Source organism: Diadema setosum, chromosome 12 (genome assembly GCF_964275005.1).
Source record: "Diadema setosum chromosome 12, eeDiaSeto1, whole genome shotgun sequence".
NCBI classification, from domain to species: Eukaryota; Metazoa; Echinodermata; class Echinoidea; order Diadematoida; family Diadematidae; genus Diadema; species Diadema setosum.
The window spans coordinates 8,636,608-8,708,696 of NC_092696.1; the positions used below are offsets into that span (position 1 = coordinate 8,636,608).

At 37.2% G+C, this 72,089-nt stretch overlaps 2 protein-coding genes across 2 annotated transcripts; both read left to right on the forward strand.

Moving 5' to 3' along the window:
* The first annotated feature begins 9,014 nt into the window (after positions 1 to 9,014).
* LOC140235597 (putative ammonium transporter 1) lies at positions 9,015 to 24,591 on the forward strand. The gene is made up of 11 exons (XM_072315602.1): positions 9,015 to 9,577; positions 12,512 to 12,601; positions 13,437 to 13,667; positions 14,422 to 14,504; positions 15,489 to 15,623; positions 16,481 to 16,711; positions 18,946 to 19,084; positions 19,761 to 19,855; positions 20,375 to 20,501; positions 23,506 to 23,601; positions 24,275 to 24,591. The coding sequence occupies exons 1-11, from the start codon at positions 9,478 to 9,480 to the stop codon at positions 24,370 to 24,372; spliced, it is 1,425 nt and encodes a 474-aa protein (XP_072171703.1). The 5' UTR covers positions 9,015 to 9,477; the 3' UTR covers positions 24,373 to 24,591.
* A 6,878-nt stretch (positions 24,592 to 31,469) lies between these two features.
* Positions 31,470 to 54,261, forward strand: LOC140236340 (putative ammonium transporter 1). The gene is made up of 11 exons (XM_072316296.1): positions 31,470 to 31,561; positions 40,873 to 40,962; positions 43,769 to 43,999; positions 46,905 to 46,987; positions 47,358 to 47,492; positions 48,253 to 48,483; positions 49,385 to 49,523; positions 50,706 to 50,800; positions 51,422 to 51,548; positions 52,788 to 52,883; positions 54,164 to 54,261. The coding sequence occupies exons 1-11, from the start codon at positions 31,486 to 31,488 to the stop codon at positions 54,259 to 54,261; spliced, it is 1,401 nt and encodes a 466-aa protein (XP_072172397.1). The 5' UTR covers positions 31,470 to 31,485.
* The last annotated feature ends 17,828 nt before the right edge of the window (positions 54,262 to 72,089 follow it).

Sequence of the window (72,089 nt, forward strand, 5' to 3'; positions counted from 1 at the left end):
AATTCAAAAATGACACCACATGGTGTTGATTTGATATTTGTTGGTGTTAATATCAATGGTTTAACACCCGTCCAGCTTCAATAAGGGACCACACCAGCTGGTGTTACTTTGGTGTAAATTTATTTTCACATTTTTTCAAAAATCTAGTATTTTAATGTAAAATTCTTGATCGTCTTGTTTAAATAAAAAATCAACAAGAAGTGCAGTTACTAAGAAACTCTTCAAAAAACAGTTTAAAATTTGGAAATGACACCCGGGGATGTTAATTTAACACCATAAACGAGCACCGAAAATTTAACACCAGCTCGGTGTTCACTATTTAACACCGGACTTTTTGCAGTGATTAATCAATTGATTTTGCTTTGGAGAGAGCATTTGAATTCTACTGACAGTAATGCGGGCAACCATTTCTATTCCTACTGTGATATTTCTATTCATTTTGTTTTCTCTCTTTTTCACACTTAATGGCGAATATTAGGTTGATGGATAGACAGCAAGGAGGGAGGGGGTGATTCCGAGTTGCAGAGTCACAAAATCTTAGGATAATGACCTCTAGGCCTACCACATCAAACACCTATTTAATAACTTTAGAGCTGAGGGTTTTTCTTTTCTTTCTCTCTTTGTTTTTTTTTTTTGATAGTTCATTTTTAGGGTAAAGTATTTTCACTTCTTGTGGAAACCAGAGCTTCCTTTTATTCACATTTTTTTTTTGTGTGTGAGATGTTTCTTTATGTATGAGTCGTAATTGCTCTTTTCTCACATGTGTGGTATATGATAGATTTCTAATGCACTTATATTGTAGTATTGGTGAAAGTGACTATTTTTATTCCGGTCCCAGTATTTCTATTAGTAAAGTAGGGTAGAACGTTGTTAACAATGTCAGATATAGCTAGATACCCGACACAACAAGATGATTTTTGCAGGTAACAGTGACTAAAATCATTTTAGCAAAATAGTGGGGGTGATATGAAGTAGTACATTTATAAACTTCCAATATTTTAAGTTGCAATTTGTCTTGTTTTATCCTTGTGAGATTACGTTCTCCTGTACTCTTAGGCATGCAGCAAAACTTCAGTAACTTTACATATGACCATCTTTTTATTTTTCTGTTGTTAGTCTCTGACATTCCTTTTTGTGTAGGTACATTTGTAATTTAGGGGGAACCTCATTACTACTCCCTTGTGGAATTCTTATTTATTTGTGTAAGAATTCATCATCTCTGCATGTTGAGTTCTCTTCCCTTTTCAACCCATTCTATACACTCTTGAGGAAAAAAAAAAAAAAAAAAAGGGGGGGGGGTTCAACTTTGCACCTTTTGTCACACTGGGAGCACCTTTATGGGTGCAAATTTGCACCTTTCAGACCAGAAAGGTTCAAAGTTGCACCTTTGAGGGCACCAACTGGTCTGGAAGGTGCAAAGTTGAACCTGTAAAGATGCTCCCTGTGTGACACTGGTAAAGGTACAAAATGGAATGTATTTTGTATTGTATACAAGCTACATGTAATGACAAATGCTATCATTGCTGTCGGGATGAAAGCAGACCTTGTTTTGAATTGAGAACTCTCGTCTTTTATATCAGTTTGTCAGTTATTTTGAGAGGATTTATATTTATAGAGAAGATGGAAAAATCATGATTTCTGAGGTTTGAGTGGGGTTTTTGATATGTTCACTTTTTATATTTCCATCGTTTGTACAACTACAGTGTACATGTAAACTCCTTTGTATTTATATGTTAAGTTTGTCATATTTCTGTGGCTGGTAATATGTTTACAAGCTTACATGATTATATACTTATATTTACAAGCATATGTTTGTATTGTTACATCACTTAAAGCTGAAGCCTTATTTATGTTCCATGTAATGTCACTTCAACCAGAGTGACATTATTTCTGGTAAATTTCCAAGTCGACATTGCTCTGACTCCATTATTTATGGGCATGGGTTTTGATATACAGAATGTATTTGAGGGTCATGGGTCTAGAACTCTGTATTGGTTTCTTAGAACTTGGCGATTACATGAATTCATGTTATAAGTGAGACTGAAAATAATTCATAATGGTGAAAGAAAATGTAGTAGGGCCTATGTGCCATTTGAATTCTAAGTATACAACCGTATATTGGAATGCCATCATTATTTTTTAGCTATACTTTGTACTACGTACTCTGTTATCCTCTCCAGACTCGTCAGTATACAAAGTTAATTGATAAAGAGTTCCTCTAAGTTTTCCTATTCGCCTTGTATCTATGATGTGATTGATTACATTTTGTTTGTATGATATGATTTGTGTATTTCACAGCAATGATGAATATTTTCTTTGTGTCAACCAACTCCATTACCGGAGGGCATGAGCCTAGAGTTTTCACTGTTCATGTATTTGGCTTCACGCACTGATATTATTGTTCAAGGATTTACTTAAACTTCAATGCCTCATTGTATAGTTTTTGTACATAAGTTCAACAAGGTTTTTTGTTTGTTTTGTAACAGGGCATATTCTTTGAGACAGTGGTAAACATTCAGTTGTGACAGTCTCTACAACTATACAATGATATCTTTCATGATGATTTCATCAGAAATTTGGCTTACTCTCTCCATTTAGATTGATCTATTCTCTTTCAATTTACTCTTTGTGTCAAGAACACACCCCAATTATTCACTTACAAATGAAGTCCTACCCACAAGCCAAATCACTCCCTGTCATTGTTTAAACTTTATGTTCTGTTCTGGAGTATTCATTAAAGGGGGGCAACAAAATCTTACTGTACCAGTCCTGTGTATGTGTGCGATCTTTGTGTTCACTCTCTGATTTGCAGAACTATGAAAAACCTAGTCCATGTTTGTCCAAAATGACATTTTGTTGTGCTGTTACCCTTTACCTGTCACCTCAGCCACACCCCTGACTGTACTGCCCTACTTTGGCAAAAGGAAGCAAGTGACAAAAGTGACATTTCTTGTAAAAGAGCAAAATGTGTCTGTCATTTATGATGTCAATGGACTATCATGATGTCTTATCTAACATATCTCTTAGTAGGATGAGTGTTTCTGCATGAAATTTGGCCTGGAAGAAGAGCTCATTATGTGAATTATGAAAACATCAATAACTCAAATTCGGATGGTATGTCACTTGCTTCCTTTTACCAAAGTAGGGCAGTGTAGTCTCAATATGCATACTTGAATATTCATTTTCTCTGTGTTTCCTCAAAATAACATGTAGTCCTTGAGGCTGGCTAAAGAGCAGTTATTCTTACTGAATCTCATTTATTCTTTCTTTAATTATGATGTGAGAAGTATACACATCACACAACGGTGGTGTAGTGGTCCCAATTATACAGACTAATATAATTCAGTGTAGATGTACCACAAGCCTTGTCAATTCACCATATTGCTTTTTCCACCCAAAAATGTAAGACTGATAGTAAGATTTCTGAAAGATTTTGTGTCATTGTCATGTTGTGTGACTTGTCGCATCATTACAGATTTTTTCAATTCATTTATTCATTCATTTATTTTTTGCTTTGGTGCCTGTTTGGGGAATGCAAGAAATTGCTACTGCTAAATTTGATTGATTTTCAAGCAAGGAAAAGTATGTATGAGACTGGCTCGATAAATACCTTATGCTTTGTTTACAGAGTGAAGTGTTAAATACCACTACTATGCTGTACATGTCTCTCAGTGGTGTGCCCCCGTGAATCCACTCATGTCACATTATGCCATGCAGATTGAAGGACAGTATGAATTCAAATAAATTTGAGATGAATTTCAGTATGAAAGCATGTCTCTTGACTTAATGAGTATATGAATAAGTGCTTGGTACTGCAAAATCGGAAAATAGCATTCAACACAGACATACTAAAGCTTTTCCACATGCACTCATCAGAGTAAAATCGCACGAATGAACATAAATTCTATTCTATTGTTGTATTTAATGGGGATCTATCTATTGACAATTTTCCCCACAATGTGCGTATTCTTTATATAAAATCATGTGTTATTGAAGATGGGTGGATTGTTAGATGAAATGGGGGATGTAGCGATATGTGTTGGGTTCATAAATAACTGTATAGGTTGGTTCATTTTATATGAATTCAAAGCGATTTATATGTATGTATATATATATATATATATATATATATATATATATATATATATATATATATATGTATATATATATATATATATATATATGAACAGAAAGCCAAAAACGAAACAATATAAAGGAAGCAAAGGAAACCATACGGGCGAAATGGCGAGCTGTGATTGGCTGTCAAGGTAAACAAAATTAGCCTTGCTGCCAGCCGTTTGGTTGATTAATGCTAAAATAATGCAAGCACTCTTACGAACTCTTTCTGGACGGCACAGAATGGGGTCCGTGAGCTGAATGTATACTGCTTCGAGCATGCGCAGATGCGTGAAACTTCCCGCTCGGCTGAGAACCTTAAACCAAGATGAACAGTATTGTTCAGCGCACTCTTGGTTGTTCATCAAGTAGTGAGCAATGGCCGAATTGCCACCATCCACCGCAGTACACACACTAGGCTGTCTACATGCCTTAATGAGTATACAATACAGAGACAGAGGGAGGGTGTAGAAGGAGAGAGATAGAAATGAAAGGAGGAAGGACAAGAGAGGGAGAAAAAGATATATGAATGTAGCAATATTTATATCTCTGTGATATGTACTCCTAATGGGTCTTAAAAAAACCCAACAACAACAAAACGGATTGGGGGGGGGGGGGGTAATTAAAGCTTTATCAACATCAATGATTTTCGTTATTCCGATGATGGTTCGTTTATCCGAAAAAGAAAAAATGGATGGATCGTTGTTGATTTTCCGAAGGTTCCTCAATCCAAACGCAACTACCAGAAGCTGCCAACTAACGAACCTTCGGAATAACGAACCTGAATTCATTTTTGGATTTATATGAACCTTCAGAATGGCTACTCTGATTTCAATTTTTGCATTAACGATCCTTCGGAGTACCAAACATTTGGAATAACTAACCTTCGGAATAACGAACTGTAACCATAAAAACAATCCGACGCAAGAACCACTGATTTTAATGAATTTTTTTTTTTTTATGCTGAGTTGCAGATATTGATTGCGCGTCTGGTTTCGGGCTGTGATGCGCAATCCAAGTGTAACCAAGTCTCACTGCATATAACGGCAGGGCGTTGACCCATGACCGGCGGGTGTATCAATAATTTATAGCATGTAAAATCGCAGGCTGTAAATGCTTGATTCATTTCATGGTTCAGATATCCCACACAGGTTTCGGTCTGGTGCGCCCTCTAAGCCCAAAGGCAGACAAAAAGAAAAGAAAAGAAAAGAAAAATAGAACCTATAAAAACACGCAAAAGACCATCCTAGGATTGCGCATCACTGCCCGAAACCAGACGCGCAATCGATATGTGCAACCATGGTGCAACCAGCCGTAACCATGGACTGTCAATTGACGTAGAACAAAGGATACCCTAAAGGCACGCGCTACAAAACTTTTTACAGTTAGTCAGGAGACAAGTTGTGAAAAATCCTCATTATTCTCTCGTTTTTGCACATCAGCAATTCTACCGGCGGCAAATCAGCAGGTCACGCCCTCTAAAAGCAGTTATCATGAGAACAAGCAGATGATTAGTGATCCACTGTTACATAACAATCATATATTGTTCTGAATATTATCAAATTACAAGCTGAATATTCGAGGAATCTCTGAACTTATATCCTGCTTTCTTCTTTGTGTTTTTTTTTTCTTCTGAATTTGTGACAGTTAAAGAAGAAACCCACCCCCAAAATAAAAGAATAAACTTCAAAAGAAAGAGAAAATATTCCCTACCTGTAGAGTGATGCAAAAAAAAAAAGCACAAAAATGGGAAGAGAAATAAGGAAGATATGACATTTTCAAATTCCACATTATTTTCAAAAAAGTATATTTCTTTGCCAGTCCTTACGAATATTCAAATGAACAAGTTGATGATGCCATACCGTCACAATTTTTCATGTATCGTTATGAAATTCGGAGAATTGTTCTTTTTAGCTGATACAAGTTAAAGCATGTGCCCATATCAAGATGAATTTTAGAGTTAACAGTCGTTCTTTTTTTAGTTTGGGTGGTTTAAGGGGATCTATACATCTGAAATATGAGTTTGTTTGTTTGTTTTTTTGGTCATTTCTGTATCTCAAATGAATAAAATGTGAGTGCATGGCATCGTCAACTTGCTGATTTAAATGTTCATAAGGATTTGTCATTTTTTAATCGTTCTGTAGGGAATATTTTCCTTTCTTTTGTCAACTGCGTTTACAATAGCGTTTACATAATTATGATACCGTGCACGCCTGCAGTGGAACGAAATCTTCACCATTAGTATATCTCAGCCAATCAGATATGTCAGCATTTTGATGTCTTACTTTTGATTTGACAGTTAGGCCTATACGACTCCACGCTACAGCTCGAAGCCAGAGTGCAGTAAAGTCTCCTTCGCTATTTCTTCTTTTGTTTATCATTGCTGTCTGACGAAAAATAATACGGATCTTTGTGGGTATGACCTGGAAGTTTAGGATTAAATTTGCGGGAACACACCGTGACCCGCTACAACAAAAGGGTCCTAAAGTCGCTGACGGGTGAGCCGAGAAAATCGAGTTTGAAGTCAGATCACCAAAATCTGTCAAAACGTTCGGATTTCTGTTTTTAACATAATTTTGTAGTCTAATGTATCTTCTATCATCTGCCGAAATTTCGAAGCTAAATGATCAAAGGAAAGGACTGAAAATAGCATTTTTCTGGGCCATACTTAATTGGCTCACCCGTCAGCGACTTTAGGATCCTTAAGTTGTAGGCCATTGAACCTTGATTGAAAGACTATGACTGAGAAAACGCTCAATCTGTGTGCAACAGTTCCCACATCCCGTGGAGTTTGCCTTTTTGTAGTTCTTGCAACAACTTCAAACGATATGATATCATTAATGAGAGCTTGACCCAATTCGATTGACCCGAGCCTGTTTCATAAGCGCAAAAAAGAAGAAGATGATTAAGTGTGTACGGAAATAGTAATGCAGTAGGGCATGTCAAAGTGTTTGAAGTAAGTCGGGAAGGAGAAATTTAAGGCATGACGTTTGGCTCTCATTCAAATTCTATTCTTCTTGTTGTGTTTTGTCTTTTTTTTTTGTTAAACTGAAACAGAATGGCTGTCTGAATGCCTCACGATAGTGTTATACTAGATTCCATACACTATCATTGACTATAGACCAATTCGGTTTGGGTGCTGTTTTTATAGTAATTGCTAACGGGGGGGGGGGGGGCTTCAAATATGCCTGACAAAAGATGATTCAAACTTATGCACTGACATAGCAACGCACCTGGCTCATTGCATAACCCATTGAAAGTGTTTTGGACTTCTTTTGAAGCCCCCCATTAGCAGTTGTGGCCGCCATGAGTTACGGTGCTCTCAAGTTGGATACATCATGGAAGTCTCACCTTCCTGAATTCATCTTTGGAGAATCATGTCCCATTCTAGATCGGCGTGAAGAATGTCCATGTGTCCATTTAATCATTTCAGTAATTGTTGTGTGTTGAAATTTTTGTCCCATTACATTCCACTCCCGTTTTCTCGCCAGCCAGTTTGCTTCGAAGAGGTTTGCTCAACAATGAGGGATATGTTCATATTCCTAAGGTTCGTTAATCCGAAAATGAAATAAAGTTCGTTATATCAAAGGTTCGTTAATCCAAAAATGAAATAAGGTTCGTTATGCGGAAGGTTCGTTAATATGAAAATGAAATAAAAATTCAATGATTAGCTGGATATAATCACTCTTGCCTATTCCTAGGTATACGTGCAAGTTACGAAATTCAATGCTCAATTTATTGTAAAAATCTCTTGCTCAAAAACGAAATTGAAAGTGCTTTCAAGTGCTTATCGAACCCATCGCACTAACTGAATGTACAAACTTGGCAATCCATGCCCAAACACGAAATTGACTGCCTGCATCCTAATTTGAATTTGTGACCACTAATTTGAGTGCGTAAAACAAGTAAAAACGAATTTTAAAGCATTAGACGTGAAATCGTTTGACCAAAGTCGGTGCACCGATACTAATATACGAATTTGAATGTCATTAATAATGATGATTATGATGATTAATGACAATTTTACGTAATATCCCGGGAAATCGTAAAGTAAATTGTTCGTTACTTTCTTCTTCCGGTGTTATGGAATGCGGGAACTGATATCCATTTCCAAGATTGCAACCATCACTTCATAGGGCCAGCCCGCCTCACTCGGCAGTTTTATGTGGACGCCGCAAATGTTTGTAGCGCATGACACGCCCTTGGGAGATTATGAAATCCAGCACTGGAATGCAAACAATCTACACACACCACACCCACACACCCACACACACACACACACACACACACACACACGAACGAAGAAAAAAAAAACAAGAAAAACACAAGACGGCGAACAACGACGACGACGACAACAACAAAACATAAAAAAAAACAACAAACGAACGGGGTCCCTGAATAGCCATCATCATTCAATGGAGACAATGCAACATTTTAAGAAAGAAACAAAACAGAACGATTCTGCAGAGGAGCAAGGCAGGGATGCATATAGGACCTATAACACATCCACATCAGGCCAGTCTTTTTTGTTGAGCTTGCACACACCCAAATCAATTGACGCTAATTTTATCTCACATTGTTTGATTTTTTTCTTTCTTTTTCTTTCTTTTTTTTTTTGGCTGCAATTATGCTAATCCTCACGCAAGCTCATTCACATAAATCGATCTTGCTGCCAGAAAATCCTTCTTTCGAAAAAGAGAAGGGTTCGATTCAGCTTCACTAAACACTGAAGGTGATTTTGCCGGACTCCACCCCTCAGCTTCCCCGTCCCCGATTGCTCATGTCCTCGGGTCATGGCGGAACCGCATGCGGAAGGACTCTCTTTCGCCCGTAACTTCACATGTTGAAGGCGGAGCTTACGTAGCTTATTGAACTCCTACAGAAATAGGCATCCGGTGCCAGGCACGCTGGATCTGGTCCTGGATCTAACTGGACTGTGACGAGAATTTCGCATTCGTTTATCACATACCCCCTCCATTACATTTGACACTTTTTTCCATCCCTTCTTTCAGCTCCGGGTCCACCATACATTTCGTTGGTCTTTGTTCAGGCAAGACAACTGCTTTCAAATTGGGGGATAGCTGCGGACAATCGCTCCATAGGACTGTCCTCGACCGCCATCGCCCTTGAACTCGAGTCAATGATAGCGTTATGTAATACGGCAAGCCCGGCTTGGTGAAAGGCGCGAACGTGCAATTTATCGTCTGAATCTTTCCTATCCACACTCCCGCGGTGTTTGTGGCGCCGTGAAGCTGGCGCGAAGAAGTGAAATTGAACAACATCACCATTCTGAAATAGATCTCACTCCGAAACGTTCTCTTTTATTTTGCGTGTGTGTTTGTGCCGGCAAATAGTGTCAAGATGTCGAACTTGACTGTGGAAGAGCTTTCGCAGCAGCTGGGCGCCCTTCAGACAAACGCGGACCACTTCTTTCTTCTTGTCATGTCTTGCATCATATTTTGTAAGTAAATTATGGGCTGTCCCAGGGTCTGACATTGTTTCTTCATGATTTCATTACGGTTCGAGTACACGTCTGACTGTATGATTCGTTCATTAAGTAGTCCCTCAAACAGGATGTGATTATTTGATATAGACACACCAGTATTTTTACGTTCTCTTCTGTACAATCTTTTAAGGGCTAATCTATATAATATGCAGCCTATTAGGAAGATGGTTTATACTTGTACATGACCATTGTAAGCTTCTTTTTGAGAAGGAATATGATCCTCTAGAAACTCAGATTTAGACTTTAAGGTGCACTTGTAGAAATGCTTGCGTTTTCCGAACTGATAATGGTTTTGATGATAATATTCCATTCCCAACTGCCCAATGCATGTTAGTAAAATAGTTGCGAAACGTAGTAGTATTTCTGTCCCGAAAAATATCCTTTTTTTTTTGGATCTCGCGCTTATCAGTTAAGAAATTTTAAGGATTTCTGAAGGGATGGCAATATAAATACACGTTTTAAAGACGGAATGTGAAATGAATTAGAAGGTATATGCGGTAATAATAGGCCTATTTGCCAACGTGCTACTTGTCGTATCGTATACGTCCACTCTCGCCTAAGGCTGCGTTCACATAAAAGTATACTATTCGGGTATTCGGGCTCGTTTTTCGAGGGCACGCGAATAGCTTGAATCGAACGATAGGATTTCCTCACACCGGTTCACATAGGAGGGCACTATTCGAAAGTACCGAATAGCTGCGAAAAGTATAGCTACAGTAAGTGGGAATCGAACTTGTTCGATTTTCTTGCAGCGTATACTGTCTCTCGTTTATGAAATAATGACAATTGGTCTGGATTTGCCCTTTAGCAAAAATAATGATGTAGACTGACATTCTGATGCAGTTTTGAAATTGTTAATAAGATTTGCTAGGATGTAGGAGGAAGAAATCCTCACTGCATGGGATGGTGAGTTGACGGTGCGGGTAATGGTGTATTCGGGGCCCGAATAGCGAATAGCGAATACCGAATGCTTCTATGTGAACGCAGCCGAGCTACAGTTTCCGCATCTTATTTTCGTCAACATCAAGAAAAGAGTTTTGCATTCCTTTAGTGTATCGTGGAATGTGTCTTACAATGGGGGAACAATGCATGTATGAAGCACCTGTTAAATAGCACAACAAACAGGTGGAGGAAGGCTGATTATAAATAGACTAGTAGATTTCGTGAGGTATTCGCGCCAACATTCAGAAGATACAAACAAAATAATAGACAGACAACAACAACCACCACTAACTCATAATTATACAAAACGAGGCTCGCACGCGCACACATACATGTACGTGTTTGTACACACATATTTACATGCACGCTCGCAAAATAATTTAATGGTACACCTGTATAACAGAGCAAAAAGAAAAAGTACAAAGACATACACCCCAATCAATCTACTCTCTTTTTAAAATCTCTCTCTCTAAGATCTAAATTTCGTTTTCAAAGAGATTAGAACACCATATATGCCTTATTCTAGGTATTACTCCGAGTTATTACTACTTTAATGGCAGGAGTAAGAGCATGTATAACCATCAAGTTTTAGCAAAGAGCAACGATCTGCGTTATTGTATCGAAAAGGTGTGTGTGTGTTTATTATAGCGTCCATACGACTGAAGTAACTCTACATAAATCCTCCCAAAATTTGATAACGAAATGGTACTAGAAGTAATGATTATACGCCATACCTGGCCATGATCATAGGCAATGTAAAGCACCAACGAAATCTGGATCTAAATACAAAGGCGTAAAGCGTAAGTTCAGAATCATCCATACAATTATGTCAATAGGTGGGAAGGTATGTCAGTGATTGAAGCATTAAAGCATGATAGAGGCTTGAAGTTGTTTCTTTTTGGCACAATCCACCTTTCTTGAATAGAAGTGCATGAACGGATCATAAGAATCCATCTTTCTATACAAACGTGTGTACTACAAAGTGTCCGTGTTTTGTGTTTTTAAATCCATTCAAGTTCCTTTGCATTTTCATCTCTTTTCTTCTTGAGGGAAGGCGTGAGTGCGTAGTGATCGAATCCCAGAGGGTAAAGTGACTTTCAGAAGAGCGCACGAACATGATCATTATCACGCGTGGCGCGTGGTGAGGGTTCAGAGAGGCACGTACGAAGGTGTCGCCAAAATAGGTTAGGAAAGCTGCGAGGGTGAGGGGTAAAATTGCATAGATGAGCGCTTTCGTTCTTCTTCTATTTCTTATTCTCTCCTTATGAGTGCCTGGGGAAAATACCTGTTAGAGTGTTTTCATGCATTGTACATGTACGTATACTTATGCGTGTGTGTCTGTGTGTGTGAGCGGTCTGTCCAAGTTCTCTGCAAGTTCGTGGGTGGTTTTCAGCATCTGGCCTGCACGAGGTGGTGCTAGCCTGATGCGATTATCGACTTTCGAGGATGCATTGAGCGAATTCGCTCATGTGTTCGCCACTGTTTTCATCTCTGGCATTAAAAAACAAAAGAGGCCTGATGTACACGCCACTAGAGCATGATGCTTTGTGAAAAGTTGTCCCTTTCTTTCTTTTGTTATTGTTGTTATCGTTGAAGGGAGAGAGAGAGAGAGAGAGAGAGAGAGGGGGGGGGGGAGGGGGTAAAGAGTATGGACCTCATTTCAGGTGACAATAACCCGTTAGGTGTGAAGTAATGGTTGACTAACTGTGTATAGAAAGGATTGGAACGGTATTGTGAACAATCCCAACAATGAGGACATTCACTGTTATTATTTGCCCTGTTTTCGCAACCTTTAAACTTAGTTTTTCATGTATACAATATGACAGTAAACGATCACATTACGATGGTAATTAATGTTGAAAATGAAAATTCTAAATAAATTTGCTAACATACTTGTTTCAGTGTAGTAAAACTAGCTCCTGTTTACCATTGTTTTTTTTTTCTCAGTGATGCAGGCTGGATTCGCCTTCCTGGAAGCCGGCTCAGTTCGCGCCAAAAACACGACGAACATTCTTCTGAAGAACGTGCTTGACGTGTGTAAGTATAACTACGAATACAATGCACATGATCACGTGATAAAACAAGTTATGCGAATTGTGGGTAATTGTGTCAATAGTTGATGATGTCACAATCTTTTGTTATATTATAGCTTGCGTTGGTAACAGGTTCGAGCAGTATAACACTCGGGCCAGATGAGGGTTGTTTGAATCAGTTTTAATAGCCATATAACGGTTGAGGCGGATTATGTCCTTGAATTGTCAATAAATATGCAGGAATGTATAAGCTTAAAATGCTGGGGGTTTCTGCCTTGGAATGACTGCAATGAATAAAAGGGATTGTTATTATCTAGGGAATGATAACACTCTTCACTGGGTTGAAGATATGGTTTATCTCAGTGTTTCAAAGTTAATTAAAGAATGGCCATTGATTGTTTCGTTGCTGTTCATCATAATGAGAACGGTTGCGAACTTTTCTATCTCTCGATTATAATACATGTATATCTCAATATGATATACCAAACTCTCCTCTCTCTTTCTATCTCCCCCTCTCTCCCTCTACCTCTTTTTCAACATGTCAAGAAATATACGTACGAAATTTATAACTATAACTGTTTCTATGGTCACAAATCGGCATAACTAAATGTCCTTCCTTGTTTGAAGAAAACTAAACAAGTTCTACCCTTGGGTATGATATTTGCAACTCTCCAACACGAAAACGATTAACGCAGTTGATGTATACCTCTAAATTGTCACACGATGGTAATACTACAATTTTGTGTTCAAACTTACAGTCATAATATTGTCAATAGGTTTAAATTAAGAATTTACTTCTTCCTGCATCTGATTTAACATTTCTGTTCTATATCCACCAGGTATCGGTGCGGTGGCGTACTGGGCCGTTGGGTACGCCTTCGCTTTCGGCGGCCAGGCGAACGCTTTCATCGGCTACCGGTACTTTTTCTTCGAGAACTTCCCGTCCGAACTCTACTCCCACTTCTTTTTCCATTTTGTATTTGCGGCCACCGCAGCGACCATCGTATCCGGCGCCATGGCAGAGCGCACGGAATTTGGTGCCTATCTCATCTACTCATCGGCAATTACAGGTACCGAAAATCGTTCTCTTTTGGCATTCGCCCTGATAGCAAAATGTTAAGTCAAAAATTGGTTGTTGTACTTTGTTCTTGTAGATATGCTTGTAAAGAGAATTGTATCTAGCTTCACTGGATCATCCATCGAATCATTTGGTTGTATGGATATCATAATGAGCTTCTTTACACAATCATAATGAAATCAAAGCAGAAAAGAAGCGAACAAACAAAGCGAAGCGCCCTCGTCAAACCTTTTAAAGTAAGCTGCTACCGAAGAAAGCTGATTTTTACGGATATTTTGAGCATGATTATCTAATCTTAAGATCTTTTTGTGTTTATTTTCAATAATGCATTTGATCTATGTTTTATACTAAACTTTTGAATCTGTTAATCTCCATTAATTTGATACAGACCATGAGCACTTCGATTTATATGACAATATAAGGAACTGCATATTGATAATGATAATTAATAATAATTTACAATATTTATATAGCGCATTATCACATGAAATGTCTCTAAGCGCTACGGGAAAAAATAGAACAGGAAGAAGAAAGAAACAAAGAAAGAAGAAGAAGGTACAGTTTCAGAGATAATCGCATAATCCTCATCAATATCATCGTCATTTTAGATATCTCGCAAAACATTACTAGCTGAATCCTCTACTAGTACTGTAAGTCCCTTTAAAGTTTGTATAATCGATGCCCTGAAGGAAACAAGGGATTTTTTAGTGGATAATTCGCCTCTTACTGGCTGATTAATGTCTCAGGAATTATCTACCCAATTGTGACTCACTGGGCGTGGTCGTCGGAGGGGTGGCTGGCTAATGGACCGAAAGGGCTCGCCTACCTGGTGGGTATATCATGGCTGAAACGGTCCATTCTGCGGGTATTTAAGTCGTTGTGGTATAGGAAGTGTCGATTTGCTGCGGTGTTCCTGAGGCATCTTCATTAGAATCCGTTACGAGCAAAGAAACGTTGACCTTAACATATCTTTATCTATTTGTTTATTAACAAAACACAATGATACCAATAGGTGACCTATTATTTTTTCAATACTAACGTGAACTTGGAACTAACGTGTTATCAGTAATGTATTTATTAGTAAAAAGAATACCTAACTTTGATTTGCGCTGAAGTATAAGCAATAAAAAATATTCATACCTTGAAAATCCTTGGATGTGATCGCAAAAATAGAATATCGTCAAAGATTATGATATTTAAAAGAGGGCGGAACAGAATTAACAGTCAAATGGAAATCACTGGGAAGGGGAGGTTGATATACATATATATATATATATATATATATATATATATATATCTAGAGTAAAATCAGTCGTATAAACACCGCAGGAGCCAAAAGAATTTGGGGGCTCCTGCGGTGTTTATACGACTGATTTTACTCTTGATATCTATTTACTACACACCGACGCAGAACTTTCATATTTTGCTATATATATATATATATATATATATATATATATATCCTAAAGACGAAAATAATTTGCATTTAAGACAATGCCATGAAAAAAGATATAAGCATATGAAATATACAAGGAGATACTACTAGTATGAAGTTAAAATGGATGCAGTATCAGAGTACATGAAGTTGTAGCATGTACATAACTTATTAACGACCCGATATGGTTTGTGTTTTATCACTTCACCTACAGTGGGGTTTTAACATCCAAATGGTAAACAGGATAGATTGTAGCTTCAGACGGTAAATTCCAATCCAAAAATAAACCGTTTTAGTCACGATTAATTATTGTTAACTGCTATTTCATGCGATGAATGCTCATCGAAATTCCTTCAATTGTTCCTTTCCTCTACGAAGGACTTTGCTGGGAGTGGCGTCGTGCATTGTGTCGGCGGGACGGCGGCTCTGGTGGGGGCGGCGATCCTCGGTCCCCGTATCGGACGGTATGATGAGAACGGCAAGCCGCAGACGATTCAAGGACACACCATCCCAGTCAGTGTTTTAATCTCCTTTTGTTACATTTTCTCTTTTTTAACGTGTTTTCCTCATTTCGCTCGCTGCTGAAAGATTAAATGCATTCTTTAGGAATGTGAGGAATTTTATTTTGCCCTGGTGTGTATAGTTTTCATGGATTCTATCTTTAAGCCCAGAAATTTTTGAACGCATTTACCAAGGTTTCCGACATCATTGGATATTGTTGTGCGTTTATGGTATCGACATACCACAAACTCTCGAAGTAAATATCTGCATAATTATTATAGCTACTTTCTTTTAATGTATTTCCTTAATTATGGTTCACAAATCAATGAGGACCATATGCCAATTGATTCCTTCATAATTATGATAACATCCTTGTTTGAGCACTACAATATTGAAAAAAAAAAAAAGGTCCTGTGGTGAAGAATGCGGACACTTGAACTGGAAATCCTGAATTCTAATCTCTCCCGGGGAGAGTCCCGGGGAGATGGACATGACATTTCAGCCGCTCGTTTCCTCTCCCAACGAGCACAAATGGATACCCGAGGTTTTTCTAAAAGAGGACAGTCTTCTTGGAGACCAGTCCATTAACTAACATGGCTACCCAAAGTAAATGCAATCATTCGCTATTCCGTATATCATTTTATAATCATTATAGTACCTCGTATTATTTCATTGTATTATCATGCATTATATGATAATTTATTCTGTCATTCTCCATAATGTTATTATGTCGTCATGTCTGTCATTATAATCTACACTTGGCACATTACCAATCATTATTTTCAATTATTTTATCAATAATTACTATCGTTACCAATACATTTGCTGGTCTTGAACTCTAGTCTGCCCCCTTTTTTAATACTTCCCAGATGACAGCTTTGGGCGGATTTATCCTCTTCTTTGGCTTCTTTGCCTTCAACGGTGGCTCCCAGGCCAGCATCTCCGCCGAGGGGGATGGCGAAGTGGTCGCGCTGGCGATCGTCAACACAATCATATCCGCAGCCTTTGGCGCTTTGGTAGCCATGGTTGTAAGACGCATCGTCTACAAGGGAAGCTACTGGTCTCTGTTGACCACCATAAACGGCGGGCTCACTGGCATGGTAGGCTTGTCATGTGGTTCTTGTGTGTACATAATTATGTGTATCTTTAAGTAATAGAACATTATTACAGAAGGTTTGTGCGCACAGAGAAAACGACACCAGTAAACGCTTACCCCCTTAAAAGAGTAAACAAAAAGTAATGCTTTCGGTCAATAACGCATCAACCCAATAACGCATAACCCCAAAATGACCAGATTCCTCTTCAATGGAAGCATGGCCAGTCTATTGTTTGGCGTCTATATTCTAATTCGGCACAGAGATACATCCTGATTCAATTGACAGAACACAGCATGTTTTAGTAATTTGATATTCGAAAAATGAAATTCAATAACATTTTTATAATGGACATTAAACTTTGAGATTTGGAAACTTATTCACCTCATCCAGTTGACGCGAAATCATGTTTGCTCCAAATGTGATCTTTGTTCAATGAAAACATGTTGAAGTTTTTGATAAATCATCTACTATTCTGTTGATGAGTTCTGCTTGGTTCTATTTAACCAAATTAACATAATGGTCAATTGCACGTTGGTATTTGTTGTCAATTCAGATGTCCGGATGATCGAGATGTGGTATATTTATCGGTAACTCTTGGACTATTAAAACAAAACGGCTGATCTTAGGCGTGGAATCTGGACAGGGTTTTCCACATAATATTGGTAAAATGATATGTTTTAGAGATTGTTTTGACCAGCCAGCGCATTAACTCTAATAACCAATTAAGAAACTTCGTGCACAATGCCGTAATACAAGTATGATATTTGAATAGAAAACAATATGTGGTGGTTGATGGTGTCGAATCCATGCAAGGAGAGGTAAACATTGGTGTACCTCAGGGCTCTGTGCTGGGGCCACTGTTATTTTTATTATATGTTAATGATATTGTAAATTATTCAGATATATTGAAATTTTCTCTTTTTGCTGATGACACTGTAGTATCATATTCTCACAGAAATGTAAACACACTTATATTTACCCTGAATGATGAATTACAAATGTTGAATGAATGGTTTAAATGTAATAAGTTATTTTTGAGTTTTACAAAAACAAAGTATGTTTTATTTCATTCTAAGAGAAAGAAAATTTTTGTAAAGTCTGATTTGATTAACATTGAAAATGTAATTATTGAAAAAACTCAAATTATAAATTTTCTTGGTATCTTTATTCATGAATCTCTTGAGTGGAAGCACCACTTAGAAAACATATCTTCAAGAATATCAAAATGTGTTTGAGTGTTATCTAAATTGGTAGATTTTGTGCCTAGAAAAATTTTATTTTATATATACAATGCAATAATATTACCACATTTTAACTATTGTAATGAAATATGGGGTAAGACTTATAAAACTCATGTCGAGAAATTATATATTTTACAAAAGCGTGCGATAAGATTGATTTCTAAGAGCAATTCTCGCAGTTCAAGTTTACCAATCTTTGTTAAGTTAAAAATTCTACCTATTCATGAACTTGTTCGATTTAATATATTAGTGTTTATGTTTAAGTATCATAAAGGTATTCTCCCAATTTTGTTTCATGATATGTTTAAATGTAATTTGTGTTTTCATGATTATTCTACTCGGGAAAGATATAGCCTGAGAATGCCATTAGCCCGTTTAACAGTTAGAACCCATTCAATTCGATTTACAGGTGTAAATGAATGGAATTTAATTAGTCCAGATCTTAAGTCCAGCACTACACTTTCTCGCTTCAAAATATTATTCAAACAACATACTTTTAAGAAACTGTTATCCATGTCTGAGTAGACTGCTTGCTACCAAATTTCTTCTACTTTTCACTTCTTTGATCCTGACATTGCTACTGAATGAGTGTGTTGGGTGTGCGCTGTGTGTATGATGAGAATGTGGTGTGTGTGTGCATAGTGTAGAGCTAATAAGTTTTGTGTGTGTGTGTGTGTGTGTGTGTGTGTGTGTATTTTTTGTTTTCATTCTCATTTTTTTTTTGCACAATATGCTATAAATTTAGGAAATGTATTTTGTATAATTTTGTTTTGGGCCCCAACAACAACCACCAGATGCTTCAAAGGGGTCCCGGCATTAATTTCCATAATGTGCATGTATGTTTAGACACATTGCTTTTGTTTTTATTGTGTACATAATGTACTTTTGATTTATTTTGTGCCGAATAAATTGAATTGAATTGAATTGAAGTATGATATTGTGTGCTAATGCAGCATTCGACGGTTTGGATTTCGCTTGCCCCTTGGCATTTTACAGGTCGCCATTTGTGCCGGGTGCAATTTAGTCCATCCATGGGGAGCAGCGATCATCGGAGCCGTGTCTGGCTTGACGTTCATATCGTGGAGCCGTTTGATGGAGAAGATTAGGGTTGATGATCCGCTGGATGCTGTGGCAGGTTTGTATAGTCGGGCTGATGTCGGGTTCTTGGTGTAATTCTGCGGCAGAAATCATTATTTCGTGCTCATTAAATTGGCAACCCTAAATATTACTGCGGACGCGTGATTAATGTAGAAAAATAGTATTAGTTAAAACTCGTTAGTTTTGCACAAGATCAGTAACGAGAAATTAACAACTGCAAACAAAAACATGAGCTTTCATGTTCGGAAATGTTTTGACAGTCTAATGATAAGTTGTAAATCATACGATTTGGATGTCTTTGATTGTTAAGTTACAAAAATGAACAAGGGTGTATGACACCCAAAAGGGGTCAAATGAATTATTTGAAGTCTATTCTCATATCATTGAATTTATTTCAATAAAATGTAAATCGCCATATCATTCCTGTGTGGAGATCTTTGAACTTTACACCAACGAATAGACACAGTACAACTCTCCTCCGCCAAGAAAACCACATCACAAAATCAGTGATCAATCGGCATGAAATCACCAATTGACATTTTCAAGGTTATCTAAAAGTTTAAAGATCACCCACGATTGATAGATTTGAGCTCCTTCCCGACTCTGCCTTACAATCACTGATTTCAAAGTCGACTGGACGTACTTCAATTCCTCAGGTGTATATAGAAGTTTTGCTGTACATATGCGTTTTCTCTCCTCGTGTTAATACTCAGTTCATCTCGGAGGGGGCCTGTGGGGGATTTTAGCCACGCCCCTTCTCGCCATGGAAACGGGGATCGTCTTTACGTTCTCCAGGGCCGCTTGGGAGGTGAGTGAAAATCTTAAAACACTCTGGAACATCTAAAATAAAACAGCAAAGATTGATTTGTTCAAACTGATTGACAAATTGCCCAACATCGACGTAAACAATATTCCTCTACGTCGATGTCGGGCAGTTCGTCAAACAGTTGCAATAAAAACAACTCGATGGAAGAATTTCATCAATTTAGATAAAAATCATTCGGTTTATTTTTTACTGATATTCAGACATTTGGATAAAAATTACGACACCAGCATGGTTACTTCAATAGTACTGTCCAGAGAAAGATTATTGTGTAAAGAGCGCGTGCAGCATAATGTCATGATAAGGGAGGCTTTGATATTTCCAGTCGCTATTATTGCGACGATATTCAGGGATACGTGCTCGCGCATGTACCACAGTAGACACAAGTGTATATATTTTGAATGGATATAAATGCAATTATTTTCTGAAATGAAGACGTATACTCTTTCCTTCCAATTCATTCCTGCGTAATTGATGATTATAATGTTTCCTTGACAACTGTAGGCATTCGGATGGAACCTCCTTGGTGGTATGGTAATCATTGTCTGGGCTGCCGTTACCTCTCTTATTCTCTTTGGCACCATGCATGCGGCGGGAATTCTGCGAGTTCCACCGGAAATGGAGGTCAAAGGTAAGTTTCTTTTGTCATTTTCTTTAAATATCATTCTCTGTTTATGTTCCCGAATTCGCACGAAAATTCCACGTTGATCAATCCCATGCCAAAGATATTTGATTCAAGAATATGAAGGAACGTCTGTGTATCATGGGTTATTTTCTGTTTTGCTTTTGTAAAAGTGGAAATTTTCGCGCATTTTGCGCAATTACAGAAACTAGCGCGAAAATGAAAGCTTGCCATATGTTCCTGTAGTTGATGTCTTGATACCGCGGAATTAAAAACAGGCGACACTCTTTTTATCCGGCCGAACGCGAAAAATTAGTGGCGCGAAAATATTCACTTTTACAGTATTCTCCACTTTTTGTCCCCGCCGAACGAGTTCGAGCAGGGGACTATGAAACGGGCTCCGTACGTGTGTGTGTCTGTGCGCCCGTCCGTCTGTCTGTCCGTCCGTCTGTGTGTGCGTCCGTGTGTGATCAAAATGTTCAATTTGCTACTTCTCTGTCATTAATGAGCCAATTTTGATTCTGTTTGCTTTATATGATAGCACTACATGGGAGCTTTGAAACTTCTACACAGAATTTCAGTTGTGACCTTTGACCTTGACCTTTGACCTATATTGTACATTTTGCTACAAAATGCTACTCCTTCGCCATTTCTAACCCGATTTCGATTCCGTTTGCTTTATGTGATGGCACTAGGTGAGGGCTTCAAAACTTCTACACAGAATTTTGACCTTTGACTTCTTTGACCTTTGACCTTGATTTTTGACCTGTATTGTACATTTTGCTACAAAATGCTACTCCTTCGCCATTTCTAACCCGATTTCGATTTCGTTTGCTTTATGTGATGGCACTAGGTGAGAGCTTCCAAACTTCTTCACAGAATTTTGACCTTTGACTTCTTTGACCTTTGACCTTGATTTTTGATGTATATTGTACATTGGCTACAAAATGCTACTCCTTCGCCATTTCTACCCCGATTTCGATTCCGTTTACTTTATGTGATTGCACTAGGTGAGGGCTTCAAAACTTCTACACAGAATTTTGACCTTTCACTTCTTTGACCTTTGACCTTGATTTTTGACCTGTATTGTACATCTTGCTACAAAATGCTACTCCTTCGCCATTTCTAACCCAATTTTGATTTCGTTTGCTTTATGTGATGACACTAGGTGAGGGCTTTAAAACTTCTACACAGAATTTTGACCTTTGACTTCTTTGACCTTTGACCTTGATTTTTGACCTATATTGTACATTGGCTACAAAATGCTACTCCTTCGCCATCAACCCGATTTCGATTCCGTTTGCTTTATGTGATGGCACTAGGTGAGGGCTTCAAATCTTCTACACAGAATTTTGACCTTTGACTTCTTTGACCTTTGACCTTGATTTCTGACCTGTATTGTACATTTTGCTACAAAATGCTACTCCTTCGCCATTTCTAACCCGATTTCGATTCCGTTTGCTTTATGTGATGACACTAGGTGAGGGCTTCAAAGCTTCTACACAGAATTTTGACCTTTGACTTCTTTGACCTTTGACCTTGATTTTTGACTTATATTGTACATTGGCTACAAAAGGCTACTCTTTCGCCATTTCTAACCCGATTTCGATTCCGTTTGCTTTATGTGATGGCACTAGGTGAGAGCTTCCAAACTTCTTCACAGAATTTTGACCTTTGACTTCTTTGACCTTTGACCTTGATTTTTGATGTATATTGTACATTGGCTACAAAATGCTACTCCTTCGCCATTTCTACCCCGATTTCGATTCCGTTTACTTTATGTGATTGCACTAGGTGAGGGCTTCAAAACTTCTACACAGAATTTTGACCTTTCACTTCTTTGACCTTTGACCTTGATTTTTGACCTGTATTGTACATCTTGCTACAAAATGCTACTCCTTCGCCATTTCTAACCCAATTTTGATTTCGTTTGCTTTATGTGATGACACTAGGTGAGGGCTTTAAAACTTCTACACAGAATTTTGACCTTTGACTTCTTTGACCTTTGACCTTGATTTTTGACCTATATTGTACATTGGCTACAAAATGCTACTCCTTCGCCATCAACCCGATTTCGATTCCGTTTGCTTTATGTGATGGCACTAGGTGAGGGCTTCAAATCTTCTACACAGAATTTTGACCTTTGACTTCTTTGACCTTTGACCTTGATTTCTGACCTGTATTGTACATTTTGCTACAAAATGCTACTCCTTCGCCATTTCTAACCCGATTTCGATTCCGTTTGCTTTATGTGATGACACTAGGTGAGGGCTTCAAAGCTTCTACACAGAATTTTGACCTTTGACTTCTTTGACCTTTGACCTTGATTTTTGACTTATATTGTACATTGGCTACAAAAGGCTACTCTTTCGCCATTTCTAACCCGATTTCGATTCCGTTTGCTTTATGTGATGGCACTAGGTGAGGGCTTCAAAACTTCTACACAGAATTTTGACCTTTGACTTCTTTGACCTTTGACCTTGATTTTTGACCTATATTGTACATTTTGCTACAAAATGCTACTTCCGGCGGGGACATATATTACGCACTGCGTAATTTCTACTTTTCCTTGTTTTGATAGATTTTAGTGTCACGTACTTTATACTCGTGTGCAATTCCAGCATTGTGAAATGCAGCAGTTATGTATGGTTTATTTTGAAAGAGCTAGAGAACGGTCAGTTAAACCCCCCCCCCAAAAAAAAAAGAAGTCGCAGAGGTCATTGGGTGCACCATGGGATCTACATAGTACCCTTATAATGAGTAACTAGTCTAATTCGAAACGGTACATAACACGGGCAGCCCAATGACCTTTAACGGGTTATGCGTAGATACATAATCATGTACAGTGGACTGCCGTTAGTTCTTTCGTTTGATCGATATTTCGTTATAACCGAACAAAATTCATAGAGTATAATTTTTACTTCGCTGTAACCGGAATTTGGTTAAAACCGTGTTCGTTATAACGGGAGTGCACTGTATATCAATCAGGCAACCGAAACATTTTTCGTTCCAGGTCTGGACATCCCAAAGCACGGCGAAGCAGCCTACCCGTACACCAGCTACGGCAGTGGTTGGGAAGAGCGCGGGTCCTCCAATGGTTTCCATGCAGGTAACGGTCTAATTCCCTGGCTCACCCCTTATTGCCCCTCACCTAAAGGTAGTGGGAACATTGCGGTATGGTATACGGGACTCCTGCACAATAGTTCGGTTCCTGCACGATGCCCTCATTCCAGGACAAGGTGTTTCATTTCTGATTCACATCCCCCGGTTACATCCCAACCCGAGAATACAGATAATCACCTCACAACGGAAGAATGATCTCAGTACCAGGGTTTTCGGGAACATGTAACCATGTGTGAACTAGAAGTGTGTGTGTTATGTTGTTGTTGTTGTTTTTTTTTTATTGTAAAGCTTGCCGTAGTCATGACTTTATTGGTGTATGCTACGAAGTGACCGTAGTGTAAGTAGAACAAAATGCACTGTAGATAGGTTAACTATAGGTCTAACTATATAATATTTCCAGTAAGATTTGCTCACAATTTTTTTCCCAGCACCTCCCCAAGAAAAAACAAACAAATAAACAAAAACTAACCAACGACCAGGAAGCAATATGGCAAAAGAAAAAAAAAAGGAAAGAAAAAAAAAGAAAAAAAAATCAACTCAAGAAACTATCTGTTCGGCTGTAACAGAACTTTGAATAGACCTAACAAAAAAAAAAAAAAAAAGACCTAACCTAGTCTCTAACATTCAGTTTTTTTTCTTCTAAATTCTGTTGTTGCCAGGTAACCACAATTATGTGAATGCTGCCTTCAACGGCCAGGATGTAGTGACGAAAGCGACATACAGCGCTGATAACAGGGAGGCCGATCTACCCCTTTAAGACCAAGTCGTCATACCAACAAGGCGTCAATGATCTTTTGGTCACGTGATCGCACTATTTTTTTTTTTAATTTGTTGTAACAAATTATTCATGATTTCAAAGCATAAGGTGATGGATGGCTACTTCATGAACTCAGTATCTACAGGACGTAAACTGCATATCCAATTTGTAAATGTGCCTTTTTAAGACGGTGTTCAACGTTCATACTTTTTTTTTTGAAAAAAAAATGAGAATCAGAAAAAAATGAATCAGTTGAAATTAAATATATGAAACAATAGTGACTGCCAGTAAGGAATGAAATCTTAATTGCATAATACTCGACAGATATGACTATTTCTGCTTCGCTAGATTCCCCGGTCCAGTTCTCTGTACGTATTCATGTGGATAGTGGTAGAAATCTGTGTCCAGTCTTAAACGTTTATAAGAACTCTTTCAAAGTCTTACACCATCTTGAAAGTGAAAGCAAGACTGTGGCGTAACGATCACTCTACAGATGATAGAAATCAGGTGATCAGGTGTTTGGTTTGGAGATTTTTGCGCTCCCAACAACCTTTCGTCTTGCTGATTCGTGAGCGAATATAATAATATTTGTCTTGTTCTTTTTATATTCACGTTGTAATGAAAATTTTCGGAGGACGTAGAAAATATGGAGCGGAAATTCTTATTCAGTGCTGTGCAGGTGTGGTGTCTGGAGCATGTCGTATACTTTTTTTTTTTTCATTGTCAAATTAATTGATTTGAATAAACTTTGATGTTATGACTTACTATAAGCTGAAAACATGTCAGTTTACCCTGTCTTGGCTGTAAAATGATATAATTATATTTCAGGTATTATTGACCAATCTATCTCACTTTCCAATGCAAGATTTGTGAAGTTTCTTTTTTTGACCTTGTAATGTTATCAGAAAATTTTTCTACAATGATGTTCTCAGATATTTGTATTTCCGCTCCGATTGATAAAGCTGCATAATATATAACTCGTTACACAGATTTTTCTAGATTTTCACACGATGAATGAGAAGTATTTAGAATACTTATTAAGCTTACAAGACTGTGGTGTTCGTACTGATGATAATTTTCACGTACCATACTAGTGTTTTTCCTTTTTGTTAAAAGGTTTGTTTGATTTGTTATATTTTACATTGTTTTTTTTCTTCAACTTGTGTCATGTCCCCTCCTTACTATTCATTATTTCATATGAAAATAAAGACACTTAATAGGCAAAATAAAGGATGTGTGAGGTGTGCCTTTGCTGAGTTTGTGTTCAATATCTCTGCTCCTTTTAACAAAACTAAGATAGAACAGGATATTTTCTTTTATTTCTTTATTCAATTTTGTTTGTTTGTTCATTGTTTTTCGTTCTTTATCAATGTGTTTAAAAAATAATGTTTCCATTTTACTGGCGACAGTCCAGATTGTCATCTAGCAAAGACATATCATCTCTCTTGTTTGCAAAGTGGTTGTATCAGAGCACTGACAACTCCTTATAACTTTTTACCATCAAATAAATGATGCATGCTTATCATCAGTGGTATAAAATGATCGCCGAGTTGTTACTCTGAAATACTTTAGTATGATTGCATATGATTTGATTGATGGTTTGTGATTTAAAGGAAGAATTTAGCCTGTAGCATGTGTGGGTCATTGTATGCATATGAAGTATAAAAGAACGCACCAGTGAAGTCAAGTTATGACATCTTTTCAGCCAATACCCATGCATGTTCTTTCATTTGTTCTTTACTAAAACAAAAGAGAGCAATGCTGATACATCGATGGCGTTTCTTAAAATGGGAGGGGTTGACATAATAGACCGTTTCTGTAATGTATTCAGATTTTTTGCATGATTGTTCACAACAGTTACCTTTAGCAACCACGTACGGTTGACGGAGGCTTGCCCAACCTCGCAACAACTAAATGAATTCCTGCTTCCATAGAGCATAATGGAGGGAACAGGTGACTGAAGTAATTCGTTAAATAGGCCGGTGCAAAAGAAACATTTATAAATAAGCCAGTTCGTAGATAGGTCATGGGCACATTGGTATGAATGACCTTTCCTTTTTTTCTCAGCCGGTTAGGGGAACTGCACTCGTTTTCAGCGCATAAGCTTTACGTAACAATTTATGGGATTCATCAATCCTGTTCAAACAAAGAATAAACTTGTAAACACTTGGAAAAGCATCCATTTCATTACTTTGCACTGAATATATTAACAATCTCTTTCTATTGATATTGACGAATACCAATTTTTCTGTCAGTAGTCCATGGGCCAGGCCAGATATTGGTACCATCTGAGGTGGCAAAACCTTTTTGGTGTCATTTTGTTTGTCGGGCATAGATATGCTTATCAAGCTATGATAGCATTTCCAAATGAGTAGCTTAGTCCTAATAAATGAATTTTTAACCCGTTTGGTTTCGCTGTTATATCCCTTTACTTCTGAATCGAAACTAACCGCTATAGAAAGAAGAGCACTGTCTTCTGTATGTCCACAGGTGTTCTGTTGTAAACGCGGTGCACTTAGTCTTTATTCAAAGCAGCGAAGGGAATATCCAAGGGTTATGATGTCCACAGCGCTTAATCTTTATTCAAGACGGCGAAGGGAATATCCAAAGCTAATGATACAGTGTATATCCCTTTATCTAAAAAGCAAACAAAAAAAATTCAATTATCCATCATTTTCCGGTGAAAACGCTACGGTGAAAACGCTAATGCCACGCCACTGTCGCTTTATTTCCATCCAACAATGAAAGATAATGCAGAAACAATGTACCGGTACACTACAATACATTATAATAAATAATATTGTACATGAGCAGAGTGATTTTTGTTTAAAACTGATGTATTTGTTGAAAGGGTATAGTGTAAAAACAGTATAGATAATCCCTTTTATTAGGAACTTTAGATATGATAACATCCACGGGGAATTGCTTTTTTGTTTGTTTTTCAGATAAAGGGATATACACTGTATCATAGGCTTTGGATATTCCCTTCGCCGTCTTGAATAAAGACTAAACGCACCGCGTTTAACTCTGGACAGCATCACCCTTTGGATATTCCCTTCGCCGCCTTGAATAAATACTAAGCGCACCGCGTTTACAACAGAACACCTGTGGACATACCATGAGCTCCATGGACATACAGAAGACCGTGCTCTTGTTTCTATAGCGGTTAGCCTCGATTCAGAAGTATAGGGATATAAAAACGAGACCAAATTGGTTAAAAATTCATTTATTAGGACTAAGCTACTCATTTGGAAATGCTATCATAGCTTGATAAGCATATCTATGCCCAACAAACAAAATGACACCAAAAAGGTATTGCCACCTGAGATGGTACCAATAACCAATTTTTCGCCTCTTGGCCCATGGACTACAGGTGGATGTGCTGGCAAGTACCATCTATAAGAATTGCATGAATAATCATTCCATCACAAATGCTTGTCTTAGTGAATTTAAAAACCTACGTACCTGTTGGTACGAATGACCTTTTCTGCTCATGCGCAAAGTGGAACTGCGAATTGGCTTATTGTAATAAACTACAAAAACGGTCTAATTGCTGAGTTATTGACTGAAACATAACACTGAGACACCATCAATCGTTTGAATATTAATTTGTATTATTTACTTACATATTTTTGCGAACAAACACAAGGGAGGGATGTAGGCCTAATTGTCTTACTCGGAACGACTGGAGTTGATCTTCCTACTAGCCTATAAAAAATTCCACAAATTCCCGTACGTCCAATATAGTATTGAAACTTCTACACCGACATTGACCGATATAAGTTCAGTATTAAGTCGGCTGCAAGTTTCCTCGGTCGGCCTATACCGAAGATAATAGCACAATATAATCCACTGACGGCATGGTGTTTGTTTGTGAAGGGTCTATTGTATCCTTATTGCGCAAATAGGAGAGCCAGCTGCTCAGTCATGCACTGACTTGTATTATTCTACACCATGCGTGGTTGCCGAATGAGAATGGGTGTTTCTCCCGACAAACTTGAGAGAAAGTTGTGCCTTGAGCGCGCAAAGGGGCCTTGACGTCATTCTTGATGCCTGGAAACCAGTCCGAGTAGACGCCTTCGATTGCCATAAGGCATTCGGGTTTCTAACGGCATGCATGCTTGTACGAGTATTAGGGTGTATAGCAATTGATAATTGTAAAAATGTCGTTAAAGACAAAATTGGTGTACTGGAGCAAGACGGTGCCACTAAATACAAGGCAATTAAGTACCTGAAGAACCAGTCGTCTGTACAACGGCCACACAAGATTCCACGGTGCATCTCACACAGCGCTTCGTTTCTTTTACAACTTTATAGTATTGGAATTTGAGGCACTTGCGAACCCTAATCATTACACAATTTGCCACGTATAATCTTCCGGTGAAAGCTGCAGGTTTAAAGGGACTGTACAGTTCTGGTTGAGGTGAGGATTTAGATTTTAATGTTTTGCGAGATATTCAGGAACCACTCTATGAGATGTCAAAGAGCATACAATTCTACGGGGAATCAAAAGTTTATTTGATGAAAATCGGTTTTGAAATGACTGAGATATCCTAAAACAAGGTGAAACAAGGAGATCCTAATAAAAGGCGTGGACTGTCGCCTTTTATCATTCTTGCTTTTTTTTGGATATCTCGGCCATATGAAAAACAATTTTCATCAAATAAACGTTGAATCCTTCTTAGAATTACATGCTCTTTCATATTTAATAAGAGGTTTCTCATTATCTCACTTAGGAATATTATAAATCTGAATCCTCCCCTCAACCTGTACTGTACAGTCCCTTTAAGCAGTCCAAGCAGAAAGCAATGCCATGTAATGGTGGCAAGCACATGTCGAATAAATATGCAATATACAGTGGCCGAAGCATGATATTGTAATCACTATACCTTTGAATAGTCAAATGTATTGTAGTTAATTCGTGTATCCATTCGCAATATTTCACACACTGGCGCTCATCCTCCACCATCCACACATAATAATGATAATAATAATAATAATAATAATAATAATTATAACAACAACAATAATGATAATAATAATAACAATAATAATAATGATAATAATAATAATAATAATAATAATAATAATAATAATAATAATAATAATACATAATGAATTAATGAATGAATGAAAGAATGGCTGAATAATAGATAACTATAGATGCATATTAATATATATGATACACCGTGTATATGCCTACATATTATTTTGTATTACATAATAATGTAGTAATTTATCCACAGAAGTTCTCAAAGCCGTAAAAGACGTTAGACATGAAATGATACAAATAGGGAATACTGAACAAAGCACACTACTCGTATTCAAAATGAATAAAAAAAGGAATGAAATGTAATCTACACTGAGTTTTCCCAATTGTCTAATGGACTTCTTTTTTTTTTTGATTCCAAAGAAGTGTATTATTTTGCATGAACATGATACGACCGATTGCCCATTTTGGTTGAACTTTTGGTACGACATCTCATAATCAATGGAGTCAGGTGAGCGTATAGTTACGTAAACAGTTAGGTAATATCATCCCTCATCTAATCTCCATATTATTTGTCAGCATGTCATCTTTGGGCAAGACATTTACAAAATCAATACATTCATCATTTATTTGCCTCAAGCTCTCGTTTCTACTTTCATCTGATATTCTCCAGGTTATCACAAACGTGAAACTGACAGTGGATCTCTACAGGTGTAATTCATTCATTCTTTCTTTCTTTCTTTCTCTATTTATTCATTCCGTTTTATTTTCACAGGGTAACCCTTTCAGTAAAAAAAAAAAAAAAAAAAAAAACCAACAACAAAAAAACTGATATACAAAGGGGCCCTGCATAAAAACAAAAGTTACATACAAAAGTACAGTAAATCCAAAAAAGGAAAAAAGAAAAGAAAAGAAAACCGCCACACATGGCTTACAAAGTCAACACAGAATAAAGCGGAATACATATATATATGTATATGCATATATATATATATATATATATATATATATATATAATGTATAAAATGGTAAATTACATCAAAATATATATATAAACTCCCAACGAGACAACATTTGGGAAAGAAAACGTGCTTTAAAGATTGGTACCTGCGGCAATACTGGTTGCGCTGTTAGGTTCTGTCAATTTGATAACAGTCGTGAGAAACACAAACTTCTTGCAGTAGCTTATATAGTGTATTGGAGCCGTCTATATACAATGTCGCTTATTACGTAGTCTACACTGGCCTGTAAGGTATAACAGTACTAATATGCTACTGTTTTATCACGCTAGCTTGAATTGGAACCGATTCGTTAAGCACGTGACAGCACAACACCGTCTGGCTCTTAGCGGTCTGATGCGCCGAAGTGCGTGCTAGCATAAGTTAACAAAAAAAAAACAAACAAACAAACAAACAAACAAACAAAAAAAAAAAAACAGGTAACACGCGCACTCACAAAGTTTTTTTCTTTAATAATGCAAAATAGTAAGTATCAATATGACCTTCTGATACTCACATGGAATCATCTCCACCGTCATTCTTCTTCCTCATAGCAGCCACGCGTGACACCGGCAAGGTACCTTCTCGCAATATTTCTCTCTTTTTTCTCTTTCTCTCTCTCTCTCTGTGAATTCTCGTTACGGTTAGTTGATCTCGATGAAAACCCGAATCTGAACCAGGAACCGGTCCAGTAGAGCACTGAACCCATTGCTAGCCGGGGTCGTCTCGTGTGAAAAACCACAGTCTCCTCCGAGTTCCTCCGAGAACCAATTCATCCACCACCACTTGTCATGCTTGTCGTTTGCAGTGGCTTCATGTTGATGTTACGTCCTTGATCGAAAACGCTCGAATTAGTACTTGACGGCGTACCTTGAAATTAAACTACTTTTTTTGTTAAATGACATCCAGACACAACATCATCCTAGCTAGATTCGAACGACAGAAAGACGTACAGAGAAGAAGACAAAAAGAGAAAGTAAAGAGAAGAAGAAAGAGAGAGAGGTATCGGATTTAGGTATCAAACTTCGGCAAAGTTTCTTTCAAGCTCTCGTGGAGTTGTGCGGTTGTCGCAGTCTGGTTACTTCTGCGGATTCTGTCAAGATGTCGAATCTAACTTTGGCGGAGATGTCTTTGCAGCTGGAAGCACTTCAGACCAACATGGACTCCTTCTTTCTTCTCGTCATGTCCTGCATCATTTTCCGTAAGTTAAGTTAAAATGCATACATATGTATATTCCTTTGCCCAGTATAGATCTCGATCATTCACTTTTGCAAAGTCTAAAGGAGTATACTCTATACTTATACATAACTAGAACTAATTATTTGTCACGTCGTGTGAGCATGTTCAGGCCATGTTCAGACGTTTCCACCCCGCTCCTTCCACGTGTTTTATAACTATCTGTTTACAGTCATTTATTTATCATCGATCCACCAAACTATTATAATTCATCTGGCCGTATCGTTAACATTTCTATAGTCATAAAAGTTAGGTAAAGGATTCTATTAGATTATCATGCTTTTTGATTAAATATCGAAGAAGATCTAAGAAGATTATCCTGTACATGACGGAAACTTTAAAGTTGCCCAGAGTAAAGCTTCCGTCATACCTTTATTAATTTTTTTCTGTCATAATTCATTATTGATCATCGTTCGAAATCGTTCGTATATGCTAGCAGACGTTGCAGTTGTTCCCTTTAATAGTGCCTTGTATTGCTGCCAAGCTTTCGACCCTTTTATAGGTCTTCTTCAAGGGCTTGGGACGTAAACAAAAAACAACCAATTTGCAAACATTTGAATAGAAAGGCAAAAAAAAAAACTTTTTTATTTATTTTATTTTATGCCTGAATGAATTGTGTGTTTGCGCGCATTTGAAAGATAGATTTCAGAAGTGATTTACATTGTATTCATATTGGATTAGCCGAAACATGCTGTAATGAAGCAAGGCCATTAGTGTAAACATGGTCCAAGTCAAACTCAGTGTAAAGGAAAACATGCAAAATGCATCGATATATGTAAAGCATTCTGGCTGTAATGTAAACATAATTTAGTATGGAAATTATACTCAGGTTCAAGATTTAAACAATCTCATTATTCTACACATAATTATGTAATTCCATTCCATCTCATATTCGAGGAATTTTTCTTCTGTCCTCACCGTCAACTTGTTGTTTATTTATCTTCTTAATTCTTTCACGTCTTCTCTCTCTCTCTCTCTCTCTCTATATATATATATATATATATACTGTATATACTAAACACTGATCAATTCAGTGCTTATTTACGTCGATGCAGGGCAATTTGTCAATCAGTTGCAATGGAAACATATCAACGGAAAAATTTCATGAATTTGAATATATATATATATATATATATATATATATATATATATATTTATATATATATATATATATATAATAGGTTTTCCCGGCCAATTTCGCACTTTTGTCAGTCCATTTGATAAAAGGTTCATTCAATTTAGCGAAAATCCTCCCCACTGCACATTCTGTCATTCAAAATTGCAACTTGTTCGTTTAATTTAGCATTTTGGTCAAAGAAATTCGCACATGTGCCTTTCGAATTCGTAAAACGGGCATTCAAATTGGCACGTGCTCTTCAGTCATTCAAATTCGCCAGCACTGGCGGAAAATGGTATTTCAGTCATTCAATTTCGCGTATGGGCAGTCAAATTCCAAACATGTTCATTCAAATTGGCCTAATGTTATTTCTATTTTGAAAAGGTGAGAACCGTGATTTATATGTATTTAAATGTGAATTTTTGTTTCATCCACACACTGTGTAAGTATATAGTAAAGGTATCTTTGACCCTGAATAACTCAAGTTTGTTGTAGTGTTTGTTGTTCTTTCATACATGTTATCAGAACTATACATGCTATGCTTCCACCAGTAACTGTTATACCATAGATTCACTTCACTTTCTTATGTCCAGTCATGGCAGCACGAGTTAGTACAGGCGTATCTCTCAAGAAGACAGGGAAAGAATCATAGAAGCATTTAAGGGTAATAACCTTGACAAATTGATGGTTAGAGCTGATCCAAGAACTTTTATTTATTCCTAATGATAATTAACGTAATCTAGAACCCACCAAATGAAAATAATGAAACATGCAGATGAAAGAAATAATCACGATGTAAACTGAAACCTCCTTCTCCCAATTATGGACAAAACAAACTTAAGATCAATGTATCTGTGAATGAAATAATGCTATCGAACATTATAAACACAATACACATATTTTGAAAGTACTGTTGCAAAGGTGATATCAGAATAAAAGCATGAACGTGTCTGCTAAATTGACTGCAGTAAATGCGAAATTGGATGCCCAAGAATGAATTCGAATGAACGAGCCCAGCGTATACGTGATCTCGTGACTATATCGTGCTAAATTGAATGAATGATTTGCGAAATGGTGCTTGTCTTACGAATTTGAACTGAAAAAGTGCTGATTCAAATGATGTATAGGTAATTTGAATGCTCCAAAATGAATTTGAATGAAAAGATTATAAAATTGAAATACCGAACATGCCGTCTAGGCTAAATTGTGCTAAAATTGAATGCACCAATTAGGAATTGGACTGAAAAAAGTGCGAAATTGGCCGGGAAAACTTATATTGATATATACATGTATGTATATATCCATATATATATATATATATATATAATCCCTTGTCTCTGTCTGTTACTGCCATCTCTTCTGTATTGTTATCATGCGGTCTGTTGCTGTATCAACAAAGTCATATTGTGAACAAGCGATCAAAGGTCGATCGATGTCGGGATCGAGCATCAACAAAAATATGATCCATCAGACGACAATGAAAAAGCGCCAGAGTCATATTATATTTGCGAGACACCTTCTCTTGGTTTGAACAGAGTGCAGAGTAGGGATATCGGCATGTTGATCACTGTCTGTTTGATTGTATATCTTCCTGGACAAATTCACTACGTTTGTCAAGATTTAATTTGTCCTTACTTGAGGGAAACTTTTTTTTTTAAAACCAATAATATTTTGGAGGAGTTGCTTTAGGTTATGGTTATTGTGTACTGGGCCATAATTAGCCCCGTGGTTGATAAGAATTAATTCTTCGACGAAAAGCAAACCTTATCTGGAAGCTCAGTGTATGTTTTTTTTTTTAATTTTTTATTTAGAGGTACTACCCTGTTGCGGAGTATAGGTTTACAAACTAAGAATGATGAAGTATACATTTTGAGCGATGCAGTGTATTCTTTCGTTTTAGAAACTCCGCGGAACTTGAGCAGAATCCCTCCCGAAAATTAAAGGACTGAACTGAAATAAATAATTTGGTTTACTTGAAATCAAAATACAACTATTAAACATTGAATCCTTCGTGCACTTTATTGATTTCTGGATATATCTGTTGCTAAGTGTATAGTACATGTCTGTATGGGGACCATATTTGTGTGAAACATTAATCAAACAGGAACTGCACTTGATCAAACATGGCCGTTTAAATATGGACAAGGGTTCTCACTGGCCACCAAAGCTGCAAGGCACTCGAATAACAGTTAATAGGGTGACGTGGTCACATTTGATTTCCATCGTCTGGTTTGACTCCTTGTGCCCAACAAGACAGGTCAATGCCCTTGGCGGCAGAAGGTCGCAAACCCAAAATTTTCATGCGAGCGGTTTTGTCTACGTAGGCGCATAGAGCTCAGGATACGCTCTCAGTATAGTCTTCTAGGTACATGTATTTATACTATATTCGACTGCCACAAAGTAATTCAAACCTTGTGATTTTTTAAGCACTCACGAGGACGAATTTGCTTCGGGGCAAATCATCGTAATCAGTTACCAGCTTAACCAAGGATGTACGATGCTACTTTGGTTTTACTCAATGACGGCACATGGTGGTTGTTAATCATGTGCAATGGTCGGAAACATGACAACATTAATGCCTCCTCTGCGCTCTAACTCTTAAACATTCTCTCTCTCCCCGAATCTTAGTCTGGAGGCATCGGCGCTCACGTGAATAGCTTTCAGAAGTTCAACATAAAACTGGGGACCAATTCACGCGTGTATCACGTCCTCAGTAAACTGTCCCCGGATCGAATCGACAGAAGAGCTCACTGCTTTTTATGAGGGAATTTCAGTCACAATGAACAGTGGATATACAACTATCAGTCTTTTAAAAGGGATGCGTGTTCAGGTAGGCAAGCCGCAGCATGCTTGGAAGGAGAAGGAATATTTTAAACGACCTTTAGTTGTCTCAATTAAAACCCTATTCCCACCAATTGCGTTAATCAGTCTTTTTTTAATGTATTTTTTTTGGGGGGGGGGGGGCGGTAAGGAAAGGTGTTTACAGGAACATGGTATTGTTCGGGACTAACTGAACTACATGTAATTACCTTGCCTAATGGTTATCTTCCAGAAATGTCGTGAATGTGTAGGCACAACATTATGTTCACCTGTTTTATTATTGCACGTCTACAACGCGTGATAGAGCGCATGTCAATAAATAATGATCAATTATGTCGTCTGCTGCTAAGGTCGAATAGGGAGATGAAAAGCACAGTCACGGTGATGGGGGGGGGGGGGGGTTGAGAAGGGGAATACACAGGTGATAGAATGCTTTAAAAGGCTTCATCTTGCATGTCAGGGATACATTTTAGACACGGAAAAACATAAGGGGGGGGGGGTGCAACAATCCTCCGCTGTTGTAGGCCTAATTGGTTGTTAGTTGTGTTAGTTGTGTTAGATTTTACATGTAGTAAGTTATTCACGGGTGACTTAAAATGATTTAACTTACAGCAGTGCTTAAAAATTCACCATCATTCACATAAACATTAACCAAAGTACTCGTGTAGAGTTATCCTACTCGGAATCAGTGAAACCTGGTTAAATGAAACATCACCTTCTTCGCTATTTACCATTGATGGCTTCACACTTTTGACAAAAAACAGGGCAGGTAAAAAAGGCGGCGGAGTTGGGCTTTACGTCACTCAGAATTTGAATTATGAACTCTTAGACGAACTCAGTTTAATGTCTGAAGTTATTGAGAGTATTTTCATTGAAATTAGGGTTCCAAATAGAAAAAGTATTGTTGTTGAAATATACAGACCTCCAAATACAAGCCCCACTGAATTTATTGAATCTTTATCCGTAATTTTAGCTGATAAATATTTGGAGAATAAAAGTTGTTTTATCATGGGTGACTTCAATTTCAACCTTTTAGACTGTCATACCAACTCCGCATGCCAAGATTTCCTCAATGTGATGTTATCCGAGTCCTTTTCACCTCTTATAAAGAAGCCCACTCGAATTTCAGATGTCACAGCAACTCTAATTGACAACATCTTTGTTAATAGTTCTCTTTCCAGTATCACGTTTGGTGTAATAGTGTCTGATGTATCCGATCATTTTCCGATTTTCGCTGTTCTGCCCAATGTTAACATAAGTAATGCCTCTTTTTATTCGCCCAATTCTGGTTTTCGAGAAATGTCAGAAACTAATCTTAATAGACTTAGGGAGAGACTAGGATCCGTTAATTGGTCAATTGTTAATAACCAAAGCGATGCAAACTTAGCTTTTGAACACTTTTCACAAATATTATCATCCGCATTCAATTCCATTATACCCGTGAAGCCATTTACTCGTTCAAACCGTAAAAAGGTTCCAAAAAAACCATGGATTACGAAATCTCTCCTGAGGTCTATTAACCGTAAAAATACTCTTTTCTACAAATACCGAAGTGATCCAAACAGTCGAACTCGGTCTCGGTATGTGCATTATCGCAACGTTCTTACATCATCCATACGTTTAGCCAAACGAATGTATTTTTCAAAGCAATTTATCAAGCATAAAAATGACATCAAGAGTACGTGGAAGGTGATAAATGAAGCGCTGAACACTAAAAATAACATCGAACCACCTCGGCATATTATTAATAATGATAAGTACATTGAAGATGAAGCTGATGTGGCAGAAGTATTCAATAAATACTTTGTAAGCATAGGTCCTAATCTTGCCAGCAGTATTCCGCATTCAAATACTGATTTTTATTACTTTCTAAAAGACCAAAATCAGCAGTCTCTTTTTTTTGAACCTGTCATTGAAGAAGAAATCAAAGATATCGTGCTAAATTTGAACACTAAGAAAAGCTCTGGATGTGATGGAATCACCAATTTTCTCCTTAAAAACATCATTAATGAAATAGTTATACCATTAACACACATTTTTAATTTATCGTTATCTACTGGCACAGTTCCACAAAAAATAAAAATAGCTAAAGTAGTACCAATTTTTAAAAAAGGACAAAAAGAATCTGTGACAAATTATCGCCCTATATCTTTGTTAACTTCATTTTCAAAACTTCTTGAAAGGTTGGTATACACGCGCACACACAAATTTCTTGAAAAGTGTGAAGTTTTTTGTAACTCCCAGTTTGGTTTTAGGAAAAACCACAGTACAACCCATGCCTTACTCACTTTTATCCACAAAGTTGCTCATGCTATAGATGATGTCTCCCACACTATTGGAGTTTTTCTTGATTTTTCGAAGGCCTTCGACACAATTGACCACGATATTTTGATTTACAAGCTACGACATTATGGTATACGTGGGAAGGCTTTGGACTGGTTTCGGGATTATTTATCAAACAGAAAACAATTTGTGAGTATAAATGGCCGTGATTCTCAGTTAAAGTTAATTTCATGTGGTGTTCCACAGGGCTCCTTACTAGGCCCACTATTGTTCATTTTGTACATTAACGATCTTCCCAGTTCCTCGCCAATTCTTTCCTTTATATGTTTTGCTGACGACTCCAATCTGTTTTTTACACACAGAGATCCTTATACTCTTGTGAACACAGTGAATAAAGAACTTAAATCTGTACAATCTTGGATATACGCCAACAAATTGTCACTTAATATTGATAAAACTCATTGTATGCTTTTTAGCAATAGTCTTAAAACCCTTCCTTTTCATATTAAGATTAATGAAACTGAATTAAATCAAGTCAGTAGTATAAAATTTTTAGGGCTTTTTATTGATAGTGATTTATCTTGGAAATCCCACGTTAGTTATTTAAGTAATATTCTTTCTAAAAATACGGGTGTTCTTAATAAACTTAAGAGTGTTTTTCCAAGTCAAATTCTGCTTAATCTTTATTCTACTTTGATTACTCCGTACCTTAATTATGGTATTCTTGTGTGGGGGAATGCAACTAGAAATCTTCTTGATATACTGTTCCGTATTCAAAAACGTGCCATCAGAAATATCAACCATGTCGGATATTTGTCCCACACGAATGATTTATTTTTGAAAAATAAAATACTGAAAATATCAGATCTGTTCAGTTACAACGTCGGCATATTTATGTACAAATTTTCTGCCAACGAGTTACCGGATGTTTTCACTCGCATGTTCAGAAAAAACTATTTGATTCACAATTATCCTACCCGCCAAAGTGACGCATTTCACCTTCCACGTACTCGAACAATTTTCGCTAAAAAAAACGATAAAGTATACGGGCCCTAGATACCGGAATGACCTCTCCCCCGAAATAACAAGCTGCTCGTCTTTATATTCCTTTAAACGTAAATTGAAAGAGTTTTTATTGAGTGCATATTTTGCAGACACTGAACAGTCGTAATGTCTTATGTAATACTGTGGTATGTTATTGTCCAATCAAACATTTTGTCAACACGTTGCAGATTCCATTTAGGGTCTTGCCATCAGGCTCTCTGAATTCATCATTAGCAATTCCACATTCTACTTCGTTTCCCTCTCTTCCTCTTTCCCTCTACCCCTCTCTAACCTTCTATGCAGAGCTTGACGGCAGGCACCAAATGGCTTAATAGCTGTACATGTTAACTTTTTGTGTCTTACTGATCATATCCTGGTGAAAGTTTTAATGCAACAATAGGTTATAGTATATATACAAAGTAGGCTGTATAATAATGATGGCTCGGTCACAGTAAGTTCATATTAATGTATAGTTTGTTTGTTTTCTTCTTCTTCTTTTTCTTCTTCTTTTTTATTACATAAAATTTGGCAACCTACATCATCATTCTGGTCTTATCTTCTATCCGTTCTCCGTTTCTTTTTCACAAACACTGATTACTCGGGGCTTACAGCCAAACAAGCTAGCTTTCATGTAGGTCCCGTCATACTTCTCTTTGATCAACCCCATTTCGATTTCGATTTTGACCAGTTATCATTACATGTAATTACTGTGTTATCACCTTGTATATTGTTTGTTTTCTGCACATTGTTCACAAGGTAAAAGAACTTGTCTGGTTTCTGTTGTAATGTTCATAAATGAGAAGTATGAAAATAAAATGAATTGAATTGAATTGAATTGAATTGAATACTCAATTTATAATTTTCACTTACTACTACAATTGGATGGAAGGCGGTACCGCTTCACCGGGTTAATTAAACACCCTGCTCTTTGCGATGAATAAATGAAGCATGATTTTTTTTTTTTTTTTTTTTTTTTTTAACGCGCATGAGCTGTGACATTGAAAGTACTATCCCAGGGACAGGGTGTTTTGCCTCTTGCTATAGGGGACGGTATGATTACACACAACATTGCTCAGTAGGATTCGGGAATCGAACCTGGGTCCTTTGAGGCAGACGCGCTACCGACTGAGCTAACTCGCTGTCAGTGACAAAAGGAGATTTAGATTCTCGCGACGGGGACGTTTAAAAAAAAAAAATGTTCTGAGCATGCGCAAAAGCTCGCGACAAGTCAATCTATTTTTAGCTTCCGTCGCCTGAGTTTTTCACTATGCGTACTGGGCTATTTTTACATCCGCATTGTTTGCAACGTAGAGAACTACTATAGTACTTCATACACCGATTATATGGGGGTGCCATTTTATTTTTTATACGTTGCGTCCCAGCGTAATCTAAAGCTACTTTTCAGCACGACGCAGGGAAGAGGAGAACGTCCAATACAAGCGTCGTCTCAAACGTCCGCGCGTCAAAACCTAAAGCTCCCTAGTGAGTCAACCATGTACAAAGGGTGAGAAAAGCATTTTTAATGTTTCACCATCGCAAGTTAGTCAAACTGATCTTTGCTTTGATTGAGTGAGTTCAAGCTAAATACCCTCCCCCAGCCCCACCCCACCCTGCCCCCCTCCCATCCCTCCCTGCCCCCCTCCCACCCCGACAAAAGTGAAAGAAAAACACACAACGGCACCCCTTAACCTGTGGAGGGCACATTGTAATAAGATGACCTGGAATAAGATTACAAAATCTTTTCATAATACGAATTTCATTTCTATTTCTACTACTTGTATGATTTGAGTCAGCCTTGAAAAACTTGGAACCATTAAGCAAAAGCTGATGCACACAAACGTGTCTTATACCTGCGCAACTGAAAAAAAAAAAGATAGTCACCATTCCAGAACCAACATGAAAACTTTATGTCATTTTGCCCTATGTAAGTGAACATACGTTGTGACAGTATAGTTTAATTGTGACTGCTAACATTATGACACGAATATGTAACCGCATTTTGTGTATTTCAGTAATGCAGGCTGGATTCGCCTTCCTGGAAGCCGGCTCAGTTCGCGCCAAAAACACGACCAACATTCTTCTGAAAAACGTGCTTGACGTGTGTAAGTACTTGATTACCCGAGAACGGCAAGTTTGCTCAGTTACAGTCACTCTATCAAAGTAATGTAAACAAAATGTCAAACTGAAGCTTCGAGAATGCTTAATAATCATCAATATATTATTGTTGATATAATTATCGTCATCATAATATATGCATATGATGATGATGATTGTTTAGATGTTCGAAAGTGTTTATGACGATAATTGAAAAGTCTTGAGATGTTTTCTTATGAACTGTGTCAGATGTTACGATTTGTGAGTTTACCACACAGTCAAAGTAATGTGCAAAACATTAGGTTTGGAATGTTCATTTCAGCCAGCTTTATTGTTCATGAGATAAGACGTCAAAATGCTTTTTCTGGGGCAGAGCTTAGTTGAGCAGAAAACAACAATAATATAACCGTAAGTAAAATGGATGCAAAAGCTCGTCACGTATTTTGATCAAGCTGTTCCAGACTTTACGATATGCCTACACTAAGAAGTCAGCATGGTATTTAGTGTCGGGGGACCTTTAGCATGTTTAAAGGGCTATTTCACCTGCTGCATTGCTCCGTGCAGGTGGTATAGGATTACTCCTTTTAATTTCGGGGATTTGCTTCCTCTTTCATTCGCATTCACAGGAGAAACAGAGTTGAATATAGACTGGTAACCGGCCATCTTATCAACTGCAAACAAAAGGTGTTATTGTCATGATGTAATCCATGTGAACGTAGCCTACTACGTAGTTTCACATCTAACACGAATAAGGGAGTTCATGGTTAGCGCATGTCTCATTTGACCCCTACACCACAGACTTTCAAATAACATGGAAAGGACCTGTGACAGAGCATTTTTTTGTTGTTGAAGCATGCCACCTTTGTAATCAGTGTCAATAAAATGCGTGTGCAGCTTTTGTTAAACATTATTGATGATTATTATCCATACAGAGGATTTTCAGAGCCCAAATACAAGTGTTATTTTGTCGACGAACATCATAACTTCCGACCCACTTAGAAAGTTGGTTGAACTCGACCAATATTTTTTTTTTTTGCCGAGGCGACCAATATTTAAAATATTGGACGGCAAGAGGGGGATTCCCACAGTTTTTTATAAACTGCACCGTGATTGGCTGAGATATATACGAGATGACATGAAATATGAAGTAAAAACGTCTGTGATTGGTCAATCGCGAGTTCACTAAAAACATCGTTTTTTTCTAAAATTCTGTGTTTATACAAACAAATTTCATATATCAATTAGTTGAAATTGTTTTGCATACAATTTTTTTCAAAATATCACTTTCATACCAGGAAATTAAATTTAGGTTTGATGAAAACAAAGGCGACGATTGATCAGCTCAGCGCTACTGCTATAGATAGCCCGCGCGCGATATACAAATACATGTAGCCGGCCACCGCCGCTTGCATTTGCATGCATGTTACGTTATGTGTATACTATAAAGTACAGTAGGCCATAGGACTACAGTACAGTGTACGAGTAATTCGATCTTTTACGATCTACGGAAGATGTGGCGTGAATTGTGTCTCAGATCTCGGATACAAGAACATCTAATTCTGGTGTAAATTAGCTAGATCTCGGCCTAACAGTAACATGACTGCTACCATGGATACATAGATCACTGTTTTATCAGGGAATGAAGTAGATTAACTAACACTGAAGAGTGTACCATACCCCATGTCAGGATCAAGTACAGTAGCTAAGTAGGAGACCATACAGCACTCTGAAACAGAAAGGGTAAGTGAAAATATTCTTTGCTAAAATCCTCTGTAGGATAATAATGATAATATTAGATGTCCTATTTTCGATTAATACAAGGAAATATAGAACTCGCTAAGCAAAATATTGGACTCGTCTTCGACTCGTCCAATATTTGTGCATAGCTCGTCCAATATTTCCTTGTATTAATCTCAAGGCCATCCAATATTATATAAATAACTTTCACCTGTGCGTTCTAACAAGGTGAAACAACAACTTAGCATTCCAAATCCTTATTTGCCTGAGGATTCTTTTCGTTTGAAAGTCAACGGCAAATACACAAACATTCTCATTTGACCTTTATTTTGCACATGCGCAAATCGCAACCGTGAACTCCCTTATTGGAATCATGATTTCAAGTCTGTGGTTGCCCGTTTATATCTTGCCTGCAAGCAGCATCACCATCGATGTTTTTACTATCTTGTGCTGTTAAAGGGATGGTATATTGTAGTATTGGTGGGGATATAATGACTTTTAAATTTTTGTGAGATATCAAGAAATCACTTGTGAAATAGTACAGAGCATACCATTCTAAGAGGAATTCAAAATTTATTTGATGAAAATTGGTTTTGAAATGGCTGGTACATCCAAAAACAAAGTGAAAAAAGTCATCGTAATAAAAGGTGGATTCCACCTTTATTAGGATTGCTCTGTTTTCGGTGTCTCAGCCATTTCAAAACCAATTTTCATCAAATAGAATGTTGAATTCCTCTTGGAATTACATGCTCTTTCATATTTCATTAGAGGTTTCTCATTACTTCACCAAAAAAAAAAAAAAAAAAAAAAAAAAAAAAAAAAGGTTGCAAACGTGACGTTAGGTCTCAGCCAAAACTATACGATCCCTTTTATGTATTTGGAGGAAATAGATACAGTGACAGAATAGATCACAGAGAAAACAAAGATAACCCCAGAATGATTCATGGAGCCACACATATGAGGTTTCTCATCATGAGTGTGTTTGTTCATTGTTCGATTCGAAATCATCGGCACATTGTGGATGCATTATTAGCAAAATGTATTAGAAGTTGTGAAAGTACCAAATTTCTTTTCCAGGTATCGGTGCGGTAGCATACTGGGCCGTTGGGTACGCCTTCGCGTTCGGAGGACAGGCGAACGCTTTCATCGGCTACCGGTACTTTTTCTTCGAGGGCTTGCAGTCAGAGAATTTGTCCAACTTCTTTTTTCATTTTGTATTTGCCGCCACCGCCGCCACCATCGTTTCGGGCGCCATGGCAGAGCGCACGGAATTTGGCGCTTATTTCATCTATTCTTCAGCTATTACTGGTACGTGTATCAAGAAGAGAAGATATACATATTTTATACAAACTATTATATATCATGTATTTTTTTCTGTTTGATCGCAAAACGTCTATAGCGGCATTTTAAACATTTCAAAGTTAGTTTATCATCAGACAAAGCGAATAAGATCTTTCCACTAATTCCTCGCTTGTTGCATAACAATGGATATTCTTGAATTCAAGTTAAGAAATATCCCATATTTCTTATTTCCTCAGTATTTTAGCATTTCTAGTGAGCTGTAAGAGTGGACTTAACTCGTTTTGCAACTAAACTCTTCAATGAAATCTTCGTATTTTCAAATACTGGATTTCGAATTTAATTCAATGATTACATTTGTGCTATAGGGCAAATGTTGCTTGAGAAATGACTTTAATAGCGGTATGCAATGAAAGTTATAATATAACTTATAATAACATTATTATTATTTCGCTCTCATATCATCCTCATCACAAGACATAAAGCCCACTAAATAATGAGGTCAGCCTTTCGGCAGGAGACAGTATGACGAAATGTTGCTTTCGGCAGGAGACAGTAGGCCTTTAGTAGACACTCAAATTATTATCATACTGGATGTATAGTTGACATGGGTGGATGTAGTAGATGGCTGGATGTAGTAGATGGCGGAATCTTTCAATGAATATTTTGCAACTCTTGGTCCACATCTTGCCAGTAAAATCCCGAAATCATCAATTGAATTCCATAGATACTTAGGTAATAGGAATTCTCAATCAATATTTTTTGAACCTATTGCTGAAGAAGAAATTATAGATATTATTAAGAATTTGAATGATGAAAAAAGTTCAGGATATGATGGAATTACAAATTTTCTTTTAAAAAATGTTTTAAGCGAAATCATTACTCCTCGTACCTACATTTTCAGTCAATCCTTATTTAATGGCAAAGTACCCAATAAGATGAAGGTCGCAAAAGTTGTCCCTATCTTTAAGAAGGGACAGAAAGATTTGGTGAATAATTACCGACCAATTTCTTTGTTGACTTCAATCTCTAAAATTCTTGAAAGGGTGGTTTATACACGATTATCAAAATTTCTCACAAATCATAACATTCTGTCAGATTCTCAGTTTGGTTTTAGAAAACACTACAACACAACCCATGCTCTACTTACTTTTATAGACAAGGTAGCTCATGCTATAGATAGTTTTGAACATACAATTGGAGTTTTTCTTGATTTTTCTAAAGCTTTCGACACGATAGATCACGAAATCTTGTTTTATAAATTGTGTCACTATGGAATCCGCGGGACCCCCTTAGAATGGTTTAAGAGTTATTTAACAGAAAGAAAGCAATTTGTTAATATCAATAGCCATGATTCGCAATTAAAGCCTATTTCATGTGGAGTCCCGCAGGGCTCCCTCTTGGGCCCACTTTTATTTATCTTATACATAAACGATCTTCCAAAATCATCGCAAATTTTGTCATTTATCTGTTTCGCCGATGACACTAGCTTGTTTTTTTTTTCACATCGAGACCCTAATGCATTAATAGATATGATGAATACTGAGCTCAGGTCTGTGCAATCCTGGATTTATGCGAACAAATTATCTTTGAACATAGAAAAAACTCATTATATGGTATTCAGTAATTCCTTGAATGTTGTTCCATATGATATCAAAATAAATGATTTATGTTTAAAGCAGGTTAATAATACAAAGTTTTTAGGGCTTTGGATTGACCAAGAATTATCCTGGAAAACTCATATTAATTTTGTAAGTAAAATTTTGTTTAGAAATATTGGAATTTTGAATAAGCTCAAACATTTCTTTCCTGTTCATATTTTGCAGAGTATTATTCTTGTTTGATATCTCCACACTTTAATTATGGAATTTTGGCGTGGGGAAATGCAATTCACTCATTACTAGATTCCCTTCTCCGTATTCAAAAGCGTGCAATAAGAGTCATAAACCACGCCGGATATTTTGCCCGTACAAATTGTTTTTTCCATCAAAACAGAATTCTGAAAATTCAAGACCTACTTTATTACAATCTCGGAATTTTCATGTATAAACTAACAACTAATGAATTACCATCTGTTTTTATCCACATGTTCAAAAGGAATCGTTCTATCAACTGTTATCCCAATCGCCAGAGTGACGCCTATCACCTTCCCCGTACTCGCACTATTTTTGCAAAGAAAACAATTATATTTACTGGACCCAGATATTGGAATGACCTCCCTCTAGATATCACTTCTTCCTTATCTTTATTCACCTTCAAACGCAAATTAAAACAGTTATTACTTAGTGGATACACACTACCAAGTTTTTAGCAATCCTTTTATGCTCCCAGTCTTTTGTCCTTGTCCGCAGCACCAAGTCATTCAAGTTATTTCATGGTACCGATACATCTTTTAATAACATAGCATTTATGTTATTCAAACACTGCGAGATTTGTATGCAGTCTGGTTTGTGCGATATCTATGTGGTTCATTAGTTTATTACTCATCGATTTTTTGTACTTGTGTAATTTTAGTTGGTCAAGACAAACATATCCGTTCTCCGTATAAAATTATATGCCTATGAACTCGGGAACCTACAGTTTTACAAGCTTTAAAGCTTTTATGTAGGCCCCATCATATTTCTTATACTTACTAGTGACATTTTCACACAATATGACCGTGTACATTTGTGTCAAGTATATTTTCTTTTTCTTTTCTTCTACAATCAAAAGACATGATTGTATATATTTTGTATTCTTGTTTTGTTGTCAATAATTTTGTAATGTCATCATTGAGAAATGGAAATATGAAATAAATTTGAACTTTGAAATTTGAACTTTGAATAGATCACGTCACAGCCAGTATATTTCTTTCATTTTTTTTTTAAATGTTAGTGGTCAAATTCACCAAATTGTTCTCCCTTTTATTTTCCAGGAGTGATATATCCAATCGTCACTCACTGGGCGTGGTCAGCGGAAGGGTGGCTTGCTAACGGACCAAACGGCCTCGCATACCAGGTAAGCCCTGATAAGTTAAGATTACTACTCCTTACCCTATACACTTATTCACATTCACATCATCTTACAAAATTCAGTTGCAGTTTGACATTTCTTTCAAATCCTATTTTAAGTTTATTCTATTGTTACGTTTTTTGTTTTGTTTTTTCAATACAAAAAAAAATCATGTTGATGAAAATGGCAATGACGACTATTCTACTACAGCAATATTACCAAGAATGATATCATTATGCTGATTGTATGTGATGATGACGAAGAATAAGAAATGTTTTTGTTAAAACAGTGTCCTTTCTCGAAGCGGGTGGTGAATTAACTCGCCATTGAAGTGTGATGAATGCTCATACGTCCAAAAATATTTGTCTCTACGAAGGACTTTGCTGGAAGTGGCGTCGTGCATTGCGTCGGCGGGACGGCGGCCCTGGTCGGGGCGGCAATCTTGGGTCCCCGTATCGGACGGTATGATGAGAACGGCAAGTCCCATCCCCTTCAAGGTCACACCGTGCCGGTAAAAAGAAATATTATTCATAATTTAAACACGAATGATAACCTTTTTCTTTTTCTGTTCGTTCTTTTGCCGGTTTTATTCTTCATCCTTTTACTCTTTATCTTTCTTTCCACCATCTTCCTTGATGAATCTTCTGGATACACAAAAATCCCTGCAATTACCCTTTCTACCCCGGCCTTCTCCTCCTCTACATCCTCCTCCTCGTCCTCCTGCTCCTTCCTTCCATCTCCCTTGATTCTTTTTCTCTCTATTAGTACTACTTCTGTATTTGAAATATGCTCAGATTATTTCTGCAGCATATTGAAGACACTTAGGCCCAGATACATTAACATTTCCTTTTATCTGTGTTTTAAAATGACTCACATATCATAATTTTATTTGTTGTGCAGGGGCCCGTTTCATAAACTTGTCATCAGTGACAAGTTGTCATAGATGTGACAAGCTACTGAAATCCTTGCATCTGATTGGCTGAGAGCAAATTTGTCATAGAAATGTGGCAGTTGTCACTGATAACAAGTTTTATGAAACGGGCCCCAGGATATACATGGAATATATAAATGTCTCTTCATTATATCAAGATGATATGAGTGCACTGGAATGCACACAAATTTATATTACACAGCAGTGGACATAATTTGAGGAAATAGAAGATCGATGGTTTAGAGTACTGATTTCATAGCGCCCCAACGATGTACATGTATGTCCACTTTTATAATCATACTGTCATATATTGGTTTCTTATGTTTCCGTTGGTCTGAAGATGACAGCTTTGGGCGGCTTTATCCTGTTCTTTGGCTTCTTCGCCTTCAACGGTGGCTCCCAAGCCAGCATCTCCGCCGAAGGTGACGGTGAGATTGTCGCACTGGCTATTGTCAACACCATCATTTCCGCAGCTTTTAGCGCCTTGATAGCCATGGTGATCAAACGCGTCGTCTACAAGGGGAGCTACTGGTCACTTCTGACCACCATCAACGGCGGACTCACTGGCATGGTAGGGTTAATGGCTCCATTAACCCTACCACTTTTTTTTTCTCCCGCAGGGTGTATATAGAATGGATGTATCTTTTTTGTACTAATCATGTAGACATGAACATGTTGTTAATCCTGTCTTGTTATGTATATTTTGTTACTCCCATGTCAAACTCAAAATATTGTTTCTTGTACATTCTGTTGGAAAGAAAAAGTGAAAATAAAGTTTGAATTGAATTGAATTTGAATTATAGTTTCAGTTTTTTTTTATAGTTATATTCAGAGCGCACAGAGTGCACGTGCATTCCCGCTACAAACAATCAACCGGGTTCTCAGTGTGTGCATTTATAATAAGGTGTATTCATCATTCTTCATATCATATTTTTATCTTGGATAAACAGAGGAATGTGATAAAAAAACAAAACAAACCGCAGTTCAATTACTTTTTAACTGCACTGATAAGTTCAGTACAGTTCAGATTTATTTCTGCGTTTCATTTTCAGAATAGAATAGGAGAAATTAGCAGTGTTGGCATATTTTCATGTATTATATTCGTCCATGTACATTAATGCAACACAGTTCTAAGAAAATTGCACAGAATTCAAGGATGGCAAGAGAGAAAATATTGACTATTCTTCTGGCCGAAGCTCTGTGATCCAATCTAAAATGCGATGTCTTTATATAATTCGTGCAGTATATGTTATGTAATAGATGTCTGAACGGAGTTGCCCTATGAACTACAAAGACAGTAAGGCTCAAAAGTTTGTCACTTCTATTAAAAGGAAATTAACGTTACTCAGTAATCAACGATCATGCACAATGTGCATGATCACAACTGTGGTCACTTTAACGACACAGACGAATTCACTCGGAATTCAACAGTTATAGTAGACGATTTCGCTTGCTCCCACGCATTTTCCCAGGTCGCCATTTGTGCAGGGTGCAACACAGTCTACCCGTGGGGAGCAGCGGCTATTGGAGCAGTGTCTGGCCTAACCTTCATAGCCTGGAGCTCTTTGATGGAGAAGGTTAAAGTGGATGACCCCTTAGATGCCGTGGCAGGTCTGTTTAACCCTTTACATGTGTCAGTTCTTCTTAGCTGGAACTGCCAGTCACTTCACCACAGTCCTCCCATTGCACGATTCGAAGGAGGGGCGCCATGCTTGTTCCCTAGGTCTCCAGTAAAGGGAAGTCCGAGCTGGATATGAAAAAAAAAAAAGAGAAGGAAAGAAAAGAAAAACAAAACAAAGAAAAACAGAAACCAAAAACAATATTAAAAGCGAAATCCCTAAATAAATCAAAACAACAATAACAACAATAAACAAACCAACCAACCAACCAACAAACAAACAAAAGAGAATATTACAAAACAGGTTGTAAAGTTTTCCTCTTTCTCTTTGGACTTTCGAAAAAAATGGGGGGGGGGGGGTGTTCAATACGTTGAAAAAAAAAAGTAAAAAAAAAAAATCAAATGCCGGTATTAAATTCCTGGCATCCTACTTTCTGGGCATGTCTGGAAGCTCATTCCTAACTCGAAATTGTTTTATTTTGACAAGTAGAAATTATACCCCCCCCCCCCCCCGAGAACGAGAGCTCACCTGAGATTTAAAGTGCATTGAGCCGTGATCCGGATTCAGAAATTTCGGATTATAGGGGAAGAGTGGTCCTTTCAAAGGGACGGAACGAGCATACGCGTACCCTATATTGAGTGAGGGGGCCGGGCTCCGGGACAACCATCAGACAATAGCTTCATCTACGCACAAACTGTGGCTTAACCCCAAAGTTCAAGTACGAACAAATGTGATAAATAGAGGTCGCTTCAGGCTTAAAGTTTGTCTAATAAAAAAAATGACAAAACGGAAACGAATCCAGCAACACGTGTGATAACCGCAATAACTGACGAAAAATTGACAAAAATTTGTCTGCAGTTGGTTTGAGTATTCATGCAATCGCTAGTAACACAGATGCTATTTGTTTGTACTGTAATTATGGTTTAAAAATATGTGATAAGCTCAATACGTTTGTCGATGCGTACATCATTATGTAGCCCTATTATACATGTAACATTGTTCGGATGGATATACTCGTGTATCCTATGAAATCTATAAGTTCCTCTGTCTCTTCCCCACTCTATATAGGAAACTCTCACTGTTATGTTTTCCTGACTTTATGCTTCCGCATTGAAGTCAGCTTATCAGTTTGACAGTGGTTGGTAACTTTACTGTAAATCTCTTGTTTTTACAGTTCATCTCGGAGGGGGGCTCTGGGGTGTTCTATCAGCCCCTATTTTCGCCCGGGATACCGGTGTTGTCTTCAGCTTCTCCGCTGAGGCTTGGGAGGTAAGAAGATTTATCTTCCGTGGATTCACAATCTGCAGTGATTGTACAGTCTTCCTCGTATTGCTAGGTAATGCTGACAAACTATACAAGTAGAAATACGTTAAACAGTGCACTCCCGTTATAACGAACACCGGTTATAACGAAATTCTGGTTACAACGAAATAAAAATCCAGGTCGCAAATTATCGGCTCTGTGTTTTTTTTTTTAATCGTTTATTTGTTCGGTTATAACAAAATTTCGATATAACGAAAAAAAAAAAAATGCCGGTCCTGAGGACTTCGTTATAACGGGAGTCCACTGTAGCAACGGTGACAGTAGTATAACTGCTGCGAGGATTTTCGGTGATGATGATTTTACTTGTCACAATGAAAATGGTATCAAAATCAAGCAATAATTACAATGGATGATTGATATACGATACCTTCATTTATACGTCATTGGTAGAATTTATCCAGACAAACCCATCCTATTTTTCTTGTATCGTTCTCTTGTCAATGAGAATGATAAATCATTTTCGATCTGACAACATATTTGAGATGTATCCAGCAACTTCTAAGGAGTTATCCTAGTCAACATTGAGGTCCGCTTATGATACCTTCTCTGTTTCCATGACAACCGCAGGCGTTCGGATGGAACCTCCTCGGTGGTATGGTAATCATTATCTGGGCTGCCGTTACCTCTCTCATTCTCTTTGGTGTCATGCATTGCGCAAGAATTCTCAGAGTTTCACCGGAAATAGAGGTCAAAGGTTAGATACCGATACATATTTTTCCCTGATATTTTTTTCCTTTTAATTAATCTGGGAAATTAACGCCGTTTAATGACGCGAGCGATTATTTCGAATTTCTTAGATTTTGTTGGGTAATGAAGAAGTTTGAAATTCTAATGAAAGTAAATATCACAAACTGACGATAAATTTAATGTTCAGTGTGGTGATTGCTGCTCTACAAGTAAAGCAGCAATTGGGAGAATCTGGTCAAATGGTTTCGATTGACCGTCTCTTCACTGAGCATCAAACCTTTGGACTGTTCGATCCCGAAATAGAAAACAAACATTTCATTGTATTGTCAATTTGTTGGAGATGAAATAAAACAATTTGAACTTGAACTTGAAACATTCTCTCTTGGTAAAAGTTATTGTTTACCATATTTTTAGCAGTGATTGAGTGTTTGAGTTATCACATTTTGATGCATATGTGTAGGTCAGTTGTATCACAAAACATCTTACGATATAAAATTTTGCAATAAAGCCTAAAATGCAGGGAGATAGCATTATTTTTATCAATAAATCATAACTGTAGGCGGTTTAGTCTAGAAACATTTTTATTATAACTATTGTTCATATTTTGTATATCTAACAACACTCAACATTGATTGTACTGACTACAATTGAAGAGTTTGTTTGCAAAAACCGATAAGTCCATTTTTGAAGATATTGAAGTACGGTCTCTGTCATAAAGTACAAAATAATACCTTTTAAATGATATATTGGTCACTACATAATTATAAAGGTATATTTTTGAAGTTATGGTCAAAAGAAGCAAAAAAATTCTTATTATTCTCTTTATTTTTCTTGACCTTTAATCGCAAATATCTCCATTTGACAAATATGGACTTATTGGTTTTTGCAAACAAACTCTTCAATTGTTACATTGGTTGTTATTTTGAAGCACTAACTTGGGTTTTGTTTCATCTGCAAAACTAATGGTATGCCTTCAATAGCAGAAGTAGTCAATTGCGCGACTACTATTCTCCCGCCGCAATCACTGCAAATTACATTTCGGAGACGAGCCTGGAAGAAGCATCACATTTGTTGCTCTTGGTCTTATAAAACTTAGCTGGATTAGCATAACTCTTGTATCTAAACATCCAAATGGAATAAAATGTAACAAAATGAACCATGTCAACGAATCAAATCGTTGGTAAACGTGAAACCCTTCACCTTCGTATAGCGTGGTAATCATGTTTTCTTCATTTGATTTATACAGGTCTAGATATTCCGAAGCATGGCGAGCCGGCTTACCCCATGGCCAGCTACGGCAGTGGCTGGGAAGAACAAGGGATGTCAAACGGTGTTCCAGCAGGTAAATCTCTCAGGTGTACATCACGAGCTCGACAGGCCACGAGTCATACGGCCCACGAGTCATGCAGCACACGAGTCATGCAGCCCTCGAGCTGCTAAATTATTTACGAGATACTTAGAAGCCACTTATTACATATCCCAGAGCGTGCAACTTTCAGAGGAAATCAGTTTATTTGATGAAAATTGGTTTTGAAATGGCTGAGATACCCCAAAACTTCAAAACTCCAAAGTAAAACAAAGCGATCCTAATAAAAGGTGGGTCCCACCTTTTATTAGGATCTTTTTGTTTTTGATATCTCAGACATTTCAAAACCAATTTTCATTAAATAAACTTTGAACCCGTCTTACAATATACTAGGGTATGCTCGTTCATATTTTCATAAAAGATTTTCATAAAAGATTTCTCATTATTTCACAATAAAGTTGGAAACCTGAAGCCCCATCTCAACCAAAACTATAACGTCCCTTTAAATATTCATCCTGGATCCACTCTACAGCCGTTTCGGCGTATAGACTCAATTAAAGTTTTCCAAAATGTTGCATTAGTCGTACTGTAAGAATTCCTAAACTAGATTTTAGTAGAACTGTCGTGTAACGTGCGTGTTTTATCTCTCTGTGCATTATGACATCATGCAGAGAAAGAGAGAGACAGACCTAGACAGACAGAGAAATAGAGAGAGAGAGAGAGAGAGAGAAGGAGAAAAGGACCATTCTGAAGACTTTAAAATTTCATAAAATTTCAATAGCTTCGAAAGGAGAAAATTGGAAAAGACGGAAAATAGTACTTCGTGAGATGAAAGTAGTATGATGTGTTATAATGTGTTTCCCTGTGACAACGGGGTCATCCCACGAGACCGACACCCACTGACGAGTCCTACAGCCCACGAGTTCGACATTGAAATCAGTCCATGAGCCATACAGCTCAAGAGTCATACGACCCGTGAATTCGATACTAGGCAAATAAAGCCCGTGAGTTCGACACTAGGTAAAACACCCTACGAGTTCGACAGATATAAACACGGGGCTTAATGTGTCGGTTTGGTGGGCCTTGTTAGCCTATAGTGTCGAACTAATGGGCTGTATGACTCGTGAGCTGTATAACTCGTGGGCTGTATGACTCACAAGCTGTATGACTCGTGGGCTGTATGACTCGTGGGAGTGGGTGTCGTGACGTGCACCCGTGACAACTGTGTGCCGGAATCGCATGTATTTCTTGCCGGTGAAAAAAAAAGAAAGAAAATAAGATGATAACGAAATATGTTTTCCTTCTCCCTCCGCCAGGACACCAAAGTCACACGAATGCCGCATTCAATGACCAGGAGGCCATCATCCGGGGGAAGTACACCCAGAAAGACGGAGAGACCGAGTTGCCTTTGTAGAGACCTGGGTGGCGACAGCAACGACACTAAAATTCTACCAACACGTTGAAAACTGATCATCTATATTTGAACTGTGATCTAAGATCTTATCAATCTATCACTCCAGAAATTATTATTTTTTTTTTTGATAATTGCACTTTGTGAATCTAAAGGCATTAATTCAGCAACACTGAAAACATGCAATGAAGGTGAAGAAAGACAGATTAAAGGCATTGTTTACCATTTTCAGATTAAACAAACACCCAGATTTAGTGCTTCAAAATAGTTCTAAAATGTGAATTAGGAATAGAAACGATCAATGTAAAAAATTGAATCAGTATGATTAATGTCATGTATTGCTGAACATAGAAAAGGAAAACAATAGTTACAATAAAGATGTTTCAATACTAAACAGTCAACAGTTATGGTTTAGTGAGAAAAATAGTGATATCTCTTATATTTTAGGCTTTACTTTGAAATTTCTACATGGTAAGATGTTTTGTGATACAACGGGCCTACACTATTATGTATCAAGTGTGATATTTTGAACATTTTTAAAATTAGTGCTCCCAATAGTAAACAATACCTTTAAAAGAAATACAGCTGAAAACTGAAGAGATAATGACGAAGCCCCTACTAAAAAAACTATTTTGCATCAGCTTTTTTTTTTTTGCTCTGACGACAAACGGAAAGATAATATTGAGAGTATGATTGATATCGTTTCATTTCTATTCTTTAGCACTATCATTATGATCACAGTATGATGCAGAATATATTCTGTCCGTCAACGATTGAAAGAGAAAGAGAGAAAAATACATATATATATTTAGAAAGATCAGGGGCCCGTTTCATAAAAATTGTCATCAGTGACAACTGCTACATTTCCATGACAAATTTGCTCTCTGCCAATCAGATGCAAGGATTTGATATTTGTTTCATCTTTTTGATATCCAGTCAATCTCATTCACCATCCATCTACTCAGATTTCCCTTGACAGTTTAATCTCGAATATCGATTGTATCCAGCATCTGGTGACAAAAAATGAAACAACACCAATAGTTTTCTAGATTGCGATTTAAAATTGCATGATACGCTTTTCTTGTTGGTGCAGTGTAGCCTTGTCAAGCTACTTGTAGGTGCCAAAAAACAGAAGAAAAAAAAAATAGCAGCACAAAATAAATCCAGAATCAAATCGAAGACAGATAAAAAGGAAAAGTAGATGACCACAAAGTTATCACTCAGTGTTTGACCACGCCCGGTAAATGCGCTCTGAACAATTTCGCCAATATTCCGCCTTAGAAACAACGCACAAACTCAAAATTAACTTAGTTTCTGTCTTGGGTATCATAGATACTTTAGGTTTATGCAATATCGAAGAATTCACATTTGTTCAACGTTCTGTATAGAGAAGCTTTATGCGTTATTCAAGATTAAAAGTTTACCAATTCATTTATTCCTCTGCCATGTATGGGTAAGGTCGGTCGAGATATCATCCTGTTTGCAATTAAACGAAGAATTCCTCTCGGTAGTTCCAAGCATATATAGTACAATCCATCATTTTCAAGCTGGCTGTAATAACGAAATAATGGTAAGACGAATAAATTGCAGTCAGATAGTAAACATGAGGAAGTTATTGAATTGAAAAATTACAAATGTTTGAATGAAATTGTACTGTAAGGCTTAGCCAAGTGATGCAAGCTTCTGAAATGATGACATAATTAAGTAATGACTCCGGTTTGTGACAAAAATTGTATAAAATACACATTTCCAAAAAAAACAACAACAACAAACAAACACCCACTTATCAATGATTTACTTTTCTGTTCAAAGAGTCATAGTTGCGAGGTGTTTGCATCAAATTTCTACAGATGGTAAACTTTTTTCACTGTAACTCTACGTAAAAAGGAAATTCATTGCAGATTTGTGAGTGTGTAAGGGTATGGGAGCCTTGTAAGACTGTGTCGTCAAATACTCCATTTTTCCAAAATATTTGCTGGAAATTACAATGTTCCGGGAAAGCATGACCATATGAAACTTTGAAATTTTTTGATTTTGTTTTAATTATGGATTCAATATTAATCAATCTTTCAGCGTTCTGTCTGGTGTTTTACTGGACTGGTGTAGATAAACCCCATCTTTCCATTATCATGCTTTGTCTTGGAATTACATGGTTATCTATTAATATATCTATTTTGTTTTGTAACTTTGTAGGGACTTCCTGGATTGTTGGTAATAATTTGTTGCATTATTTCATGATTCTAAAACCACTGCTTTAGTGTTTGATCAAAAGCATAATTTGAGGATGTGGTCCATCGCACGCATAGAGATACTGATATTACGCGCTTAAGTAACGATATAATCATCCGTCATCATTGCCAATACTATATGCAGTCATTTAAAAAGGGAAATTATCTATAGAAACTGTTCAGTATCGGCAAAATAATCATTTTAGCGACATAATTACTCAGGCGATTAAGTGACACATGAATTTATATATAGGGTACATGTTTAAAAAGAATACACTTGACCTGGTTTATCAATTATTTACAATCATATGTGTAAAGAGTTTAACGAGGTGTTTGTGAAATTAAGGATTTATTTGGGGGTTTTTTCTGATTATTTATGAATAGCTTCCATTCATCAACTTGAATTAGCAGATCCTACTATTCCAATCAATGTAGATGTCAGTTCCTCCTATGCAATTCTCTTTTTTTTTACAGAAAATATTCTCTTTTGAAGAATATAATTATTTAATTTTTCTAGAGGGGTGAATTTTTAGCCTGCTAATCAACACAGTGATGTAATACTGGAAAGACAGTCAAAAATCTTGTAGAGAATCATCACTTATCGCAAAATGTTTTCATCTCATCGTTTCTTTCGTTCCGAATGAACGACTGTATGTATTTGATGTTTTCTCGTGCTTTTCAAGACAGAATATTTTAATAAAACTGTTTTTAGTAACTGTTGTTATCCAGTGGAAGACTTTTGTTCATGCAGTGGCTGTAAAACCCATTGTCCTCATCATTCAGTCTGTCATAGACCTCAGTCACATTTCGGATTGTTATGTAATTTATGCCCGAGGGCCAACTATAGTTAGAAGTAAAGATACATTATTCAAATTCATGAAATTCTTCCGTCGAGCTTTACTCATTGCAACTGATTGACAAATTGCCTTGCATCGACGTAAATAGACCCTGGATTGATCAGCATTTTAGTAGCAGCCATGATAAAATATCATAGGCGTATATACTCTAGATCGCAGGATGTCGTAGGTTCGAATCCTGCTCGAGTATGTAAGCCCATTATTTTCTATCATGGCTAATACTAAAACACTGATCAATTCAGTGCCCATCTACGCCGATGTAGGACAATGTGTCAATCAGTTGCAATAGAGATACATTGACGATGATGATGATGATGATGACGATAATGATGATAAAACAGCATTTATATAAAGCCATTTATCTGTAGAAACAGTCAAAGGCCTCCGAAACGTTGCTTTGCAACTCCCCCCCCCCCCTCCCGGCAAGCCTCCACCTGAAAACTCATACCTCTGATCCTATCTAAGTCTCCAAGAGATAATGGAATAACCTTCTTTTGGGAAGTGTGATGTGCTGTGGAGATAGAGAAGATGCAAGTTGAATGTGAAATGAATCAAAGATGACATTGATAAGCTGGTAAACATGATGAAGTCATGAAAAACCACGAGTTTGTTTTCTACTTTTCTGTTTATCATCATCTTCCATGTGCTCGTCTGCCCTACCAGGCTGCTAAAACCCCCAGAGTAAAATAAAAACAAATATTAGATTATTTTCAAAACATAACTTCAATAATATTCCTTGTTATGTATCAAATTAGGTCTCACTGGAAGTGTTTTATTTTGCTTTTTCTGATAATGGACAGACTTTGAAATATCAAAGTGTGGCGCTCAATGCAGTGGACTCCCGTTATAACGAAGCTCTCGGGACCGGTAGTTTTCTTTTGTTATAATGTGGAAATTTCGTTACAACGGAACAGTTAAACAATAAAAGATCAGGGCAGATACTAGTGATCCCGTGGCCCGAATTTTTATTTCGTTGTAACCGGAATTTCGTTGTAAGTCCACTGAAGCCCGTTTTGCAATCAAATAGTTCAGTGTTACCAGTGTGCACGTAAATCCTGTCATACCTTCACCATCCTAGTAGTATGCGATCTGGTGTCCCCAAACTCTAGTATTTCTGATGATACATGACTTGCTTCATTAAATTTGCAAGTGAAGAAGAAAACGAACATACAAATAATGAAAAAAAGTTTCGAAAGTTTGAACCAAAATAAAGACAGTTTGGAGAATATCAGTTTGAAGGGTAAAAAGGGGGTCTGAATTGAAAAATTGCTTACTTATAATCTTTGAGCAAAAATCGAAAAGTGTGAAATTAAATGACTTAAATTAATATGGACGAGTGGTCGTACCGTTTATGATAATACATATGAGTATATAGCATGAGTGCTCTGTACTGCACCTGATAAAATTGTGAAAAATGAAATGATAGTCACGTAACACATCACATGGAATACACAAGATAGACAGGTACGAAGAGAACATAAGATATGTACGCCCCTATTTCATACAAGATCACGAATACCAAGTAAATATTCGACGAACCTGTCCTTCACCAATATACTTTAACAGAAGAGACATTCAATTAGTCACGTTCGGACTATGTTTTGGACAAAGAACATTCATGAAGTGGAGATTGCATCATGATGTTGACTGTTCATTAGCTCGAGTGTTGTCAGACAAGTAGGAAGAACGCATCCCAAGTAGATGGCAATTCACAGGACGATAAAATGTAACCTACATTCAAGCTCAACAACTGGAAATGCTGAGAGACTGCACGTTACCTAGTGAGCATCATCACCGGCCGAGCATAGGTGCCCTCGCTGGCAGCTGACTCCATACCGTTATTTCCAATACTATGTGGTCACACTGCACACAGTTACTGACTTTGCTATGTCCAATAACTTTTAACCCTTTTGAATAGTCCCACAAACGTGATTCTACGTTAGGAAAAAAAAAAAAAAGACTTCGTAAGCGGCCACAAGTCCTGTTCGCTACACAAGATGAATGTAACGAGTGCAACGTTTCACTACCATTTTGTCATCTATCGGTATCCACTGGCGTTGTTGTGCATCTTGGCGGCAATACTCAACGCGGCTATTCTCGTCACGCTCTTGTGTGTGCGAAGAGCGAGACAGCAGCATAATATTTTCGTCTTCAGCCTAGCCCTGTCAGACTTTGTGGTTTCCATAATTTTCCTAACGATCTGTGCAGCTGGATCACATCTGAGTGTAAGACCGCAACTTATCTCTTCACATATCAGGAAGCATTTGAAATCTATTTTCAATAACTGCTAATTTTTGTACTAATATAAAGAGGGAGAACTAAAAACTGCTCTTTACATGTTATTTGTGTTTTACAAGATTTAAGTAATAGGCGCAAAATCGAGAACGTATAGGTTGTCGTTCCATATCAAATCAAATCAAATGATAAAGTTTGAAAGTACTTATCTAATTCTTGACACTTTAGTATTTGAATATAGATTTTGTGCGTCTCATACCTATGATACATGTATATTACATAATTTATTCTATATCTATTAATATCTATATACTTGTATGTATACACACACACACACACACATATATATATATATATATATATATATATATATATAATATATATATATATATTTATATGATAATAATAATAATAATAATAATAATAATAATAATATATATATATATATATATATATATATATATATATATATATATATATAATATATATATATATATATATACATGTATATATACACACACATGCATATACCACGGCCGGCTGAACCGGCGAAATTAGGCCCTCTTAAAAACCTAATATTTTTCTATAATGCGCACATTTCCGCATGTTAGTTTTCTATCTTTTAATCTTGGATATTTTGATCTTTAAAATAAAGTACTCCGCTAAAGCGTGTTAAAGCGTGCTTTTAAACTATTTGCTTTTGAAATTGTCAGTTTTACATTGCATTTTGATTCGCTACTCCAATTCAAGGTACGCAAATTCATTGCTGCCATCACATTGAAAGAGAGAGCGGGGGCAAGTATTTCTAGATGAGAGAGCGCTTATCCCGATAATTGATGCTCTCTTGTTTTTGTCAAAGCACATGGGTAACAACTGAAGAGTTTGTTTGCAAAAACCGAAAAAAAGTCCATATTTGTCAAATGGAGATATTTGCGATTAAAGGTCAAGAAAAATAAAAAGAATAATAAGAATTTTTTTTGCATCTTTTGACCATAACTTCAAAAATTTACCTTTATATTGTGTAGTGACCAATATATAATTTAAAACGTATTATTTTGTATTTTATGACAGATACCGTACTTCAAAATCTTCAAAAATGGACTTATCGGTTTTTGCAAACAAACTCTTCAACTGTAGTTGAACGCATAACTTCTAGGCGGTGCCGCGCATGACTCAACAAAGGAGAGCAGTAGTTGTCTCTCCTTCTCTAGCACGTCCTCCCTGACTGATATTGCCAAATACCACTTTTGCAGTCAGGTGGATGTGCTGGCAAGCAACATCTTTAAGGATTGCATGGATAATCATTAAACCACAGATGCTTACCCCAGTGAATTTAAAAACCAACATGTTAGTACAAATGACATTTCTCGTACTCATGTGCAAAGTGGAAATGCGAAGTGGCTTATAAGTTCATCAGTCACACAGCCCACGAGTTATACGGCTAATGAGTTATACAGCCAATGAGTTCGACACTACGCACAAAAGGCTCACCACACCGACAACAAAAATAGGACATGGTCCATAGACCATGAGTCATACAGCCAAAGAGTTATACGACTATCATAACCATGACCGTAGGCAGATGTTTTATTTATGTGTGTGTGTGTGTGGGGGGGGGGGGGGGGTTAGAATACCGAAAATAAATCATAGGTTTAACATGCAAACGAAGGTGTTCGGCATTTTTCAAAAAATTAATGTGGAAGATCTATGATGCACACTTTAACTAAATCTGGTTTATTATTATTATTTTTTTTTGTCACAAACACACACGCAGACATAATTGAAGATCTTGAACATTTCAGGGGTGAGTTAGGGCAATTGACGGGTAACACCCAACTGTCCTTTTCCATCTCTCATATCTTTCTCATGCCATTAACTGGCCACCAAATACAATTAATTGGTCTACAGGTGGCGCTGTTCATCCTGTCGGTCTCATGGGCCTTTTTGCCTGGAGGTGTCGGTCTCGTGAGCCTTTTCAGCGTGGTGTCGGTCTCGGGAGCCTTTAAAACGTAGTGTATTCTAGCCTATTTTACTTGATGTAGAACTCGTGGAATGCATAACTAGTGGGCTGCATGACTGGTGGGCTGTATAACTCGCGGTCTGTCTGACTCGTGTGTGTGGGTGACATGCACCCGAAATATCAACCCGCCTTTACAAATCGCCATTACTACCCGAGCAATGTAAGACAACATTCACCATCCTTCCCAGTAAAGTATCGCACAATTCCTTCTCAATCCACCACAACACACACGCCTGCCAAGCAGGTCACTTCACTCTAACAATTATGATCAGATGACTATTATGAAGAGTTTGTTCACAAAAACCGATAAGTCCATTTTTGAAGATTTTGAAGTAAAAAATAATACCTTTTAAATCATATATTGGTCACTACGTATAAAGGTACATTTTTGAAGTTATGGTCAAAAGAAGCGAAAATTTTCTTATAATTCTCGTTATTTTTCTTGACCTTTAATCGCAAATATCTCCATATGGCAAATATGGACTTATCGGTTTTTGCGAACAAACTCTTCATATATTTCTGGTTACCATTACTTGACTCTCCTGTTATGTATACGCCAACCATATGATATCTTTATGTTAACTGTCCTTCATCGTTTCATGTTTTGTAAACGCCAAATATGCTCCGATAATGTAACGCTGAAATTCATTACAATAAATGTTCATTCTATTTCATCCCATACCTTATAATGTTATGTTCAGTACATCCATCCCAGACATGCACCCTTTTTAGGTTTACTTTTTTATCACCCCGTGTTTGTGTATAAAGCTTACAAAGAAAAAGAGTGTGGAAAATTTCAACAATCCAGCTGGCATCCTGCGACATCCATTGCACGGATCTCAAGATGACGAAACTACTGTACGTCTACAGATGTCAGCCTTGCAAACCCACATTCATCCCCATGGCATATATGCTTATCATTGTACATCTATGTATTTCCTTTCTAACACTCATTTTTGTAGGCCGCAGTAACAGCAGTAATAAACATAATCCTCTACGCTGCCACGGTTTCTTCTGTGACCAGCCTTCTCTTCATAGCCGTCTACCGATTTATGGTCATCAGACTCGATCCCTTTGGTGCTCACAACTTGATCACTACACCACGGTGCCTCATTGTTTGCATCACAAATTGGATTGCCATAGCGCTCTTTTTCAGCTTCACTCCGGTGTACAGTGGTCGCTGGAACGTCTCCCTCTTAGCCGCCATAATTGTTGTTCTCGTTGTAAACGGGATTTGTTATTTTCTGATCTACAACAATATTTCCCGCTCGCTGTACAGAAATGGTGTCAGGGACGATCCAAAAGCCGCGGAGAATTGTCGACTGCTCCGCACGTTCACGCTTATGTACCTTACCACAGCTTTCTGCTTAGTATGGCCCTGCCTTGACATGGTTATTGGCCTCGTTACACCGGATCTGTCAAGCGGATGGCTAAGCGACGTTGCCAATTTCAGCGTGGTGCTGAATACGGCTCTCAATCCCGCGCTATTTTGGTATCGTTCGCGTGAATTCAGAAGTATGTTACAGAACCGTTTTCGTGTAATAGCTATGTTGAGGGGAAATGCTGTACAAGTTGCCATTTTGGATTAATCCCTAATGTTCCTTGGCTTTACTCACTACTGGTTTCAAGAAAAGTTTTATAATCATGATTATAGTGTTACATATTTGCATTGGCGTATTTTATATATACACATGTATGTATACACATATATATATATATATATATATATATATATATATATATATATATATATATTTATATATATGTATTTACAATTATGGTATCGTTTATATATTTATAATTATGTATATATATATATATATATATATATATATATATATATACATAAACAAATCTGCACATGCTCTACTTCACACGAAAAAATCAGAGAGAAATAAAGTAGAATGGAAGAAAAGCCAGAGAGAGTATGATTTCAAGTAATCATAATGTGGGTGCCAAGAGTGATATAATGTAAATGAAATACTATATTACTCTATTACTATACTACAGTGATATAGTGTAAATGAAATAATATAATACTGTAAATGAAATACAATCACCATTAGTTCACTGGCACATTTTGAATTTATCTTTATTAACAGGTATTGTGCCCACTAAAATGAAAATTGCAAAAGTTATCCCTTTTCTAAATTTCTTGAGAAGGTGGTTTATAATCGTGTAATCAAATTTGTAAACGAATGTGATATTTTAGCTGATAGTCAATTCGGATTCCGGAAAAAAAACATGCAACCACCCATGCTATATTACTACTAGTTGAGAAAGTTGTAAGAGCTATAGATACAAAGTCGCATACAATCGGTCTGTTTGTGGACTACTCCAAGGCCTTTGACGCAATAGATCACGAAATTCTTTTGTATAAGCTAAATCATTACGGCATTCGTGGAAAGGCCTTGGAGTGGTTCAGAAATTATCTCACCGGTCGAACTCAATTTGTTTCCGTAAACAATCATGACTCTGAAATAAACTCGATTTGTTGTGGCGTTCCGCAGGGCTCCCTCTTAGGTCCTCTATTATTCATTTTATATATCAATGACTTCCGGAACTCATCCTCTCTGCTGTCTTTTCTTCTGTTCGCAGATGACACAAGTCTCGTTTATTCTCACTCATATCCTTATGTTTTGCTCGATTCTTTGAATTATGAACTTAAGCTGGTATTTGAGTGGATTCAGGCAGAGAGATTGTCGCTTAACATAAATTAGACCAATTATATTGCTTTCAGTAACACAATTAAATCTCTTCCAGGTTTAGTTTTAGTGAACGGTTTACAGTTAAACCAAATAGATTCAACAAAATTTTTAGGTATTTATATTGACAGTAACCTTTCATGGAAGGTACATGTTGATTATTTATGCAAATTGTTGTGCAAGAATGTTGGAGTTATTCAAAACTGAAATATCTCTTCCCAAATCCAATATTGCATTCTCTTTATACAACTTTATCATTACCTTACATGAATTACGGAATATTAGCCTGGGGGAATTGCTCTAAGACTAAAATCGATTCGTTATTTTTGATTCAGAAAAAGGCCTTGCGGATTATAAATCGTGCGCAATTTTTTGATCACACTGATGAATTGTTTGTTTCGAGTAAACTGTTAAAAGTTTTGACTTGTATTTGTATCATGTTGGAATTTTTATAAGTTGAATACTGGTGATCTTCCTAGTATATTTTCCTCGATGTTTGTTAAAAACAGTGATATTCATACTTACCCTACAAGACACAGTGAATCGTATCATTTTTCCCCTGTTCGTACAGTTTTAGCCCTCAAGACAATTACATTGACCGGCCCTTCTTTGTGGAATGGGTTAGATTCGGTTCGGTTGCAATCAAGTTCTTTAAGTTCCTTTTAGCAAAATCTCAAAGCCAATTTTCTAAAATCCTATGTTTAATTATTTTGCCGTAATATTTTGAAAATTTTTGCATACTCAAATGATGCCTCGCTCGGATGACTTCAGTAGTTTGAAGATCGACTTGCTACTTCTCTTAGCATTTATACCATAGGTTTAATCAAAAACATGATGCTATACTTTGTGCATTCCGTAAACCTCATAATATTCTCGATAACTTGTATTTTTGCATGTTACGTCACTTTTGACATTGATACTGTACTAAAAGCCTATTTTATATTTTTGGAACCCACATCCTACAAGCTTTGCTTTTTAGTGGGTTCCTCATATTACACGTCAATTATACGTCCTTATACGTTTGTGCAATTTTGGTTCAAACTGACCATTGTGTTAAAAACATTTCTTTTTCAAAATCAAATGGAATATAAAAATTGTATGAAATGTGGAATATGGAACATAATAAAAAAATGTAATTAATGATTAAACTGGTAAAACCGCGCAAAAATATCATAGCCCCGTAAGAAATCATAATAATGGACTACACTAGACAAGGGGGTAAATGTTTCCGAAATGATTACATAAATAACTCATGACTCCGGCTTTTGACAAAAATTGTATAAAATACACATAAAAAACCCACTTATGAATGATTTACTTTTCTGTTCAAAAAGTCATAGTTGCGAGATGTTTGCATCAAATTTCTACAGATGGTAAACTTTTTTCACTATTACTGTACGTAAAAAGGAAATTCATCGAAGATTTGTGAGTGTGTAGGGCTATGGGAGCCTTGTATGACTGTGTCGTCAAATACTCCATTTTACCAAAATATTCCTGCAAATTACAATGTTCCAGGAAAGCATGACCATATCAATCTTTAAGATTCTTTGAATTTGTTTTGATTATGTATTCAATATTAATCGATCTTTCAGCGTTCTGTTTGGTGTTTTACTGTCTTGATAAACACCATCTTTGCCATTATCCCGCTTTGTTTTGGAATTACATGGCTATCTATTTATATATCTATTGTTTTTTTGTGGTAAATCTACAGGGTCTTCCTGGATTGTTGGTAATAATTCCGTGCATTATTTCATGATTCCAAAATCGTCACTGCTTTAGTGTCTGATCAATAGCATAATTTGAGGATGTGGTCCATCGCACGCATGCGGTCATTTAAAAAGGGAAAATTATCTATAGAAACTGTTCAGTATCGGCAAAATGATCTAGCGACATAATTACTCAGGCGATTAACTGACACATGAAATCATAGTTTCATAGTTTCAATATGCTGTTGCTCGCTGGCTATGTACACGTTTAAAAAGAATACACTTCACCTGGTTTATCAATTATTTACACTCATATGTGTAGAGAGTTAGGTCTTTGTGAAATTAAGGATTTATTTGGGGTTTTTTCTGATTATTTATGAATAGCTTCCATTCATCAATTTGAATTAGTAGACCCTACTGTTCCAATCAATGTAGATGCCAGTTCCTCCTATGCAATTCTCTCTTTTTTTTTTAAAGAAAATATTCTCTTTTGAAGAACATAATCATTTAATTCTTTTAGAGGAGTGAATTTTTAGCCTGCTAATCAACACAGTGAAGTAATACTGGAAAGACAGTCAAAAATCTTATAGAGAATCGTCACTTGCAACTGATTGACAAATTGCCCTACATCGACGTAAATAAGCACTGAATTGATCAGTGTTTTTGTAGTAGCCATGATAAAAAATCATGGGCGTACATACTCGAGCAGGATTCGAACCTACGACCTCCTGATCACCGTCATCTCCACTAGACCACCGAGCTTTCGCCCGAAAGCAAGTGTTGGTTCTAATCCTTATAGCATGCAGCGGGTACTGCTTTGTTATTCAAATTCATGAATTTCTTCCGTCGAGATGTTTTCATTGCAACTGATTGACAAATTGCCCTACATCGACGTAAATAGATAAGCACTGAATTGATCAGTGTTTAGTAGAATGTAGAATGTCATGAATTTGAATAACAAAGCAGTACCCGCTGCATGCTATAAGGATTGGAACCAACACTTGCTGTCGGGCGAAAGCTCGGTGGTCTAGTGGAGATGACGCCTGTTCGGTGATCAGGAGGTCGTAGGTTCGAATCCTGCTCGAGTATGTACGCCCATGATTTTTTATCATGGCTACTACAAAAACACTGATCAATTCAGTGCTTATTTACGTCGATGTAGGGCAATTTGTCAATCAGTTGCAATGAAAACATCTCGACGGAAGAATGTCATGAATTTGAATAACAAAGCAGTACCCGCTGCATGCTATAAGGATTGGAACCAACACTTGCTGTCGGGCGAAAGCTCGGTGGTCTAGTGGAGATGACGCCTGTTCGGTGATCAGGAGGTCGTAGGTTCGAATCCTGCTCGAGTATGTACGCCCATGATTTTTTATCATGGCTACTACAAAAACACTGATCAATTCAGTGCTTATTTACGTCGATGTAGGGCAATTTGTCAATCAGTTGCAATGAAAACATCTCGACGGAAGAATGTCATGAATTTGAATCGTCACTTATCGCAAATTGTTTTCATTTCATCGTTTCTTTCATTCCGAATGAACGACTGTATGTATAAATGTTTTCTCGTGCTTTTCAAGACAGAATATTTTAATAAAACTGTTTTTAGTAACTGTTGTTATCCAGTGGAAGACTTTTGTTCATGCAGTGGCTGTAAAACCCATTGTCCTCGTCATTCAGTCTCTCATAGACCTCACATTTCGGATTTTTATGTAATTTATGCCTGAGGGCCAACTATAGTTAGAAGTAAAGATACATTATTCAAATTCATGAAATTCTTCCGTCGAGATGTTTTCATTGCAACTGATTGACAAATTGCCTTGCATCGACGTAAATAGACCCTGAATTGATCAGCATTTTAGTAGTAGCCATGATATAATATCATAGGCGTAAATACTCAGGATGTCGTAGGTTCGAATCCTGCTCGAGTATGTAAGCCCATTATTTTCTATCATGGCTAATACTAAAACACTGATCAATTCAGTGCCCATTTTACTCCGATGTAGGGCAATATGTCAATCAGTTGCAATAGAAATACATTGATGATGATGATGATGATGACGATAATGCTGATAAAACAACATTTATATAAAGCCATTTATCTGTAGAAACGGTCAAAAGCCTCCGAAACGTTGCTTTGCAACTCCCCCCCCCCCCGCCCCGTCAAGCCTCCACCTGAAAACTCATACCCCTGATCCTATTTAAAGGGAATGTACAGTTCTGGTTGAGACCTAATTTCAGGTTTCTAACATTTTTAGGTGAGATAATGAGAAATCTCTTATGAAATATGAATGGGCATGTAATTTATGAGGAATTCAACATTTATTTGATAAAAATTGGTTTTGAAATGGCTGAGATATCCAAAAAAGAGCGATTCTAATAAAGTGTGGGACCCACACTTTGTAACAATCGCTTTGTTTTACTGTGTTTTTGGATGTTTCAGTTATTCCAAACCCGATTTTCATCAAATAAACTTTGAATTCCTCTTAAAATGGTATGCTCTGTGTTATATCATAAGTGTTTTCTTGGTATCTCGCAAAAATCTAAAAGTCCAATTCTCATCTCCACCAATACTGTACTATTCCTTTAAGTCTCCAAGAGATAATGGAATAACCTTCTTTTGGGAAGTGTGATGTGCTGTGGAGATAGAGAAGATGCAAGTTGAATGTGAAATGAATCGAAGATGGCATTGATAAGCTGGTAAACATGAGTTGGTAAACATGATGAAGTCATGAAAAATTCCGCGTTTGTTTTCTACTTTTCTGTTTATAATCATCTTCCTTGTACTCGTCTGCCCTACCAGGACGCATCTTATCAAAAGTGTACTTTAACAAATGGAAATCAAGAACAAGTGAAGAATTTAACCACAAAATGAGTAATCTCCACTCTTGTTGCTCTCAGATATTTGCTATTAAGCAAAGGCTGCTAAAACCCCCAGAGTAAAATAAAAGCAAATATTAGATTATTTTCAAATCATAACTTCAATAACATTCCTTGTTATGTATAAAATCAGGTCTCACTGGAATTGTTTTATTTTGCTTTTTCTGATAATGGACAGACTTTAAGATATTGAAGTGTGGCGCTCAATGCAGTGGACTCCCGATATAACGAAGCTCTCGGGACCGGTAGTTTTCTTTTGTTATAATGTGGAAATTTCGTTACAACGGAACAGTTAAACAATAAAAGATCAGGGCAGATACTAGTGATCCCATGGCCCGAATTTTTATTTCGTTGGAACCGGAATTTCTTTATAAGTCCAGTGAAGCCCGTTTTGCAATCAAATAGTTCAGTGTTACCAGTGTGCACGTAAATCCTGTCATACCTGCACCATCCTAGTAGTATGCGATCTGGTGTCCCCAAACTCTAGTATTTCTGATGATACATGACTTGCTTCATTAAATTTGCAAGTGAAGAAGAAAACGAACATACAAATAATGAAAAAAAAATTTCGAAAGTTTGAACCAAAATAAATACAGTTTGGAGAATATCAGCTTGAAGGGTACAAAGGGGATGTGAACTGAAAAAAAAAATTGCTTACTGATAATCTTTCAGCAAAAATCGAAAAGTGTGAAATTAACTGACTTAAACTAATATGGACGAGTGGTCCTACCGTTTATGATAATACATACGAGTAGTATGAGTGCTCTGTACTGCACCTGATAAAATTGTGAAAAATAAAATGATAGTCACGTAACACATCACATGAAATACACACGATAGACAGGTACGAAGAGAACATTAGATGTGTACGCCCCTATTTCATACAAGATCACGAATACCAAGTAAATATTCGACGAATCTGTCCTTCACCAATATACTTTAACAGAAGAGATATTCCATTAGTCACGTTCGGTCAATGTTTCGGACAAAGAACATTCATAAAGTGGAGATTGCATCCTAATGTTGACTGCTCATTAGCTCGAGTGTTGTGAGACAAGTAGGAAGAACGCATCCCAAGTAGATGGCAAGTATTTGAACAGGATGATGAATAACCTATATTCAACCTCAACAACTGGAAATCCTGAGAGACTGAACGTTACCTAGTGAGCATCATCAGCGGCCGAGCATAATAGGTGCCTTCGCTGACAGCGGACTCCAAAGTTAATCCAATACTCTACTCTGCGGTCACACTGCACACAGTTACTGACTTCGCCTTGCCCATCACTTTTAACCCTTTAAATAGTCCCACAAACGTGATTCTACGTTAGGTATTCAGAAAAAAAACCAAAAACTTCGTAAGCGGCCACAAGTCCTGTTCGCTATACAAGATGAATGTAACGAGTGCAACGTTTCAATACCGTGATGTCATCTATCGGTCTGCACTGCCGTTGGTGAGTGTCTTGGCGGCAGTGCTCAACGCCGCAATTCTCGTCACCATCCTGTGTGTGAGGAGAGCAAGACAGCAGCATAACATTTTCGTCTTCGGCCTGGCGCTGTCAGATTTTGTGGATTCCATCTTTTTCCTAACGATCAGTGCAGCAGGACCAGATCTGAATGTAAGACCGCAACTCATCTCTTCAACATCAGGAAACATTTAAAATCTATTTTCAATAACTACTAATTTTTGTACTGAGGTAAAGAGGGGGAACTAAAAACTAATCTTAACTTGTTATTTGCGTTTGAAAAGATTTAAGTAGTAGGCGCAAAATCAAGAAAGTAAGGTTATCATTCCATATCAAATCAAATGATAAAGTTTGAAAGTAGTTATCTAATTCTTGACACTTAAGTGTTTGAACATAGATTTTTCACGTCTTATACCTATGATATATTACATATTTTAATATTTATATACATATATGTATGTTATATATACATACATACATACATACATACATACATATACCAGGGCCGGCGGAACCGTGGAGGGAGGGGGGGGGGGGTTGAGCTGAAAAAACTCGAAAGTGGCATTACGAGTTGCGCTGAAGACCTTTTGTCAATCGGTTAGGAGCGTTTCACTCCTTTTTGAGTGACGTAATGCGTAAGCGTTACTTAACAAATATTATGGAATTCATTGAGCCTGTCCATACGAAGAATGAACTTGCGTAGACTAGATGACAAGAATGATCGGTCAATTAACACTGATGGGAAAGCATCCATTTGATTATTTTGGATTGAATGTATTAACAATCTCTTTCTATCAATATTGCCAAATACCACTTTTGCTGTCAGATGGATGCGCTGGCAAGCAACATTTATAAGGATTACATGAACAGTCATTACATCACAGATGCTTACCCCAGTGAATTTAAAAACCTACATGCTAGTACAAATGAAATTTCTTGTGTTCATGTGCAAAGTGGAACTGCGAACTGGCTTAGAGGTTCATGAGTCATACAGTCCACGAGTTATACGGCTCATGAGTCATACAGCCAATGAGTTCGACACTACGCACAAAAGGCTCACCAGACCGACAACAAAAATAGGTCCATGAGTCATACAGCCCAAGAGTTATACGACTATCATAACCATGACCGTAGGCAGATTTGTGCGTGTGTGTGTGTGTGTGTGTGGGGGGGGGGGGGTAAAAATACCGAAAATGGGTCATAGGTTTGATTAACATGCAACGATGGTGTTTGGCATTATCAAAAATTATTGTGGAAGATCTGATGCACACCTTTACTAAATCTAGTTTATTATCATTTTTTTGTGTCATAAGAACACACGCAGACACAATTAAAGATCTTGAACATTTCAGGGGTGAGGGAGGGCAATTGACGGGTAACACCCAACTCTCCTTTTCCATCATTCTCTCATATCTTTCTTATGCCATTATCTGGCCACCGAATACAATTAATTGTTCTACAGGTGGCGCTGTTCACCCTGTGGTCTCGTGGGCTTTTTTGCCTGGTGTCGGTCTCGTGAGCCTTTTCAGCGTGGTGTCGGTCTCGGGAGCCTTTAAAGCGTAGTGTCGAACCCATGGGCTGTATAACTTGCGGGCCTATTTTACTAAACTGATGTAGAAATCGTGGAATGCATAACTAGCGGGCTGCATGACTGGTGGGCTGTATAACTCGCGGTCTGTATGACTCGTGTGTGTCGGTTTCGTGACATGCACCCGAAATATTAACCCGCCTTTACAA

Excerpts from the sequence above, each read along its gene's own strand:
- LOC140236340 (XM_072316296.1), top strand. The coding sequence starts at position 31,486 with ATGTCTTTGCAGCTGGAAGCACTTCAGACCAACATGGACTCCTTCTTT. Across the intron at positions 46,988-47,357 it reads CAAACGGCCTCGCATACCAG|GACTTTGCTGGAAGTGGCGT; the intron begins GTAAGCCCTGAT and ends GTCTCTACGAAG. Across the intron at positions 48,484-49,384 it reads ACGGCGGACTCACTGGCATG|GTCGCCATTTGTGCAGGGTG; the intron begins GTAGGGTTAATG and ends GCATTTTCCCAG.
- LOC140235597 (XM_072315602.1), top strand. The coding sequence starts at position 9,478 with ATGTCGAACTTGACTGTGGAAGAGCTTTCGCAGCAGCTGGGCGCCCTT. Across the intron at positions 13,668-14,421 it reads CTACTCATCGGCAATTACAG|GAATTATCTACCCAATTGTG; the intron begins GTACCGAAAATC and ends TTAATGTCTCAG. Across the intron at positions 16,712-18,945 it reads ACGGCGGGCTCACTGGCATG|GTCGCCATTTGTGCCGGGTG; the intron begins GTAGGCTTGTCA and ends GGCATTTTACAG.